Source organism: Camponotus vicinus, unplaced genomic scaffold, assembly GCF_025532165.1.
Source record: "Camponotus vicinus isolate PSW18456_S1 unplaced genomic scaffold, iyCamVici1.0 SCAF_11, whole genome shotgun sequence".
In the NCBI taxonomy this organism is placed as follows: domain Eukaryota; kingdom Metazoa; phylum Arthropoda; class Insecta; order Hymenoptera; family Formicidae; genus Camponotus; species Camponotus vicinus.
The window spans coordinates 3,083,721-3,144,668 of NW_028141947.1; the positions used below are offsets into that span (position 1 = coordinate 3,083,721).

The 60,948-nt window shown below is 28.7% G+C and overlaps 1 protein-coding gene and 3 pseudogenes across 4 annotated transcripts; 1 reads left to right on the forward strand and 3 right to left on the reverse strand.

The window, feature by feature from the left end:
* Positions 1-848: 848 nt before the first annotated feature.
* Positions 849-23,934, reverse strand: LOC145961227 (aminopeptidase N-like; annotated as a pseudogene). The gene is made up of 12 exons (XR_014435599.1): positions 23,507-23,934; positions 21,742-22,183; positions 21,007-21,190; positions 20,150-20,288; positions 16,306-16,393; positions 14,598-14,834; positions 13,063-13,211; positions 4,959-5,243; positions 2,280-2,473; positions 1,779-2,117; positions 1,627-1,696; positions 849-1,523 (listed from the first exon to the last, which is right to left on the reverse strand). The product of XR_014435599.1 is annotated as an aminopeptidase N-like (transcript).
* A 7,527-nt stretch (positions 23,935-31,461) lies between these two features.
* On the reverse strand, positions 31,462-52,563 carry LOC145961346 (aminopeptidase N-like). The gene is made up of 15 exons (XM_083081444.1): positions 52,540-52,563; positions 52,402-52,463; positions 51,786-52,272; positions 47,299-47,748; positions 45,863-46,043; positions 44,849-44,996; positions 43,394-43,475; positions 41,913-42,036; positions 41,729-41,852; positions 35,383-35,663; positions 34,375-34,571; positions 33,817-34,155; positions 33,658-33,727; positions 33,450-33,554; positions 31,462-31,605 (listed from the first exon to the last, which is right to left on the reverse strand). Exons 3-15 carry the CDS (start codon positions 52,250-52,252, stop codon positions 31,462-31,464), a joined length of 2,712 nt encoding a protein of 903 aa, XP_082937570.1. The 5' UTR covers positions 52,253-52,272; positions 52,402-52,463; positions 52,540-52,563.
* Positions 52,564-55,078: 2,515 nt separating this feature from the next.
* LOC145961758 (uncharacterized) lies at positions 55,079-56,661 on the forward strand (annotated as a pseudogene). The gene is made up of 6 exons (XR_014435697.1): positions 55,079-55,109; positions 55,195-55,269; positions 55,353-55,593; positions 55,653-55,824; positions 55,898-56,007; positions 56,299-56,661. The product of XR_014435697.1 is annotated as an uncharacterized LOC145961758 (transcript).
* Positions 56,654-58,166, reverse strand: LOC145961748 (uncharacterized; annotated as a pseudogene). The gene is made up of 2 exons (XR_014435696.1): positions 57,569-58,166; positions 56,654-57,418 (listed from the first exon to the last, which is right to left on the reverse strand). The product of XR_014435696.1 is annotated as an uncharacterized LOC145961748 (transcript).
* Positions 58,167-60,948: the final 2,782 nt, after the last annotated feature.

Consider the following 60,948-nt stretch of genomic DNA (forward strand, 5'->3'; position numbering starts at 1 on the left):
TTGTAGCACTCATGAGTTATATCATTTGTAAAGATACATGAAACATAATTTTGGAATATTTCCGAAACGTATCAATTGAAATATCTTATTTGAAATATTTCTTAAATAAGCAAAAATAAAATGTTTCAATTGTAACACTTATGAATTACATCATTTGTAAATATACATGAAACATAATTTTGGAATATTTCCGAAACGTATCAATTGAAATATCTTATTTGAAATATTTCTGAAATAAGCAAAAATAAAATGTTTCAATTGTAACACTTATGAATTACATCATTTGTAAATATACATGAAATATAATTTTGGAATATTTCAGATACATATCAACTGCGATATTTCATTTGAAATATTTCTGACTATGAAACATTTTAGTTGTGACACTTATGAATTATATTATAAACATAGACATGAAACGTCTCATTTGAAATCTATATGAAGCATTTTGAAACATTGCATATATATTTCATGTTTAGTGGGAGAGAGCCAGATGCGAATGTGGTAGTGCCTCAGTTTCAGAGAAAATTAATTTTTCTTTCAAATTAAATCGTTGTACATGGAATACATTTTTTTCTCGATGCGATACTAAATAACTAAATAAATCTCAATTCAAGATTTTTATTAAAATAAGTCATTCCTGATCGCTTTAAAAAAGCGTAGGCGAAGAAATATCGAGATAAAGTTGCTGAAATGAGAATAAAATCATTATTCTATTGTACTATGTGTTCTATTATGTTATGTGCATAGTGTTGCACTATTTTATTTAATAATTCTTTTGTCTGCAACGAATGTTTATGAATAATATATTGTAACCTTCTTGACAAATAAAAGTTTACAGAATTTAGAATTAGAGATTTTAAAAATAAAATTAGAAATCTATAAGAGCTATTGCTATCACAGAGAAAATATCATTATATTATAATAATCTATCGTTATTAAATTTTTAGATTAATAAACAGATCATATATTATTGAACTCATCATATAATATTGAAGTATGCTAATCACACATTACGCAATAATCTTCTCAATCATATATTGAAAAAATTTAAATTTATTTAACTAAGAGGTATTTAAACATCTCAAAGCTTACAAATTCTTTTTTTAAAATTTATATAAATTTTTATTAAAATTACTAAAATTTCCAAGTAAAAAAATTCTCTTTCTCTTTTGCCTTTCGCTTGCTCGTTCGCTCTTTCTCACTCTCTCATTCACTAAAAATTTCAATAATTTGAAAACAGTATATTTTCGTAAATTAGAAATAAAAATATGATTATTTTATAAAAGAAATTAGATGACATTAATTTTTGCTTGTCGCATCTTTGAGATACTGTGATATTAATATATTCTGTATGAAAACAAAAAATCAACGATTAATAAGCGAATATATATTAGTATAATGCTATTCATAAACTTCACTTTCACATGTCTCTCTTCCGTATATGCAATCCATATCTTCTTATGTTCATTTAATTCAACTTTAGTTGCATTAATAAGTTTATCTGTTAAGAAATCGTTTATCTAAAACAGATTATTTTGATATTCAACAACAATATTAAATAATATATTTATGTCGCATCATGATTATTTATTTTACATATATATAAGCACATGCAATTTTTACCTTTTTGAGTTGTTTCGTAGAATACACATGATTAATAATAACAATAAATGCTGCATATTTGCTGACTTGTCTATAACAATAAAATAATAAATTTATTGATATATACATAAACTATTGAATGAGATATATATTTACGGAGAAAGCTGTATTACCTGGGTCTTATATTCTCAAGTTTTTCTAATATGAAGTCGAGTACTACAGGATTCCTCGCGTGCTTCGCGATAGTAAAAAGAAAATAATTAATATAATCTTTATCGGAAAAATCTTTTAAAAACATAATCGATGTTGTACTATCATTTTTTATTAGATTTAAATAGTCTTTGATAAAATGTGGATCCTCAGAGCAAGCCAAATATTTTAAAAATTTAGTTTTAAATTTTTCTTTTCCCAGACGATATACTCCCCACCAAGGAGAATTTTCATCGCTAAGAGAATAGGACAACGTTTTTAAACCTTGACAGAGTGTCCATTCTTTCTACCATGGCAAGAGTCTATGGAAAATTCGACAAGAAATAAATTTTTGTATAATAAATTATAAAAGTGTTGCACATATTAATCTTATATTTTTCTTATATTCAATAAATTTATTAAACATTGCACATATATCTACAAGGCAATTAAACTAAAATGATCGAATATGTAAGAAAAATTACGTGTGTTCTTTGGAATTTACGAGATGTCGTCTTAAAATATGACCGGCTGTTTCTTTGCATTTGGGTTCATCAAGAGAACATGCCCATTTTGCAGCTTCCATTCTTAAACTCTTTTTAAAATCGTCTTCATTAGAAACTTCATCGTATCCAAGTTTGTCTCGAAGTAACTCGTGCAATAAGTTCCCTATTATTACCTAAAAGTATACATATATATATATATAAGATAGTTGTCTGTTAGGCTGCGGTATCAGCGACAATAATAACAAGATGTGTTTCTCTGTAAATAAAGAGGAAAATTTATTCACTATTTACAATGGTTATTTACAATATGTGCACTCTTACCTGTAAATAAAGAAACGACAATTAAAGCTATCACTATCACTTCTTTATTTACGCTGACTTGGTTCACTTTTACAATCTATCTTAATTAATCCAAACTTTTATTCTCTATATTGCTTCTATGCACATGTGCTCGATTACGTAATCTTTCTCTGTGTCTCTCTAGCTATATATCCATATCTATCTTCAATTCTTCTAGTCATCATACCTATCCCACCATCTAACGTAAGTTTATTAAAAGGCGCACGGAGCATGTGGAGCGCGGCAGATTTGAATTAAAAGAAATATATTTTCTTTACATATATATATATTGTTATTTGATATAAATTTTAAATTTTTCGGTTCTTGTGTTATATTTTTGCTGTATAAAAAAATATTTTGTGCAAATGTATTTTACATGATTTGATATAGGGTGTGCCTAAATTCGCGATAATTCGCGAAATATTTTAATGACAAATTCTTTGTAACATTTTAAAACGAAAAGTCTAATACGGAAATGTTGAGGCTATAAAAAATGAGAGGCTATAAAAATTCTATGTCGAGGCTATGAAATTCTTGAATATTTTCACAATAATTTCACCAGTGTCGAAAGTATTCAATTCATGGAAGCATTTTTAATCGTTTTGTCACCCCTGAGCGCGCGAAACTCTAGCTCTGTCATTCGTGATCTTTAAACTTTTCCCATTTGAAAACTATTGTAGCCTCGACATTTTCGTATTATACTTTTCATCTTAAAATGTTACAAAAAATTTGTCATTAAAATATTTATCGCGAGTTTAGGAACACCCTGTATAATTAGAACGTTCTGTCTTACTAAATAGCTCTCACTTCCTTTTTCTAAAGATGTCTGTTACACAGCTATACTTATACATGAATTTACACACAGATTTGTATTCTTCTACACATTCACATATGCCGTTTATACATATCCATATCATATAACATACACATAAATACAGAAGTGCATATATCCTACATGTAAACATTATAATGTATAATATAATATATATAATAATTTAATAACTTTTTAACTGTTTGTGTATTACACACATAAATAACTAATATATATTTCCTACTAATTTTCTATCTCAAAATTAATGATATTTAAATTATCTTAGTCGTTATGAACATCGGGCTGTGATTAAAAATGGTAGCAATTTTTAAATTTCTCTCTTTTTCCCTCCAACCTTTTATAATTAGTTCATACTGTATTCGAATATTAATTTATAAGTAGATATTTATTTTTCATCTAGAATATACAGGGTGTCCTAGACCACCCGTACACCCCTTTTCTTTCAAAAACTAAGCATTTTAGAGAAAAACGTTTTCAACAAAAGTTGTATGGTTTCGAGGGGGCCATAAGATGGTACCATTGGTTTGACCTTGAAGAGTCATTTGAAGGTCACGTGAAGGTCACTTCAATTTTTTTAAATGGAACACCCTATTATTTTTGCACATTCTTGTAGCTTATCTCGATAGCTTTCCAAAACACTATAATTAAGTACCTTTTCGTTAAGTACTTTTTGAGTTATGAGGCTTGAAATAATTTCTTAATTTTACATAAATCGTAAAATATCTTGTAAAATATTCATTTTTCGATTATCTTACCTTAATACTTTTATGTACAAAATAATGAGAGGAATCAATTGGTGTAAAGAAAACACATAGTTGTTTTTAAGAAAAAATATGGAATTGTTAATTGCAAATTACATATTTTTTCTTCAAAACAACTATGTGTTTTCTTTACACCAATTGATTCCTCTCATTATTTTGTACGTAAAAGTATTAAGGTAAGATAATCGAAAAATGAATATTTTACAAGATATTTTACGGTTTATGTAAAATTAAGAAATTATTTCAAGCCTCATAACTCAAAAAGTACTTAACGAAAAGGTACTTAATTATAGTGTTTTGGAAAGCTATCGAGATAAGCTACAAGAATATGCAAAAATATATAGGGTGTTCCATTTAAAAAAATTGAAGTGACCTTCACGTGACCTTCAAATGACTCTTCAAGGTCAAACAAATGATACCATCTTATGGCCCCCTCGAAACCATACAACTTTTGTCAAAAACGTTTTTCTCTAAAATGCTTAGTTTTTGAAAGAAAAGGGGTGTACGGGTGGTCTAGGACACCCTGTATTTAAAAAATATAATTTTATCTACATGTATTTTATTGTATCTTTTTGGAAAGCATGTGATAATTATTGTTATAAAAGCACACAATTTATTAATATATGTAAATTTTATTAATATATATAATAAGTAAAACATTTTTTATAGTACGTTTAAAGTGTTTTAGTATATTTAACATCATTATTGACGATTTATAATATTTACCTTGATGTTTTCAAAATTTGTTTCCGAAAAAAAGAAGACATTGGACAGATATTCTAAGGCTTTGAACATAGGATACCATGCGATGTAGTCTGTTTCTCGTGATAGATATTTCGTAATATTCCAGAATATAGTGGAATTAAGTTGGTCTATTATCACTAAGTAAGTGGAAAGCGTCATCGATAATTTGGGCACGATTAAGAACATGTATTTTTGTATAATTTTCAGAATTTAGATAACTTGCAATTCTTCGCCAGTTCTCGATATCATAATTGACTCGATAATAACCTACCGAAAATAAATATATAAATTGTATCGACTATATATACATATATAATTCTTTCAAAGGGTCTATCAATAGTTATAGTATCCGTTTATATTTTTGTACATATTAACACAGATAAAAAAAATTGAACATAAATAGAAATACAAATTGTATAATGTTATATATAAAATTATTTTGAATTAAGATTGAGTGCTTATAATAATTGTACAAAAAATTTTACTAAAACTACACTAATTTTGACTATAAATATCAAATTATATTACATAATATAATGTAACGTTATTCGTGTGTGTTATTATCTACATATTGACATAAAAGCATGTGAAACTATATTAAAAAAGCCTTTTTATTAATTACATTTCATATAACCATTATTTTTTATGTTATGATAAATTATATATGATGGAGTATTTTAAATAGTTCAAAATCATGTAGCGTAACATCGTATATATAATCTACTACAGAATATTCGTATATACCAATAAAAAATTGCATAAACACAATTGCAATTTAATAATATAAAGTATATATATGATCGAAGTAATAAAATTAATTTGCCATAATTTCTATATGAGTCGATTAAATTTTCAAATGATTTATTAATCATAAAATGAGTTCTTATATTCGTCCACATACATATACATATAGTATATATGTGAACGAATATAAGAACTATATATATATATATTGTCTTATTTTAAAGAGCTAAAATATTGTGCACTTAAAGAAACGACTTAAGCGAAGTAAAGAAAAAATCTTTGTTGTAATATTAAATTTTAAATAAAATAATGATGCCTAAGCATATACTAACAATAAGATAAAAAACATAATTTTATGGAATTTTTATTGAAGTGTTACGTCCGATGGACGTCGTGATTCCTTTCTTTCTTTGAAGCTATACAAAAACTATACGATAACCATGTGCGCGGGTAACTCTCGGCGATATCCAAATCAAGGAAACGAAAAATAATAAATGAGTCTAGACTACGCGGACAGCATGTTATTATAAATAGAAAATTTCCACTAAAATAAAGAATTGTAATAAAATCGAACTCGCATATGTTTACAGTTGGGACGTCCGTTAGAACCATCGGAACTCTAGTAACAAAGCGATCCTTCTTAAGAATCGCACCAACTATAAACATATGTATATCTAACCCTTGCAGCGGATATCTGAGATCGAGAGACTTGAAGCAAAAATATACAAGAAAAACTAGAGCTAAGGATGGTCAGTCGTTGGAACTTAGAAATTTTAAACAAATCGGAATCAGAACCGCAATAAAATTTTATAGCGCTCCACACGTGGAGCTATGAAAACAGAAACCCTTCAGGGCTGCAAAATCTTAAGCGGGCAATCAAAAAAGGGGGGAAACTAAACAATTCGCCTGGCCACCCTTAAGCGCTAGCCGAAACGCGAAAAGACTCTCGCAAATCATAAAAACTGTCCGCTAAGCTCCCACTCTCTGCTGGATAGAGCCAAATTTTGAACCAAAGGGCCAGCCTATTACAATCTTAGAACCGCCTTTCCCTCCAAAATCAGCCTCCTTGTTTTTAAGAAGGGGGCAACTGAAATTATCTCATTCGCCCAAAAGGGATTCCCACTATTCAGAAAAGAGGAGGAGCAATGACTTTAAAAACTCGAGCGCAAGACGCGAGACACAGTCACACCGTACTCAAAAATTCCCCTGCAACTGCCAGTACTTTTTCCGCAGTTTGAGCGTCTGAGTCTTAGCTTTCGCGAGTTAAATTAACCGAAAAAAAAAAACGCGAAGTGCACGAAGTGAACGAAGTCCAACATCAACCAGGTCACCTGTTCTCCAGCATCGGGGGCCTCTCCGACCGCGACTAGAGACCCGCCTTGGCTAAATCGTTATACAAGGTGTCCTAGACCACCCGTACACCCCTTTTCTTTCAAAAACTAAGCATTTTAAAGAAAAACGTTTTCGACAAAAGTTGTATAGTTTCGAGGGGGCCATAAGATGATACCATTGGTTTGACCTTGAAGAGTCATTTGAAGGTCACGTGAAGGTCACTTCAATTTTTTTAAATGGAATACCCTATATATTTTTGCACATTCTTGTAGCTTATCTCGATAGCTTTCCAAAACACTATAATTAAGTACCTTTTCGTTAAGTATTTTTTGAGTTATGAGGCTTGAAATAATTTCTTAATTTTACATAAACCGTAAAATATCTTGTAAAATATTCATTTTTCGATTATCTTACCTTAATATTTTTACGTACAAAATAATGAGAGGAATCAATTGGTGTAAAGAAAACACATAGTTGTTTTGAAGAAAAAATATGTAATTTGCAATTAACAATTCCATATTTTTTCTTAAAAACAACTATGTGTTTTCTTTACACCAATTGATTCCTCTCATTATTTTGTACATAAAAGTATTAAGGTAAGATAATCGAAAAATGAATATTTTACAAGATATTTTACGATTTATGTAAAATTAAGAAATTATTTCAAGCCTCATAACTCAAAAAGTACTTAACGAAAAGGTACTTAATTATAGTGTTTTGGAAAGCTATCGAGATAAGCTACAAGAATATGCAAAAATAATAGGGTGTTCCATTTAAAAAAATTGAAGTGACCTTCACGTGACCTTCAAATGACTCTTCAAGGTCAAACCAATGGTACCATCTTATGGCCCCCTCGAAACCATACAACTTTTGTCGAAAACGTTTTTCTCTAAAATGCTTAGTTTTTGAAAGAAAAGGGGTGTACGGGTGGTCTAGGACACCCTGTATATATATATATATATATATATATATATATATATATATATACAGGGTGGGCCATTTTAATCTATGCACCCAAATTTCTTTGTACCTAAGACAGATACGGAAAAATGATTCAGACAAAAGTTTTATGGTTTCGAGGGGGCCATAAGATGGTATCATTGGTTTGACCTTGAAGAGTTATTTGAAGGTCACATGAAGGTCACCTTTAATTTCTTAAATGGAACCTACGATTTGTCATTGCATATTCTTGTAGCTTATCTCGAGAGCTTTCCAAAACACTATAATTAAGTACTTTTTTGTTAAGTACTTTTTGAGTTATGAGGCTTGAAATAATTTCTTAATTTTACATAAACCGTAAAATATCTTGTAAAATATTCATTTTTCGATTATCTTACCTTAATACTTTTATGTACAAAATAATGAAAAGAATCAATTGGTGTAAAGAAAACACATAGTTGTTTTTAAGAAAAAATATGGAATTGTTAATTGCAAATTACATATTTTTTCTTAAAAACAACTATGTGTTTTCTTTACACCAATTGATTCCTCTCATTATTTTGTACATAAAAGTATTAAGGTAAGATAATCGAAAAATGAATATTTTACAAGATATTTTACGGTTTATGTAAAATTAAGAAATTATTTCAAGCCTCATAACTCAAAAAGTACTTAACAAAAAAGTACTTAATTATAGTGTTTTGGAAAGCTCTCGAGATAAGCTACAAGAATGTGCAATGACAAATAGTAGGTTCCATTTAAGAAATTAAAGGTGACCTTCATGTGACCTTCAAATAACTCTTCAAGGTCAAACCAATGATACCATCTTATGGCCCCCTCGAAACCATAAAACTTTTGTCTGAATCATTTTTCCGTATCTGTCTTAGGTACAAAGAAATTTGGGTGCATAGATTAAAATGGCCCACCCTGTATATATATATATATATCAACGCTCTCAATAAGTAGTAAGTCTAAATCCTCTCTCAGTCCTTATGTCTCCTTCCCATTCGATTGAGAAACGATCTTTAAGTAATTAAGAAATTTGAGTTACAAATCTTTAAGGTAATAAGAGTTTAATCAATAATACTCCCGATCAGTTAAAATTCCATAATAACCATCAATAGTAATCTATCGTTAACGGTTCAATTCCCCTTTCGTGTTAGCCAACTGTCATTGGGAATGATCCTTGACCGATTTTTTTTCTCTAATCTATAGAAAATAAATTTCGACAATTTAATAATCATTTAATTACTTCTTGTCTCTTTCCTCTTCCTGATCATCTTCCTCGTCTCTCCCTGTTCGTCTAGAATCTCCTCAAGGCGGTTCACGAACGATTTCTCGTTCGTCTAGAATCTCCACAAGGCGGTTCACGAATGATCTCCCTGTTCATCTAGAATCTCCTCAAGGCGGTTCACGAATGATTTCTCGTTCGTCTAGAATCTCCACAAGGCGGTTCACGAACGATCTCCCTGTTCGTCTAGAATCTCCTCAAGGCGGTTCACGAACGATTTCTCGTTCGTCTAGAATCTCCACAAGGCGGTTCACGAACGATTTCTCGTTCGTCTAGAATCTCCACAAGGCGGTTCACGAACGATCTCCCTGTTTGTCTAGAATCTCCACAAGGCGGTTCACAAACGATTTCTCGTTTGTCTAGAATCTCCTGAAGGCGGTTCACGAACGATTTTTAATCCGGCTCACATCTCCGAAGACTGACTCTCTATCGAACACTCCTAAATTCGAAACTTTTCTTAAAAACCATTTGGAATTTACGTTACTTTCTTTCAATTTTTGTTCTCCTCTCTTAACTATCCCTTCACTTATATTTCTTTGTCATCAGTAATCCACAATTAAGAACACTTTAAATTTAAGTTTATAAACGGGCTACTATCCCGTCTAAGATTCAAGTATCTTTTCCCAATGACAACGGTAATATAGTTAACGGTAATTAGTTAGCAAGACCTCTTGACGATATTTCAAACTCCCTCACTTACCGTTGAATTATTATTAGTGCCGGGCCACGGTAAACGCAGAGCGCAGTTGCGGCGCCGGAATCGTTGGAATAGAGCCCTCAAAAAGAAATTGGCCAAGAGAACCACACTTCTTGTTGCGAACCAAACCCCGAATAATAGTGTAGAAACAGAAAACTTAACGGACTCCCCATCTACCCCACACAACAATAGTAATAATATTACCAATCATAGTAATAATAGTAATAATAGTTTACGAAATCTCGACTTACTCGACACTCCCTCACCTCCTAAATACTCTCCAGTCTCCTCTCCCGAACCCCCTCGTTTCCCCTCACCTCCTGTCCGGGAGCGTACCCCTCCCATACCTGTCATCACCCTTGATTCAGACCCTCCTTCCCCTTCCACCTCCTCAGAGTTTTCTGAATTCGGCGAGGCTCTGGAAGATTTTGCGAGAGATCTTCCCGACCTTGAAGAGGATCCCCACGACTTCGATTCCCCTCCCGATTCCCCGTCGGAACATCCTCACCATAACGAAACACCTGAATCTCCCCATCCTGATTCTCTAAATTATTTCTTATCTCAGTTCCCCTTCTTCGATCTCCCCATACCTGAAGGAACATTCTGCGTGGGCCCAGGCCGAGTTAAACACCAAGACCTACTTAATCTCATAACCACCGCCCCTTCCGATTCCGTCATCCCCTGGTACCTCCCGGGTTATCAACTCCCTTTAGCTGTCCCTGTTCAAGCCCTCTGGAGGAGGTTTCCCCCTTCCACAGCTAGGATTGAAGAACTCTGACCCTTCGTTTTTTCCCTCACCCAATAAATTGTACATAATTCCCCACTTCCTATAACCTACACACACATATGCGCAAGCGACGAATTCTATACTTCTTCTAATGAGTAAGCGTTATTCATATTTTTATTACACATTCACTTTTTATTTTATTTTATTTCTTATATTATATTAATTATATGTATATTGTATTAACCAGTCAGAATTTAATTCTTAACGTAAATTCTTCCCTATATATTCTGACTGATGACCTCCGAACGATTGTAACACCCGCGTGAATATATACATACACACACAGATACCCACTCACGCATAGCAACTGCTAAGATGTATTTTTCTTTCTTTATTTTTGCATAATATATGTATTTTTAATTTAATGTATAATTTAATTATTTAACCCGTTCTCTTCCCTAAATCCTGAGATCGCACTAGGTCCCATCCCGCATAACAAGGATTAAATTCCTTTATCGAAAAGGGACCACCGAACGAATAGGCTTAAAAACGCAGCGTTATAGAGACCTTCGTCGCTGACCTGTGTCAGGCCCTTCACATTCGTTCGACCCGATCCATACACACGCCCGAATAAAGTGTGTCACGGGGTAAGTAAGTTCCGTCCTTCCATACGGCCCATCCATTCCAGGGTCTGGACGTAACAGAAGAATGCATGTGTAAATGCATTGCAGACTCAAAAATTTTACGAAATTGTAAAATTGCACATTTCAATTTAATGCAAAAGATATTATTAAATTACTAAACATTAAAAATTAGTAATTTAAAAATTAATAATTTCTTTATTCAATATATTGTATAGAAAGAGCAGAATTTAGACAAGATAAATCCCATAAAGTAAAAATAAATTCCGAAAGTATTTTTAGCGAAAAATACGAGAAAAATTAAGAATTTTACGACTAATAGATAACATTAATAAACAATGTTATAGCCAATATACTTCTCCCCTAAGCTGAATACACGCTTAATCTCGAATTTATCATAAATGTAAATAAATCATTATTCAAACAGGGACGAAACTGAATTTTTTTTCCATAAAACAACATCTTACAAATAATACTTGAATATATATATTAAGTCTTCGCCTTATTAAAGATGAATCTACAATATACTAAAAATAATTACAAAAAAAAGACTAACAAGAAAAGATTAATAACAACTCTACACAGGTTATATTAGTAACTTATATAAATGAAATAGTTTACTCTTTAATTAAACGCGTAGGCATAGGATTTCGCTCCTACCCTTTGCACACCAACTCAAAAAAAACTAACCCACCTATGTCCGAGATATGGTACATTTCGCTTCACATGGAAAATTGCAAACTTATGTGAGTTAAAGTTTTTTTGCTTTTTATGTCACTCAAAATTTCATCACTTATTATTGGTATCTAGTGGTCGTGGAATGTTTTAAATATTTTCCCGTATTTTCCGAAGAAAAATATTTTCGGAATTTACTTTTACATTAGGGCGGCAAAGATTTGTATCTCTAATCAATATTTATATTAATTATCAATGATATGTATTTATTATTGTTTTATTAAATTAAATTATTTTGTAAATATAGTAAATTATTTAATATATAGTAAGAGAGAGTAATAGATCTTTTATTAAAAAATAAAAATTTATTTATAAACATACATACATACATATATACACACGTACATACACATACATACACATACATACACATACACATACATATATACACACATACATACACATACAGGATGTCTGGTAATAATCGCCTAACCTTTCGTGTACAATTAGAACGATGTGTACAATTAGAACGATTAAATTGAGTAGAAAAGTCCCCTACTGTTTTGCAATCTTCGTAATAATTTATGAAAAATTAATTAAAAATGATCGGCCAATGCAAGCGAGTAAAAAGCACGCAGCAACGGGAGCCATCCCACTGTAACTTGATACTAATATTCTAAACCGATTCTTCAATTAATTTCTCATTTATTAATTTCATTAATTTATTGCAAAGATCGCAAAACGATAAAGGATTCTTCTACTCAGTTTAATCCACTCTACCTGCACACGAGAGGTTCGGTGATTATTATCGGGCACCTGTATATTGTGTTTTTGTGTACACACACATACACACACACAAACACATACACACGTACACACACACACACACACACACACATATATATATATATATATATAATGTATATAATACATAATAATAATACATAATAATACATAATAAATAATATTTTTAATAAAGTAAACTTTTTCTCTTTAATGTGTATATATGATAAAATGTAATAAATTTATTGCAAACATACCAGTTTGTTGTATATTAAAAAGTATCCAGCCATCCTCTTTAACTTTATAGAACCTTAATCCAGAAGACAAAAAACGGTGCAAAAAAATACTATCAAAATCAGCAACAAAATTGTGATGCGTCTGTGTAGTATAAGTTAATTACAATTTTCTTCTAAAATGACATATATGTCATATGTTATATCGTAATATATGTTAATGTAATATATCCCAGTAAGAAAAATGTTAGCAGGTTGGCAGCAGATTGGCAGCAAATTCGATCAGAATCCCACACCAGAACCATAGCCATCTGTCCGCATTAAGCTTTTGTTTTGGCGACAGAGTCTGTAAAACATAACCTGTCAACAAACTGTCGGCAGAAACTGAACAGGATCTGCGCGATGCAATTTGATGTTAGATTACCAACAGAAACCGAGCAGAATCTACGCATGCAACCTGATGGCAAATTGACAGCAGAAACCGCACAAGATTTGCGCTTACTTTTATTAATATTATATAAATGCAACAAAATTGATTACAAGTGCTAAATAAGAATATTATCGGCAAGTTAATTACAATTTTCTTCTAAAATGACATATATGTCATATGTTATATCGTAATATATGTTAATGTAATATATGTTATATCGTAGTTATATCTCATATAGCGAAGGACTAATTTAATTTAATTAAATTAATAATAAAGTAAATGATAAAAGTAAATGTAACTTGTAAAACTGGAGATGTAATTTATTTAGAATTAAATTCTTGCTTTATGCCTCAAATAAGCAGTACATGAATAATTTTCTATTTATCATATTGATTCCAATCAGTTTAATATTCTGAATCTCATCTACTTGTATCAGATATCAGAAATTAAAGTGATAGAAATTAAAATGATAATTACTATAATTTTAGTCTTTTATTCATATTCGCGACTTTATATATATTTCTGACAGAAATTAGATTACGAGAAAGTACAGCTCACGTAGCGGTAAGTGAAGGAACTATCGAATCATGCAAACTCTGTTCCGTTTCTGCCGTCAATCTGCTATCAGAGATTGTGTGCGCAGATTCTGCTCGATTTTTGTTATCAATTTGCTATCAAATTGCGCCTCACAGATCCTGTTAAATTTCTGCTATCCTGCTCGATTTCTGCCGACAATCTGTTGTCAAATTGCGTCGCACAGATCCTGTTCAATTTCTGCCATCAATCTGCCGTCAGTTATATCAGCAGGCTCTACTCGATATCTGCCGAGAATTTGATATCAAATTTCATTGCGCAGATCCTGCTCGGTTTCTGCAACCAATCTGATATCAAACTGTGTTGCGCAGATCTTGCTCGATTTCTGCCACCAATCTGCTATGATAATTTTAAACAAATCCTGTTCAATTTCTGCTATCAAATTATGTCAGCAGGTTTTGTAACATTTCTGCTGACATTCTGTTATCATTATTTGATATAACAAATTTTTTATAAAATCTGCAATCTTACTGTCGACAAAAATTTGTAGCAGAAATTGACAAAATCTGTTTGAACAGACTTTGCTGACTGGGACGTTACAGGTATATAAAAATTTTTCAAATTATTTAAATTGTGTATCGATACATTTATCAATACTGCATCTATCAATTCTATAGGATAATTATAATCTCGTGTTATTTTCAATACAGAATAATACTTTTGTTTTGTCCAAATTCTAATTATATAGCCCACAGCACTATAAATGTTTCCAGGTACATTTGTAAATATAAGGTTCTTCATAAGTTCACTAAAATAGTCGGAATATCGGTTGCTGAAATTAAAACAAAATTTATGCAAAATTTAGTAATGTGTCGACGAAAGGTATTATGAGAAATATTACTATAATATATAAAATTGCTACATTAATTATTTTATACTTAATTAAATATATAATTAATTACATAATTATTTATATAATTTATAGTTTTTATATAAATATTTGGTGCTTTAGTTTAAATTATAATTTAACTAGGAATGGCCAACTCTGATTACTTTTAAAAGATAATTATATATATAAATTGAAAGAATCTTGCATATTTAATGACATTAAAGGTGAAAGGAATTGTGTAGTTAGATAATAAAGTATGAAAGAAACGATGTAAGTTTAAATAAAAATAATCATACGAGGGTGGGGTGATAAGTTTCCGGTCTGATAAAGAAAAAAACAGTTTTTGGATTTTTTTTGATTTTATTTTTCAACATAATCTCCACAAAGACTAATACATTTTTCATAACGGTGCTCTAATGGAGTGATACCAACTTTATAGTGCGATTCGTCGAGCTCCTCAAAATACCCACTTACAGCGTTAATGACTTCCTCGTTGCTCTTAAATTTTTTTCTATCAACGAATTAAAGTTCGAATTGCTTCCCCAACCGTCTTATTCGCCAGATTTAGCACCCAGCGACTATAATCTATTCCCTAACCTCAAAACATCGGTGGAAAAAAATTTAAGAGCAACGAGGAAGTCGACGAATCGCACTATAAAATTGGTATCACTGCATTAGAGCACCGTTATGAAAAATGTATTAGTCTTTGTGGAGATTATGTTGAAAAATAAAATTAAAAAATAAACTTAAATTTAAACAGGCCATCAGAGCCAAACGCGGATGGTAGTGCGTAAGTTCAACGAGAATTAAGTTTTCGTTGAAATTTATTTGTGTGCACAGGGCACAAAATTTTCTTGGTACGATACCAAGCAAATTTTAAATAATTCTCAATTCGAGAAATTATTTAATTATTATCCCTCTATTTGCCCCCTGTAGTGTTGTAGGCGAGAAAAATATCGGGCTGAAAGTCGCTGAATTGGGAATCGAACCCGAGTCTTTCGCTTGCCGGGCGACTACTCTTACCACTGAGCTATTCAGACCCCTCAACTCGATACTTCTCGGTCGCCTACAAATATATATTAAATTAAAGTATAACGCCATCTTCCGCCGGCGTGAATTAAATAACTTTAAGAAATTAGGCTCTGAACTTACGCACTACCATCCGCGTTTGGCTCTGATGGCCTGTTTAAATTTAAGTTTATATTTTAATATACAGAGCCTAATTTCTTAAAATTAAAAAAATCCAAAAAACTGTTTTTTTCTTTATCAGGCCGGAAACTTATCACCCCACCCTCGTAATATTTGAGACTTTTATAAAATCTATAATCAATCAATCATCATGTTTACTATTCTGTAATATAGTAATTATAGTAGTACAGTATATTACTTATCCTTTACCCGGGGGGTATATTCCATATACTCATCCTTTCCTTCTATGCGGACACCCTGCCAGAATATCTCTTCAGTAAGCATGTGTTGCAACATACGCAATAGACTGGATGCTATAATTACATAATTTAAATTATATAATTTTTATCAGAACATGAATAAGTTAATTGTTATAGTAAATAATAGTTAATAATTGTAGTAAAAGTGCATAGAGAGTTACATCACCGATTTTATCGCTGTTTGAATATGTTATAAAGAAGGTTCTCTTGAGTAATTTCAAAAAATAAGTGGAGGATGGCGTTACTTTAGAAAATATAACAAGTTAAAATTTGATCATTTTAATGCTTCTTTTAGACATTGTAAAGTGATATTAAAAACATTGTGTATGTATATAAGGTTTGTTTATCATACAGTAACTTATAATAAGATATTTTTTTATTTATAAAATGTAATCCAAACAAAATTTTATTTTTAAATCAGAAATAGAGTTGCGTTATATCTTCCGGAAGAGAAACCCTTCCATAAAGGTGGGGGAAGGGGCGTAACTCACTGCGTCCATGCAATATATAGTACTTTGTAAGACAAAGCGAAATTAATTCTCTAATCTTAATCCTCGCTGAGAGTTTTGCCTACGCCTTTTTACTATAATTATATATATATATATATATATATATATATACATATAGTTAAATATACCTGCGATAAGTATATACAAAGTGTCCCACTCTAACATTCATACACGTAATAACTCGAAAATATGGCTTTTTGGAAAAAAATATTTCACAATAAACGAATGTTTCATTATTGAATCTCAAACCAACATGAGAGAACCATACATAATCATACCTTTATCAATTGTAAAAAGCGCAGAAATCCGATTTCTTGTGAACACATTGGCACAGTACAATTACAATAATTTGAGAAACTATTGGAAACAATATGCTTACCAGATTTCTGCGAGACAATTTAAAGTCATCTATGCATCGAGGATAGATATTTTTATAATGCGTCACCGTATAATACTTTGTAATACATATTGTTAACATTGCGCTGAAGAGGGATCAAAAGATGAAACGTTCGTTGTTTATTAATGTAATCATTTTTAACTTGATAAATATACGAGTAATCAGAAAGAAAGAAGTGTTGTTTCGTCCCTACACTCCAACTACCGCGCTGTGGCTCTAATTTGCCAATTACGATTTAATTTTTAATTATATTTTTTTAACAATTTTAAACATTTTTAACAATTGTGTTTTCTTTATCAATTGATTCCTCTCATTATTCTGTGCATAATATTGATGTAAGATAATCGAAAAATAAATATTTGACGAAATATTTTATGATTTATATAAAATCTTGACTTAAAGTATAAATAATGTTAAATTCTTCAATGTCGCCAGTAAATAAAATAAAAGACGTAAGTTAGATCGACCACACTGGCAAATTTATTGTTGGTAATATATCACGACGTTTCGACCAAGGTTTTGGTCCTTATCAAGTGAACTAAAATATTTATACAGTATTATAAGAAGTAATTAACATACATTAAATTGATAATAAAAATAAGCGAAAAATTCATATACATACAGAGCCTTAGTTAGCTATTATATATTGTGAGAGAAAAGGAAATCACTGTGTCAAGATTTCATCGTGTCAACCTCTCCATCCAACTAACTGAGAAAGACTAAACGACCTTTATTAGTTTATCATAAATATTGTTTAAATTCTCAGTGTCCTTTTGTAAGTTAATAGTGTTGTCAAACTTTTTAATAAAGAACATTTCAGCAATTTCTCTCTTTCTCACATGTTTTTCATTATGTAAAATAACTGGCATTGACCAATCGAAGTCATGGTTAAATTCCAATTTATGTTTACTGATGACCGAAAGATTACTTGCGTGCACTTTGATATTATTAAAATGCTCTTTAACACGAGTACGTAAATGTCTCTTCGTTTGGCCAATATATGATGTATTATAATTTTTACAATCCAATTTATAAACAACTTCCGTCCTGCTGTTAATAGGCAATCTATCTTTCCCACGTTTAATCAATGCATCAAGTTTCTTAGGTACATTATAAACAACTTTAAGACCCATATTTTTAAACACACGACTAATCCCGTCGCTCAAGCCATCCACAAACGGTAGAGAGATGTAGGAAGGTGTGACTGAATTATCACGCTCAGTATTCATATTTACGTCATCACGATGCTTCAAAAAATCAAGTCTTTTTTTGACGTAACGATCAATAATTTGAGTTGGAAAACAATTGTTGGATAAAATCTGTTTCACAATATCTACATTCTTAAAATGAAACCTAACATCAGATAATAAAATAGCATGGTCAACGAAATTATAAATGGTGTTCATTTTATATTTAAACGGATGATTAGAATGAAAATTAATGTATTTGTCAGAGCACATGGGTTTTCTATACCAATCAGTCAAAAGACGACCATCTGAACGAATGACAGTCGTGTCTAAGAAATTAATACACGAATCAGACTCCATTTCATGAGTAAATGTCAAACATGGATGATAGTTATTAAAGGTCAATTTTATCTCATCCACCTTTGTACGTGGAATAATGGTAAAAATGTCATCCACATATCTATAATATATTGGAACATTAAAACTCAACAAATTTAAGCAATGCGTCTCTAAATCATCCATCACGATATCTGACAGAATAGGTGACAGGGGAGATCCCATAGGACTACCAAAAATCTGCTCATAAAACTGTCCATTAAACGAAAAACTAGTGGAATCCAAAACCGTTTCTATCGCGTATAAAAACTGAGAACAATTAAACTTCGTGTTAGGAGCAATATGATCCCAACGTTTAGTCACAGCACTCAAAACCAACTCTTTAGGAATATTAGTGAATAATGCAGCGACGTCAAGTGAAATCATAATTTCGTCATCATTAATAGATTTATCTTTCAAATTCTTAGCAAATGTCCAACCATCCTTAATATGAGATTTAGGTTCCAAAATCGAAATCTGTAGTATATCATGAATGTATTTCGCGACATTGTATAACGGACTTCCAAGTGTTGACACAATAATCCGCAATGGGAAACCAGTTTTATGAATCTTAGGCAAGCCATAACATCGTGGAAGATTACCATTAGTGGAGTTCAATTTCCTATATGTGGACTCATTAATTATGTCATTATCCCGCCAAGATTTAACAAGAGTATTTATTTTATTAGTTAATTTTCTATTCGGGTCTTTTTTCAGCTTTTTATAAGTAGATTGATCACCCAAAAAAGATTCCATTTTATCCACATAATCAAACCTATCCATGACTACTGTGACCTGACCTTTATCCGCCTTCGTGACAAACAAATCATCAGTAAAAGTAAAAAAGTATAAAATATCTTGTAAATTATTCAATTTTTCAATATATTATCCTTTTAATTTTTTTTTAAATATTGTAAGGAATCGTTTTATCTAGAACAAATTAGGTAGTCTCATTTAGAAAAGCTAAGTTGACCTCGACATGACCTACATCCAAGGTCCAGCTAATATTCCTATCTTCTTTCCTCTTCCAAACCTTACAACTTTTATTTGAGACATTTTTTTCTAAAACACCATATTCTCGAGTTATTACGGTGTAAAATTAAAAAGATATCCTGTATATTTAAATCTATATGTATAAGCTTATAATGTCAAGTACATACATAAATCTATGAATTGTATATATATATATATATATATATATATATATATATATATATATATATATATATATAGTGAAGCTATTATATATAAAATTAAATTTTTTATCAGTTATTCTATATATTTTTTTAAATATTTATAATCAATATTTACGCATGATCAGTTCTTAATTATATTATCATACCTCTAATGTAATGGGGAATTTCAAAAGAACTGTCGAATGGTGTGTTATAAAGTGATGTATTATATTTAGTATCGAAATGAAAGGATTCGTGTTGAATTTGTACCACAAACAAGTCCATCATCCGGGTACTCGGGTGAGCCTATAGAAAATAGTTTTAATGTATTTACTTAATTAATATTAGATTTAACACACAATAGCAATATACGTTAGAGCTGCTACTTTCTACGTCTACGTAAAAATATTTGTTACTCTTATACTCTTAAAATATAGAATAAATAAACTAAAAATATCATATATTAATAATAAAAATGATTACGCGATGTAACTTTTAAATTAAATATTTCTAGAATTATTTATAATATATTATATAGCAAAATTATCTTATTACAATTTGATATGTATACATGCATAACTTTATAACAATTTTATGTATAATTTATATGATCTGAATGATAATTTCTCTTCTATTTATATAATAATTTAAAGCTGTCGGGCAAATATAATATAGCAACTTTGACAAATAAAAGAAACATAAAAATGTAAGAATATTTTAAATTATATTATCCATGTATGTTGCAGGTTTACTTGAAAAATTAGCATCTTTAAAAAAATTATCATTTTTCTTTGTAGATATAAAACCTTTGCGTAATATTTTGATTCGTAATATTTTGATAAAAAATTTATATGTTATGATAAAGCTAAAAAATTATAAAAAGAATTTTTGCAATATATATATATATATATATATATATATATATATATATATATATACATATATATATATATATATATATATCTTTAACTATCATATTATTTGCAAATGAGCAAGTTTTGCGCTAAAGGATGCTTAAAGTAACCTTATTGATGACATATAATCCAAGAAATGTTACAAAAGCCTCAGCTAATCAAGCGTCAGTTGATAACCAAAGTGGATTTTCAAAATAAAAATATTCTTGTATTATTTTATGGGCTATGAAGTGGGCAACTTTGATTTTACTCGCAACAGAATCTATATTCTTATTGTAGATAATATCTGCTTCTCTGAAAATTAAAAATATGTTTTATAGAATGCTTATTTTTGTTGAAAATATTGTATTAGCAACTTTATAATTAAATAATTCTATAAATTAACATATTAATTATATATTAATGTTTTATAATGTCTGCGCATATGAATGACTCACTGAATGACAAAATAAATACTCGTTTCCAATATATATATATATAAGTTTTTTAATTATTGATCGATAAAAAATATTATATGTATAACTTTAATATAATAAATTTTAATATAATACTTTGCTTAATATTTGTAAGTTTTAATTTTGTGATTATAAAATATATACAATATTTTAATATTATTTTTCGTATAAATTGATTTACATTGAATATATAATAAACGTTTAGGTATATTTTTTTCATTTTCTCATATTCGATTTTACTTATTTTTTTTAAATATATTCGATTTTGCTTATTTTTTAAAATATAAAAGTAGACAAAAGAGAGATATGTAGATAATTTTAGATACGAAGAATTGTTATCTTTTTTTTCATTTTCCGAAACATATTAATTTTTTTTAATTTTATAATTACCTAAAAAGAATATGGCCCAGATTTACGATGCTTTCGTTTTGAAAATCAGGAATTACAATGTGATTTATTTGCCAAGTTTCATTCAGCCGTTTCCATTCATAAAATAAGTACAGTGTTATATTTTCAGCAAATTCGTGTGCAAATGCGCAGTCCATTCTACACCACATATCAACTCTGACACTTTCATTTGTACCAGGTATAAGAGAGAATTAAGTTAGTCAAAAATACAAAATAATTAGGGTTTACGAGTGTAGCACTAAAATATGTCATCATCATGTTTTTGTTTTCATTCATTTCTATTGTTTTTATCGGTATATTTGATAAAACTCTGTAGTTTGGATAATATTCTATACTAATATTATAGGGCAAGATGGCTGTCGAAGATTTGGGCATATGTGAAACTATGTGTTCGATCCCAACAGTATCAACATACGCTGCGAACCTATTACATTTACAAATATGAATTAATTTTCGACAATTACATAGTAATATTAAAAATTATATAAAGAGAAGATATACGGATGTAATTTATATAAGAATAATATATATATATATATATATAAAATTACGGCATAGAGTTCTTCTTACTCTTTTGCTCGATATCTTGTATAACATTATATAACATTATATAACCTAATAACGATTTTGATATAATAATTTTGACATAGTGGTTATAAAATATTTATTTTAGAATATACAGATACAAAATAAATAGTTAATATTTAATAGTTAATATTTTAGTATTTTAGTAACAAAATTTTAACGCACACACACACACACACAATAAAATTAAAATAAATTTCAATGTAAAACAATATTAGAATAAAAACTTTTTTTAATTGATTTTAATTGATATATTATTAATCGTTCCATACACAATTTTATATATATTGGAGAAACTACATATTTTAATGATAACTTTAGTTATTCGCGTATTATAGCGAAAATTGTATTGTTTCTAAATAATATTATGCGTGCGTGTATGTGCACGTTTAAATACATGAAACAGCATAAGTATAACTTATATATTTAATTTTATATATAAAATGTTTATGAAAATTGAGTGAATGTTCAGCATCTAATCAAATTTTGTTAATGACTTCTATGGACTATAAGAATAAACAAATTCATGTAAATATGTGTCTAGAAATATTTTTGTTCCGAATTATTATAATTTTTATAGAAGTTTTTTAGTTAGGTCTATATCATCAGCTATATTACAGACTAATTTTATGATGTAATGCCCCGGTAATAGACTTCATTAGATATCTGTAATAAATTTCCTAAAGATTGGTATTAGTAAACAGTATAAAAATTAAATATTTGCCAAAATTTTAAACTTCAAATAAAAATAAGTTCTATACAAACATAAACATAAATCCTTCAGAATTATATTATTTAGATTTTGGAAACAATTCGAAATACTACCGGAATATTTGAATTTGTCTGACTGTTGACGATAAAATGATATATAAGACGTGTAGTATTGCTGATTACTTTAATTAAATTAATTTTTATTTGCAGTTTACATTCATTTTAATAATAATAATAATAATAATAATGATAATAATAATAAATTGCAAAATTTGTTACTAAGATCTTAGGAAATATATAATTAGGAATAGGAACTTTTCAGATACACACACACACACATGTTTATATAAATGTCTTTTCTTAAGAAATACTTTTTGAAATAGAATGCTGTATCAAGATTCTTTCATGAACCTGTAATTATTATATATTTAACATTTTAATAGTTACTTACCATTGTCGTTCACCTCTTTTATAAAACATTTTTAGGCCTGCATCATCAGTTATATTATAGACTAATTGTATGACGTAATCTCCCGGCATTAGGTCATTCATGAATATATATTCAGTAACGTTCATATCATTATTATACAAAGATTTTATCGGTTTATAAACGATCATTTCTAAATATTTTGGATCATTAATCACCATTATATCGATAACACGTTTTACGTCTAATTGCAAGTGTATGCTTCGCCTTGATTGTAATATCTGAATACTCATAGTATAGTTGCCGACAAAAGTATCCTCTTTAACATGTGATGTAAGAATGATATCATTTTGTTTCGGTATCATATAGGATGATTGTAAGTGTGTGCTGTAGTGCATTGAAAAGGCTGATGCGATGATGATTGTTAAACTTAATAATAGTTTTAGAAACATGATACTACTTAGATATCTGTAAAAATATATTTTTCTTAGAAAGTACAAACTTAAACACAGCACTGTCTCTATCATGATTTAATAGAAGAAGGAAATAAGATAATACAGAGAAGTAAACATAATTTTTAATGACTTACTGTGTTTTGAGGTATACCATAAATTCTATCCAAGTGTATGTTTCGTTATAATAATTAGCTGCAATTAATCAATGTTTTATCCACTATTATCGTTGTAACATGAAAAATATATGTGCAGTTATAACTTCTTAATATCTCGAGAACCTTCCAAAGACTGACAACACTTGGGGTACGCGATATTGTAATAAATACGTATGTCATAAACATACAACTTCTGAGGTCGTTAACAGACGTTTTGATCGAGAAACGGTATGTAATAGCAAAGCATGGTGCCGTTTTTTCTACTTCAAATGCGTGCTAGCGGCCGAGCGCCGTAAGAAAGCAGGCCCGTCTATTTCGCGCCGGTCTAAACCAAAAGAGGTCACCGTCGCGTAGAATAGAAAATTCTATAAATATATATAAATATATATATTTAAATTTTTTTATACTATTTAAAAGTAATATATTCCTTTACCAAAAATTTGAGAATTTTTATAATTTATAATATGATGCATTCAAATGAAATTTTATAAACTTTATTATTATGAGATTGTATCGGCAAATTTTTTTTGAGTTCTCCAGATATCAAAAAATTGAGCGTAGAAAATTATTTACATCAATTTAATTACGTTAATTGGCTTTCATTTATATGTAAAAACCCGCATGGACTTATTGGCCAACCCAATATATATACATATATATAATATTAATATATATAATATATATATATAATACATAAAATAATTTTAAATAGGAAATTTTAATAGGAATAAATAATAATTATAAATTATAAAAATTACAACTTTCTTTTCTCAGAGTCAAAATTTTAAGTATCCCGTAAGAAACCGGTTTAAAATTTTATAAACATTTAAAATCAATTAATGTAGATTTTTAAATAAGTTTCGCATTTTCATAAAAAATTTGTCAGTAATCGAATAAAGTAACACAAATTTTAAAATTTTTTAGTAAAGTTCTAAATGTGAAATATAAATTTAAATTTTTCGGATTAATAAGAGAGAGCCAAATACGGATGATAGTGCCTCAGTTTCAGAAATAATTAATTTTTCTTTCAAAATGAATCGTACATGGAATATATTATTCTCCGCGACACTAAATAACTAAGTAAATCTCAATTCAAGATTTTTATTAAAATAAATCAATAATTTCCTGATCCCTGTGAAAAAGCGAAAAAATATCGAGACAAAATTGCTAAAACAAAAATAAAATCACTTTTATTGTACTATGTGTTCTATCATATTATGTGCATAGTGTTGCACTATATTTTACTTAACAATTCTTTTGTCTTCAAGGAATGTTTACAAATAATTTTGTAAGTGATGACAAATAAAAATCTATTGAATTTAAAAGTTTAGTGATTTTAGTGATTTTAAAAATAAAATTAGAAATCTATACGAGTTACGGCTATTACAGAGAAAATATCATTATAAAAATTGGTATATCTAGCACACTATTGCATTAATTCATTGCATTAACCTATCCATCGTTATTAAATTTTTGATAAACAAATGATTCGTATAATATTAAAGTATGTGAATCACATTACGTAATACTCTCTCAATCATATTGAAAAAAAATTAAATTTATTTAACTACGAGCTAAATATCTAGACTAACTAAGATTTAAATCTAAAGCTTATAAATTCTCTTTTTAAAATCTATAAATCGATTTTTATTAAAATTTTTACTAAAATTTCTAAGTAAAGAAATTCTCTTTCTCTTTTGCTTTCGCTTGCTCTTTCCCACTCTCTCATTCACTAAAAATTATATATTTTGAAAATAGTATATTTTCGGAAATTAGAAATAAAAATATGCTTATTTTGTAAAAGAAATTAGATGATATTAATTTTTACCTGTCGCTTTGAAATACTGTGACTACATTAATATATTCTATATGAAAACAAAAAAAAACATTGCTTAATAAGTGAACATATAATGATGTTCATAAAATTTACCTTTACTTTTGCACTTCTCTCTTTAATGTATGAAAATCATATCTTCTATCTTCATTTAATTTATCTTTCGTTATAGTATGAAGTTTATCTGTTAGGACATCATCTATCTAAAATAGATTATTTTCATATTCAACAACAATATTAAATAATAAATTTATGTCGCATTATGGTTATTTATTTTACATACATATAAGCACATGCAAATTTTATCTTTTCGAGTTGTTCCGTAGAATAAACATGATCAATAATAACAATAAATGTAGAATAAACATGATTAATAATAACAATAAATGCATGCAAGCTGACTTATCTATAACAGTAAAATAATAAATTTATTGATACACACATAAATTGTTGAATGATAGATATACATATATCTACGGTGAAAACTGTATTACTTAAGTTTTATATTCTCAAGATTGTGTAATATGAAAGTTAGTACTACAGGATTCCTTGCATGCTGATAGTAAAAAGGAAATAATTAATATAATCTTGATCGGAAAAATTTTTCGAAAACATAATCGATGTTGTACAATCATTTTTTATTATATTTAAATAGTCTTTAATAAATTGTGAATCCTCAAGGCAAGACAAAAATTTTAAAAGTTTAGGTTTAAATTTTTCTTTTCCCAGATGATATACTCCGCACCAAGGAGAATTTTCATTGATAGGAGATTAGTACAGTACTTTTAAACCTTGACAGTATGTCCATTCTTTCCACCATGGCAAAAGCCTACGAGATTCAACAAAAAACAAATTCTGTTAGAAAAGTTTTGCACATATTAATCTTACATGTTGATCAAATAATTTAACAAATTATAATTTCATAACATAATCTAATAAATTTAAATTTTGAGCAAATAATGTAATAAACATTGCACATGTATTTACAAAACAATTAAATTAAAATAACCGAGAATATACAAGAAGAATTACGTGTTTTTTTCAGAATCTGCGAGATGTCGATTTAAATTATCAAAGGCTCTTTCTATGCATATGCGACAATTAAGAAAACATGCCCATTTTGCAGTCTCCATTCTTAAACTCTTTTTAAAATCGTCTTCGCTAGAAACTTTATCGTATCCAAGTTTGTCAAGCAAATGTGTTACGCAGAGATCAGGTACAGCTCACGCGCGCGCACACATATACATGGACTCATGCACGCATGCACACACATATAACATAAATAGTTTGGAATTATTAAATACTGTAGAAGTGGCATACATTATATAGGATGATTCAAAACAACCTGATGTCTTTGAAATATGATATTCTTGAACGAATTCTAAGACTATTTTTCCTCTTGAAAAAATTTTTTTTTTATTTTTTAATTTTTTAATCTTTTAATTTTTTAATTTTTTTTTTATATATATTTTTTGATATTTTATTCTTAAGCGTTACGTTATAACCTTCCTAGACGGTAATAATATTGTTAAATATTGTGTAGAAACTGCAATAATAATTTAATACACTTCAAAGGATCAAATATTGTGCAATAAAATTGACTGTCTGGGGAAAAAATTAAGCTTTGGACAAAATTTTTCAAGAGGAAAAATAGTCTTAGAATTCGTTCAAGAATATCATATTTCAAAGACATCAGGTTGTTTTGAATCACCCTGTATATAAATGCTTTTTTTCAAATATTTATATGTTAATTTAATTTATGTATTCAAAAACAGGCGTTTTCTTAATTTCATTAGCATCCACTTCAAATCATCGTATCTTTTATACTTTTGATTTCTGGACTTTTTGCCCAACGAAACTTTTGATCAACACCATCTAAACTACAACATATTTCAATTTCAGCCAATTTGACCGAAGCTGCTTTTTTCATATAAAATGTATGCGGGGTCCTTTCACTTAAGTTCTTTTATTAATAACTTTTTAATTAACAATGAGCAAAAACTTTTCGTATATTACTCAAGAACATGATCTTGAAACATATGTCAAGATCAAAATCATCATAGGGTGAAGTGAATATTTAGTGAATATTTAGAAAAGTGAATATTTACCAGAATTATTAATAAAGTTATACAAAAAATTCTAATTAGAAGCAATAAATATTATTAACTTCTGATAAATTTAGCGGAAATGTTACATAACTTTCCAGCACGATTGTGACCGTGATAAAATAAGACTTCCGTGTGTCTACTATATTATCTCCGGAACGAACTTGACCTAGTTATCTAGCTGCAGGAATATGTCACGTTACCTATGCTAAGTGCAGGTAACTCATATATCATATGATAGTCGGCTACGTAGGTGGACTTCAATGAAGGAGAAGGTGGTTGCAAAGGTACGCAACGTTATATATGCCAGATCATGGGACGAAGAGTGGATCAAGCTTATTGGAACATAGAGTAATACTGGATTTTCACTTTCATGTCTCCGCAGCCTATAGATCGCACATACATTTCCGCGAGCAAACATTTGCGACGCGTGTATACTTACAGGGTACAGCTCTTTATATGAAGAAATGCTTTTTTGCTGATTTATATATATAAAATATCAAAAGTATTTTAAGCACAATTGCTCGTGCTTAAATAATGACACTTATTAGAACCAATTACATTACTAATTTGCTCTGCATTTTTTTCTCTCCACTCCAATATTCGAACAGAGAGAATTCGAAAATAGGAAGAAATTAATAAGATAATTTTGCTTAGAAAATATCTTTCATTCATCAATATAAAATCTCTTGAAAAAATTATTAAATATGTTTTATATATGATCATCAAATTCTTCAGAGCTTATCTTTCGAATTTGATAATATGGAGTGTTCTTACAGAAGAATGCTTTCCTCCGTTCTCTATTTTACATTTTTTTACCACGCGCGTTTAGAACATCTTTATTCCATCGTTATCTTTAGCAGACAAATGAATTCTTTTCGCCGCGAAATGAGGAAACTGAAATTTACAAATATCATGACGAGGCAAAAAAAATATATATTGATTCCGCCATTAATTATTCAAGTACGTAACGTTCCAATATTCTCCTAATTGATCTCTGCCGTGCGGACAATCTTTTTTTTCATTGACATTCATTGAGTGTCGCCGGTACCGCGGAAGATAAGGGTCGAAAATAATTTCTTCTAGAATCATACCAGTTTTCCCAAGATCATGGATTCGTCCTTGGAAGTCTAGCAGGTGGACTGAAGGTTTCTGCTAGCGCGGAGATGGGCACGAGATAAATTTTAACATATCGATGAGTTTTGTTCCTTATGTATATGTATTGATCATGCCTGATTCCATTTGATACTACTCTATTCGGGTTTCTTGGAAATTCGTACACAGGATATGTGTATAATAAAAATAATGAGAAAATATAATATAAATATTATAAAATATAATAAGAATAATAAAAAATTATAATAATAAAAAATACTCGTGAATAATGTCTTTCAAAATTGTCCAATATGAATGAAATTCCAATTATAATTTTACAATTTGCATTCTCTTCATTTAAATTTCATTGTAAAAATGACTACTTTACAAAAGTTATTTAAATAGCAGATTTACGTGAAAATTTATTAACTAGAATATCTCTACATATATATTTCACGATATAATGCAATCATCAAAACAGAAAATCCAATTTTTTGCAGCTATAGTTATAACGTTACAATATAGAGATATAAATCATAGCTCGAACATATATTTTATCTATGATTATATAGATTTTTGCGGTTCTACTTTGATGAAAATGTGACAACGATAATTACTTGACTGTATTATAATGTAATGTTGTTCAAACGAATAAAAGATATGGTCATACATGCAAAATCAACATTTTATTCTTATCTATCTTTCATAAAACATAAAATCTAAAATACTTGATCGCAAAGTTATTACGCACAATCAATTTCTTTGTCTCCTAAATAGATACTTAATATTTTAAATTGCATAATTGTTTACACGTATTACTCTACATGATCTCCCAGAACTTTTTACAACAGTACGTGCTAACAATCTGTCTTAACTTAAGTCGTCATGTCATCACTTTTCATTAATTTTCTTTAATTTTGATATAGGTTCAATACTGCCATATAAATGACACTACTATACGATATATGACGTAGAACTAAATTTAAACCGAAGAGAATTAAACAAACAATATTCCTTGCTGACAAATATTTTAAATGTCGTGAATTATTTATATTTTATAATGCTTCAGAAAAGAGAAATTTATTAAATAAATTTGTAATTAACAATTTATAAATATAATTTATAACTTGAACTCAGATTGAATTCGGATAGTATATAGCCACATACATTATTAGCGGTTCACGAATATCATATCGTATATCATTCTAATAGAAAGCTGTGACTTTTATATGAGATCAAGTGAATTAAATCTGATAATTTCTATCGTTATAATTAATATTGTCATAAATTATAGAAGAAAGTGGTTCATGATTATATAATTTAACTTTTACTTAAAAATATCGCTATTTGCTTATATAGTAGGCGCAAATTAATTTGTGTGCATTAGTGCGTGCGTGTGTAAATATTTGCACGAGTGTATATATGTTACCATTTCTTTAAATATGTAAGAAATATAGAGAAATAGACATGTAGGTGTATAAGAAAATTGTGCCATGTGATTTATTATAAAAATCAAAGATTATATGAAATTTACAAAAGATTATGAGTTTCAAACAACTAATAATATATATTTAAAATATTAATAATACATATTAAATTTATAACAACAATTTATTATATATATATATATATATATATATATATATGTGTATATATGTATATATGTATATATAAAGTTGTTATTATATATATAAATATTAAAGAATTGTAATATGTTTTATAAATTTTTAATTTTAGATGTTATTTAAATATTAATATGCATTATTATATCTATATTATATCTATAATAAAAATTTGATTCAAGATAATATAATTAATAAATATTAACAAATAAAGTTACAAATATAGAACAAATCAAATACAATTTAAAAAATAAATCAGAATACAATTTAAATTAGATAATACGTTTATAGTACATTAATAATATAATGTTAAATATATTGCAGATACTTCCTCATTTAATATAATTAAAATTATTCATATAATATAACATAATTTAATTATAATTATTTATATATTATAATTATGAACATAATTTACACTTAATTTAATTATATATTTAATTATAATATAACATAATTTAATTATAATTATTTATATATTATTATTATGAATATAATTTACACTTTGCTTTACTTCATGTTAATAAGGAAATAAAAACATCAGTGAATTGCAGGCTAAAATGAATCCTTGTTAATGCACGTGCATTTAATTATATATTATTAACGCACATAAGCATAAATAATGAATCGAAAACTATAAACATTATAAAAAGCTATTTGTAAAAAAGATATATAGATGTATTCGCGTCACAATTGTTACTTTTATTAAACGGTTATTGTTGATATTTGACAAAATTTTGAAAGTAATTCTGTTGACTTTTGATTTCGAAAAAGCGCATTTGTATCTTGCTTTCAATATTTGAAATATATTGCTGCATACATCTGAAAATTTCTGCTAATTCTGTTAATTTGCTTGTCTAAAACAGATTCGATATCGGTATTAAGTATTAGTGTGAATAGCCAATAATTATTAATAAATATTATATTAAATATTATCTCGTGTATGTGTATATACAGGGTGTGTCATTTTAAGTGATGCAGCTAAACACCTTTTAAAGTAAAAGAGATTGGGAAAAATGTTTCAGACAATAGTTGTATGGTTTCGAAGGGGATATAAGACGGTGCCATTAGTTTGACCTTGAAGAGTCAGCTGAAGGTCACCTCCAACTTTGTAAATGGGACACCCTATATGCTTTTGCATATTCTTGTAGCTCATCTCGAGAGCTTTCCAAAACACTATAATTAAGTTAGTTTCCATTAAGTACTTTCCGAGTTATGAGGCTTGAAATAATTTCTTAATTTTACATAAACTGTAAAATATCTTGTAAAATATTCATTTTTTTATTATCTTACCTTAATACTTTTATGTACAAAATAATGAGAGGAATCAATTGGTGTAAAGAAAACACATAGTTGTTTCGAAGAAAAAATATGTAATTTGCAATTAACAATTACATATTTTTTCTTCGAAACAACTATGTGTTTTCTTTACACCAATTGATTCCTCTCATTATTTTGTACTTAAAAGTATTAAGGTAAGATAATCGAAAAATGAATATTTTACAAGATATTTTACAGTTTATGTAAAATTAAGAAATTATTTCAAGCCTTATAACTCGGAAAGTACTTAATGAAAACTAACTTAATTATAGTGTTTTGGAAAGCTCTCGAGATGAGCTACAAGAATATGCAAAAGCATATAGGGTGTCCTATTTACAAAGTTGGAGGTGACCTCTACGTGACCTTCAGCTGACTCTTCAAGGTCACACTAATGGCACCTTCTTATGTCCCCCTCGAAATTATACAACTATTGTCTGAAACATATTTCCCAATCTCTTTTACTTTAAGAGATATTTAGCTGCATCACTTAAAATGACACAACCTGTATATATAATATTAATACATTTAATACATATATATAATACATACAATAATAATAATAACCTTAAATATAATAGGAATAAATAATAATTATGGATTATGAAAATTACAAGTTTGCTGAAATGAGAATAAAATCATTCTTCTATTGTACTATGTGTTCTATTATATTATGTGCATAGTGTTGCACTATATTTTACTTAACAACTCTTTTGTTTGCAAGGAATGTTTATAAATAATACTTTGCAACCTTCGACAAATCAAAATCAAAATTTAGAATTAGAGATTTTAAAAATAAAATTAGAAATTTATATGAGCTGCAGCTGTCATAGAGATAATATCATTATAATATTATAATATTATAACTGTTATATCTAGCAAGTGCATTAATTCTTCTTAACTTATCCATCTTTATTAAATTTTTATTTTAGTAAACAAATGGCTCGTGTAATATTAAAGTATGCGAATCACATTACGTAATACTTTCTTAATCATATTTAAAAACATTTAAATTTATTTAACTAAGAGCTGAACATCTAGACTAACTAAGATTTAAATCTGAAGTTTGTAAATTCTCTTTTTAAAATTTATATAAATCAATTTTCACTAAAATCTCTAAGTAAAGAAATTATCTTTCTCTTTTGCTTTCGCTTGCTCGCTCACTCTTTCCCACTTTTTCATTCATTAAAAATTACATATTTCCAAAATAATATATTTTTGGAAATTAGAAATGAAAATATGCTTATTTTATAAAAAAAATTAAATGACATTAATTTCTGCTTATTACTTTGGGATACTGTGACATTAATATATTCTGTATGAAAATAAAAAAATCAATGATTAATAAATGAAATATTAATATAATGATATTCATAAAATTTACCTTTACTTTCGTATTTCTTTCTTTCACAAAAAACCATATCTTCTTACATTCATTTAATTCAACTTGCGTTACTTTAAAAAATTTATCTGTTAGCAATTCGTTTATCTAAAACAGATCATTTTGATGATATTAAACAGCAATATTTGATGTCACATCATGATTATTTATTTTACATATATATATGTACATAACCACATGCAATTTGTACCTTTTCGAGGTGATTTGTGGAATACACATGATTAATAATAATAATAAATGTTGCATACTTGCTGACTTGTCTATAACAGTAAAACAATAATAAATTTATTGATACACAAATAAATTGTTGAATGATAGATATATATTTACGGAGAGAAAACTGTGTTACTTAGGTTTTATATGCTCAAGATTATGTAATATGAAATTGAGTATTACAGGATTCCTTGCATGCTTCGTAATTGTAAAAAGAAAATAATTAATATAATCTTTATCGGAAAAATCTTTTAAAAACATAATCGATGTTGTACTATCATTTTTTATTAGATTTAGATAGTCTTTGATAAATTGTGAATCCTCAGGGCAAGAGAGAAATTTTAAAAGTTTAGGTTTAAATTTTTCTTTTCCCAGACGATATACTCCCCACCAAGGAGAATCTTCATCGCTAAGAGAATAGTACAATATTTTTAAACCTTGACAGTATGTCCATTCTTTCCACCATGGCAAAAGCCTACGAGATTTAACAAAAAACAAATTCTAACATAAAAGTTTTGCACATATTAATCTTATATTTTGATTAAATAATTTAACAAATTATAATTTCATAACATAACATAATAAATTTAAATTTTGATATATAATTTTGATATATAAATAATGTAATAAATATTGCACATGTATCTACAAAACAATTAAATTAAAATAACCGAGAATATGTAAGAAAAATTACGTGTTCTTTTCGGGATCTGCGAGATGTCGATTTAAATTATGTCGGGCATTTTCTATGCATATGCGACTATCAAGATTACATGCCCATTTCGCAGCCTCCATTCTTAAACTCTTTGTAAGATCGTGTTCATTAGAAACTTCATCGTATTTAAGTTTATCAAGCAAATTGTTTAGTAAGTTTAGTAAGTTTATTTTCCCCTAAATATATAAATATATATATATATATATTTATATGTATTTATATTGTTACTTGATATAAATTTTATATTTTTCGATTCTTGCATTATATTTTGCCATACCGAAAGATATCTTGCGCAAATGTATTTTACATGGTTTTATATATTAAGAACGTTTTGTCTTGGTAAACAACTCTAAATTTCTTTTTATAAAGATATCTATTAGCTATACTTATATTGTATACATATTTACGCAAATTTGAATTTTTCTTACGTGTACATTCACACATGCTTAACACATGCAAACATGTCCATATCAAAATATATATACAAAAATGCATATTTTGTAGACATATAGACATACATGTAGACATTTAGACATTATATGTATAATATAATTTAATAACTTTTGTGTGTATAATATAATTTAATAACTGTTTGTGTGTGTATTAAACACACAAATAACTAATGTACATATATGTTTCCTACTAATTTTCTATCTAAAAATTAATGATATTTAAATCGTCATTATGAATGCTTGGATTAAAAATGGTAACAATTTTCATATTTTCCTCTATTTTCCTCTCCAACTTTTTATAATTAGTACACACTCTATTCGAATGGAAATAGATACTTATCATTCATCAAAAATATATTTAAAAATCGTAATCAAATTTTTTTAGCTACATGTATTTTATTGTATGTATTTTTTCTGAAAGCACTTAATAATTATTGTTATAAATGCACACAATATTAATATGTGCAATAAGTAATATGTTTTTAGTATGTTTAAGGCATCACTATTGATATTGTTTAATAATTTGTGTTATTACCGTGATATTAAAATATATTGGTTCCTGAAATAGAAAGATATTGGACAGATATTCCAAAGCTTTGAACATAGGATACCATGCCACGTAGTCTGTTTCTCGTGGCAGATATTTTGTAATATTCCAGAATACAGTGGAATTAAGTTGGTTTGTTATCATTAAGTGGAAAGCGTCATCGATAATTTGGGCACGATTCAAAACATGCATTTTCATATAATTTTTAGAATTTAGAAAACTTGCAATTCTTCGCCAGTTCTCGATATCGTAATTGACTCGATAATATCCTGCCAAAAATAAATAAATTGTATATATATATATATATATACAGGGTGGGACATTTTAATCGCCCCAGGCGGATATCTGGAAAACTAAGAGAGATACAGAAAAATGTTTCATACAAAAGTTATATGGTTTCAAGGAGGACATAAGATGGTGCCATTAGTTTCACCTTGAAGAGTCACCTCAAGGTCACGTGAAGGTCACCTCCAACTTTTTAAATGGGACATCCTATATGCTTTTGCATATTCTTGTAGCTCATCTTGAGAGCTTTTCAAAACAGCATAATTAAGTTAGTTTTCATTAAGTACTTTCCAAGTTATGAGGCTTGAAATTATTTCTTAATTTTACATAAACCGTAAAATATCTTGTAAAATATTCATTTTTCGATCATCTTATCTTAATACTTTTATGTACAAAATAATAAGAGGAATCAATTGGTGTAAAGAAAACATATAATTGTTTCGAAAAAAAAAATGTAATTTGCAATTTATTTTTTTTCTTAAAAATAACTATGTATTTCTTTTACAGCAATTGATTCCTCTCATTATTTTGTACATAAAAGTATTAAAGTAAGATTATCAAAAAATGAATATTTTACAAGATATTTTACGGTTTATGTAAAATTAAGAAATGATTTCAAGCCTCATAACTCGGAAAGTACTTAATGAAAACTAACTTAATTATAATGTTTTGGAAAGCTCTCGAGATGAGCTACAAGAATATGCAAAAGCATGTAGGGTGTCCCATTAAAAAAGTTAAAGGTGACCTTCACTTGACCTTCAGGAGACTCTTCAAGGTCAAACTAATGGCACCGTCTTATGTCTCCCTCCGAACCATACAACTTTTGTATGAAATATTCTTCTGTATCTCTCTTAGTTTTCCAGATATCCGCCTGGGGCGATTAAAATGCCCCACCCTGTATATATATATATATATATATATATATATATATATACAGGGTGTTTCATTTTAATCCGACCAGTCGAATATCTCGAAAACCAAGCCCGGGAGAGAAAAATATTTCAGACAAAAGTTGTTTGGTTTCGAGGGGGCCATAAGATGGTGACAATGATTTGACCTTGAACAGTCATTTGAAGGTCACATAAAGGTCACCTTAAATTTCTTAAATGGAATACCCTATATATTTTTGCACATTCTTGTAGCTGACATCGAGAGCTTTCCAAAACACTATAATTAAGTACCTTTTCGTTAAGTACTTTTCGAGTTATGAGGCTTGAAATAATTTTTTAATTTTACATAAACCGTAAAATATCTTGTAAAATATTCATTTTTCGATTATCTTACCTTAATACTTTTACGTACAAAATTATGAGAGAAATCAATTGGTGTAAAGAAAACACATAGTTGTTTTTAAGAAAAAATATGGAATTGTTAATTGCAAATTACATATTTTTTCTTCAAAACAACTATGTGTTTTCTTTACACCAATTGATTCCTCTCATTATTTTGTACGTAAAAGTATTAAGGTAAGATAATCGAAAAATGAATATTTTACAAGATATTTTACGGTTTATGTAAAATTAAGAAATTATTTCAAGCCTCATAACTCAAAAAATACTTAACGAAAAGGTACTTAATTATAGTGTTTTGGAAAGCTATCGAGATAAGCTACAAGAATGTGCAGAAATATATAGGATGTTCCATTTAAAAAAATTGAAGTGACCTTCACGTGACCTTCAAATGACTCTTTAAGGTCAAACCAATGATACCATCTTATGGCCCCCTCGAAACCAAACAACTTTTGTCTGAAATATTTTTCTCTCCCGGACTTGGTTTTCGAGATATTCGACTGGTCGGATTAAAATGAAACACCCTGTATATACACACACACACACACACAATAGGGACACATATATATATATATATACATCAGGGACACCCTGTATATATATATATATATATATATATATATATATATATATATACAGGGTGTCCCTGAATGATCTGTACAAAGTTTGTGAATAAGTTCCAAGGACCTAAACAAGCAGAAAATGTCCCATAAACATGGGGTCGGAAACGCTTGCTTCTGGAGTTACGACGGTTCGAAGTTTTCCTGCAATAGCTGGAGAAATTATCACGTCAAATCGCATAGGTGTTACAAAAGTGTGTTTATTTATTTCCTCGGTTTTGCCACGGACATAACAGGACAGTACACTTGCTATAGCAAATGCTCGAAATGGCCTCCGTTAGATTCCAAGGAAGCCTGCGCACGTCGCCGCATTGTCTGGCGAACCGTCCATTTCCACCGGCACGGCCATACACCAGATGGATATCCGCCAGAAAATCAAATGAATAATTTGATTCATTCATGTTTTTAAATTAGTTTTGTAACACCTATGCGATTTGACGTGATAATTTCTCCAGCTATTGCAGGAAAACTTCGAACCGTCGTAACTCCAGAAGCAAGCGTTTCCGATCCCATGTTTATGGGACATTTTCTACTTGTTTAGGTCCCTGGAACTTATTCACAAAGTTTGTACAGACCATTCAGGGACACCCTGTATATGTAATATATATATACAGGGTGGACCAATAACTCTGTCCACCTGGAATATCTCCGTTATTTTTAGATACAAAAATTTTTTTACTTATAAAAGTTGTACGGTACCAAGATGGTCGTAATATGCTACTAATAATTTTTTTGTAGGTGGAGACGCTTCAGAGATTTCAAGGTCATCTCCATTTTTTTAAATGGCATGCTATACTTTTTTATTCTTAGTGTAATAGCGGATGTTTAGACGATTTCAACGACCTATAATAAGGTCATTCGGCATTAAATAAAAGTGTAAAACAATGATTCTTACCTTGCTTATAAGAGATGCTCGAAGTGATGTTCGTTTGCATCGATGCAACACTGAAATCTTTGAATTTCTGAAGCACGTACATTTCTTAACGTTTCTGGACTGATTGTCGCACATACTGCAATAATTCGTTGTTTCATATTTTTCGCTGTGGTCGGTATTTCTTGGTATACAATGTTCTTTGTACTATAATCTAGCGATATGCAGCATGTGCGATAATCAGTCCAGAAACGTTAAGAAATGTACGTGCTTCAGCAATTCAAAGATTTCAGTGTTGCATCGATGTAAACGGACATCACTTCGAGCATCTCTTATAAGCAAGGTAAGAATCATTGTTTTACACTTTTATTTAATGCCGAATGACCTTATTATAGGTCGTTGAAAACGTCTAAACTTCCGCTATTACACTAAGAATAAAAAAGTATAGCATGCCATTTAAAAAAATGGAGATGACCTTGAAATCTCTGAAGCGCCTCCACCTACAAAAAAATTATTAGGAACATATTACGGCTCTCTTGGTACCGTACAACTCTCATAAGTACAAAATTTTTGTATCTAAATATAACGGAGATATTCCAGGTGGACAGAGTTATTGTGGTCCACCCTATATATATATATATATATATATATATATATATATGTGTGTGTGTGTGTGTGTGTGTGTGTGTGTGTGTGTGTGTGTACACAATTTATATATATATATATATATATATATATATATATACAGGGTGATTCAAAATAACCCTATTGTCCGTGAAATGACACATTCTTGAGTCAATTCTAAGACGATTTTTCCTTTGGCAAAATTTCGTCCGACGCTTAGTTTTTGAATTATTAAAGGAAGTAATTAACTTATAATGGGTCGAATACAAGAGGCAGGCAAGGGTGGCGCGATTCACCGTCAGACGCGGGTGCTTACGCGGGGCGCCTGCTGCGATCATCTGATCGCTACATACACACACATGCGAATACATACATTCTCATTCTCTCTCTCTCTCTCTCTCTCTCTCTCTCTCTCTCTCTGCCTCTCTTTCTCCCACCCTCACTCTCTCTCTCTCATTTGCTTAATCACTTGAAATTATTATTACTTTTACTTAAATTATTATTTACTTTTTATTATTATACATTTTCACTTTAATTATTATTATTTTTTTATATTGTACAGTTTTATTTTTTTTTTTTTTTACGAGAGAGGGGAAGATGCATTTTATGCATACTCACAGGCCTGTCCGGTGAGTTATATGGGACTCGAGTACCAAGTCGAATTACCAACTCGGTACTCCTGATCCACTAAAAACCCCTCTCTTTCGCGAATTTTCTCTGACACTGTTTATTTGACATCCGGAAATCTGTTTTCACACAACACCAAAGAATAGTTATTATTACCTTGTTCGATGCATTGCTGTAATTTCTTGAGAAATGAATTTTCCGACAAATTGTACTTTCACTCAAATTGAACGTAGATATCACGTTCTAAGGGACAGAGATCCACTCTAAATAATTAATCGAAGATTCTTTTTTCTTTTATAAACTGTATTCTTTTATAAACTTTAACATAATCATATTCATTCACTCACTCGATAAGATGAGAAATTTACCAATGACTCTATCACTAATCACTATCAATCACTGTCGAATAATCACTGTTGGCAATTAAAAACCACTCGATTAAAGAAACACACGCGCACATACGTTATTACACGACGCGACGACGCGACAACGCGACGATATTTACCCGGCGACAGCAAATAGTTTTTGGTTATGATAGGTTATGGTAGGTTAAGGTACTAACAGCGTTGTCGAACGTGAACATGAGTTTGATTGGAGAATCTACCGTGTAACTTACCATAATCAAAAACTGTTTGCTGTCGTGTAATAATGTATGTGCGCGTGTGTTTCTTTAATCGAGTGGTTTTTAATTGGCAACAGTGATTACTCGACAGTGATTGATAGTGATTAGTGATAGAGTCATTGGTAAATTTCTCATCTTATCGAGTGAGTGAATGAATGTGATTATGTTGAAGTTTATAAAAGAATACAGTTTATAAAAGAAAAAAGAACCTTCGATTAATTATTTAGAGTGGATCTCTGTCCCTTAGAACGTGATATCTACGTTCAATTTGAGTGAAAGTACGATTTGTCGGAAAATTTATTTCTCAAGAAATTACAGCAATGCATCGAACAAGGTAATAATAACTATTCTTTGGTGTTGTGTGAAAACAGATTTCCGGATGTCAAATAAACAGTGTCAGAGAAAATTCGCGAAAGAGAGGGGTTTTTAGTGGATAAGGAGTACCGAGTTGGTAATTCGACTTGGTACTCGAGTCCCATATAACTCACCGGACAGGCCTGTGAGTATGCATAAAATGCATCTTCCCCTCTCTCGTAAAAAAAAAAAAAAATAGTACAATATAAAAAAATAATAATAATTAAAGTGAAAATGTATAATAATAAAAAGTAAATAATAATTTAAGTAAAAGTAATAATAATTTCAAGTGATTAAGCAAATGAGAGAGAGAGAGTGAGGGTGGGAGAAAGAGAGGCAGAGAGAGAGAGAGAGAGAGAGAGAGAGAGAATGAGAATGTATGTATTCGCATGTGTGTGTATGTAGCGATCAGATGATCGCAGCAGGCGCCCCGCGTAAGCACCCGCGTCTGACGGTGAATCGCGCCACCCTTGCCTGCCTCTTGTATTCGACCCATTATAAGTTAATTACTTCCTTTAATAATTCAAAAACTAAGCGTCGGACGAAATTTTGCCAAAGGAAAAATCGTCTTAGAATTGACTCAAGAATGTGTCATTTCACGGACAATAGGATTATTTTGAATCACCCTGTATATATATGTATATATATATATAAAAGTATAAACAGATACTTGTACTGATAAACCCTTTGAAAGAATTATATATATATATATATATATATATATATATATAATTCTTTCAAAAAGTTTATCAGTACAAGTATCTGTTTATACTTTTGTACTTATACTTTTGTACATTAACAGAGATCAAAAATGTATCATAAAGTGAACATAAATGGAAATGCAAATTGTATATTATAATAGATATAAAATCATTTTGCATGAAAATTGAACATTTCTAATAATTGTACGTATGTATGTATGTATATATAATGTATATAATACATAATATAATGAATAATATTTTTAATAATGTAAATCTTTCTCTCTAATGTGTATGTATGATAAACGCTATAAAATGTAATAAATTTATTGCAAACTTACCAGTTTGTTGTAGATTATATACTATAAAGTCACCCAACTCCCTAGTATACGACCTAGCTATGTAATCATCCACCATGTTATTTAAATTTTGATATTGTATTTTGTATTTGAATATTGTTTTTACCTGTCCGATAGGATAAATATAGTGCGATGGGATATTATAATCTCGTTCTATTTTCACTACAGGACAATATTTTCGTTTTGTTAGAAACTTAATTTGCTGCGTTATAATATATAAATTGTCTGTAGACATTTGAATGGACGAAAGGTTCTTCATAACTTCACCAAAATAGTTAAAAGTTGGCTTGCTAAAGTTATAAAATTTATTCAAAATTTATTGATGTGTTAACGAAAGGTATTATAAGCAAATATATATATATATATATGTGTGTGTGTGTGTGTGTGTGTGTGTGTGTGTGTGTGTGTGTGTATAATTATCACAATATAAAGTTGGTAATTATATTTTATGATTAATTTAATTAAATATATAATTAATTAGATAATTAATCATATGATTTATAGTTTTTATATAAATATTTGATGCTACAGTTTAAATTATAATTTAAAAGGAATGGCCAAACTTGATTACTTTTAAAAGATAAGTGTATACAGGGTGACCCATTTTAACTTAGGCAGCCAAATAACTCGAAAAATAAGCAAGATAGAGAAAAATGTTTTAGACAAAAGTTGTATGGTTTCGAGGGGGCCATAAGATGGTATCATTGGTTTGACCTTGAAGAGTCATTTGAAGGTCACGTGAAGGTCACTTCAATTTTTTTAAATGGAATACCCTATATATTTTTGTACATTCTTGTAGCTTATTTCGAGAGCTTTCCAAAACACTATAATTAAGTACCTTTCCGTTAAGTACTTTTTGAGTTATGATGCTTGAAATAATTTCTTAATTTTACATAAACCGTAAAATATCTTGTAAAATATTCATTTTTCGATTATCTTACCTTAATACTTTTATGTACAAAATAATGAGAGAAATCAATTGGTGTAAAGAAAACACATAGTTGTTTTTAAGAAAAAATATGGAATTGTTAATTGCAAATTACATATTTTTTCTTCGAAACAACTATGTGTTTTCTTTACACCAATTGATTCCTCTCATTATTTTGTACATAAAACTATTAAGGTAAGGTAATCGAAAAATGAATATTTTACAAGATATTTTACGGTTTATGTAAAATTAAGAAATTATTTCAAGCCTCATAACTCAAAAAGTACTTAACGAAAATGTACTTAATTATAGTGTTTTGGAAAGCTCTCGAGATGAGCTACAAGAATGTACAAAAATATATAGGATGTTCCATTTAAAAAAATTGAAGTGACCTTCACGTGACCTTCAAATGACTCTTCAAGGTCAAACCAATGATACTATCTTATGGCCCCCTCGAAACCATACAACTTTTGTCTAAAACATTTTTCTCTATCTTGCTTATTTTTCGAGTTATTTGGCTGCCTAAGTTAAAATGGGTCACCCTGTATATAAATTGAAAATATATCTTGAATATTTAATGACATTGAAGGTAAAAAGTATTGGAAATGGTAATAATAAAGATAATAAAGTATGAAAGAAACAGTGTAAATTTAAATAAAATTAAAATTAATTTAATTTAAATAAAAATAGTAATTATAGCAGTATAGTGTAATACTTACTTGTCCTTTACATATGTACGGATACTCTGCCAAAATATCTCTTCAGTAATCATGTGTTGTAATATGCGCAATACACTGGATACTATAATTATATAATTTATATCAGAATATGAATAAGATAATAGTTATAGTAAATAATTAATAATTATGGTAAAAGTGCATAATATGATATTAAAAGCATTATGTATGAGGTTAGTTTACATTGTACTAATTTACAATAAGATACTCTTTGTACTATAATATTTAAAGGAATACGTTTGCATTATGTTGTACGTTCTGGAAGTAGAACTCTCCCGTAAGGAATGAGGGGGAGGGAGACGGAACTCATTGCGTCCACGCAGTGTACTTTGTAAGACAAATCGAAGTTCATTCTACATCTAATCTTGATCCTCGCTGAGAGTTTCGTCTACGCAGGGTGTCTCTTTTTACAGTGCTGTATCTCGTAAACCAATGATTTTAGAGAAAAATGTTTTAGACAAAAGTTGATTGACTCGAAGGAGAACATAAGATGGTGCCATTGGTTCGACCTTGGATATAATTGTTTGAAGATCACATGTAGGTTACCTTCAATTTTTTAAACGGAAATGCCCAGTTTTTATTGCTTAATCTTATAGCTTATCTCGAGAGCATTTCAAAACGCTATAGTAAAGTTTTTTTCGTTGAGTGATTTTCGAGTTGAGGCTTAAAATAATTTCTTAATTTTATAATCTATAAAATATCTAGTAAAATATTCATTTTTCGATTATCTTACCTTAATACTTTTATGTACTAAATAATGAGACGAATCAATTGGTGTAAAGAAAAAACATAGTTGTTTTTAAGAAAAAATATGTAATTGTTAATTGCAAATTACATATTTTTCTTAGAAACAACTATGTTTTTTCTTTACACCAATTAATTCGTCTCATTATTTAGTACATTAAAGTTTTAAGGTAAGATAATCGAAAAATGAATATTTTACTAGATTTACTATTTTATAGCTTATGTAAAATTAAGACATAACTTGAAAAGTACTCAATGAAAAAATACTTTATTATAGCGTTTTGAAAAGCTCTCGAGGTAATCTACAAGAATATGTAATAAAGAAATAGAGATTCATTTAAAAAAGAATTAATGATCTTGACCTTACTTTGACAAGATCAAGTCCATATTTTCATCATGTGTACCCCTTTAAGCTATGCAACTTTTGTTCGAAAAATTTTTCAATAAAATCATCGGTTCGCGAGATAATCGACTGTATCATTTAAAAAGAAACATCCTGTATATGTAATATATATAATTTTTATATATAATTTTATACACTACAGCTCCATTATGTATGTATATATGTGTGCATGTGTATAATGAAGAGATTATATATAAAATTAAAGTTTTTATCAGTTATTCTGTTTGTTTTTTAAGCATTTATATTCAAAAATTTTTACGCATAATCAATTTTTAATTATATTATCATACCTTTAATGTAACGAAAATTTTCAACAGAACTGTTGATTGTGCTGAATTGTGTGTAATAAAGTGATGTTTTATATTCAGTATCGAAGTGAAGAGATTCGTGTTGAATTTGTACCACAAACAAGTCCATCATCCGGGTACTTGGGAGAGCCTATAGAAAATGGTTTAAATGTATTTATTTAATTAATATTATATTTAATACACAATAGCAATATGCATTAGGGCTGCTACTTTCTACGTGTATGTAAAAAAAATTTGTTATACTCTTATAATTAATTATACTCTTAAAATATAGAATAAATAATTTAAAAATATAATATATTAATAACAAAAATGATTACTCGACATATAACTTTGAAACTAAATATTTCTAGAATTATTAAAATATATTATATAGCAAAATTATTTTATTACACAATTTCTATATGTATATATATATTATGTGGAATCTGAATGATAATTTTTCTTTTCTTTTATATAATAATTTAAAGTCGGACAAATGTAACATAGTGACTTTGACACACACACAAAATAAAAGAAACATAAAAATGTAAAAATATTTTACATTGTATTATCCATGTATGTTGCAGATTTACTTGAAAATTAGCATTTTTAAAAAACTCACTTTTCTTTGTAAATATAGAATCTTCGTCTAATATTCTGATTTATAAAAAAAATTACACGCTATAATGGTAAATATTTACCTTTACACAGCCCCAAATGACTTGACCATGACATATATTGTCAAGGTCACTGCACAGAGTAACATCCAAAAGGTTTTAGGCGCCGCTCGTTGTTTATTAAAAAGTTATAAACAAAAGAAGTTTATAAATTCATTAATACATTTATCGAAAGAAAAGTCAATGACAATATATGTCAAGGTCGACTAATTTGGGGGTGGCTGTGTAAAGGTAAATATTTACCATATATATATATATATCTATATATATAAATATATATATATATCATATTGTTTGCTAGTGAGCAAGTTCTGCGCTAAAGAATGCTTAAAATAACCTGATTGGTGACATATAATCCAAGAAATGCGACAATAGCCTTATTTAACAAAGAGGATAACGGCCAAAGTGGATTTTCATAATAAAGACATTCCTGTACTACTTTATGGGCTATGAAGTTAGCAACTTTGATTTTAGTCGCAACAGAATCGACATTCTCAATGTAGGTAACATCTGCTTCTCTGAAAATTTAAGAAAATGTTTTATAGAAAACTTATTACTGTTGAAAATATTTTGTGCTTGCAAATTTAATATAATTAAATAATTCTATAAATTAACATATTAATTATATATTAATGTTTCATAATGTCTGCGCGTATAAATGACTCATCACAAAATAATGCGATACTTACTTAACATATATGTAATACTTCCAATATATATACAGGGTGTTCAAAAAGTCCCGGACCGGTTGAATATTTCATAAACTATGCACTTTAGAAAGAAATGTTTCAGACAATAGTTGTATGGCTTGAAGGGGGCCATAAGAAGGCGTTGGTTTGACCTTGAAAAGTCGTTTGAAGGTCACGTGAAGGTCACCTTCAATTTCTTAAATGGAACTCCCTATTTTTTGTTACTTATTCTTGTAGCTTATCGAAGAAAAAATATATAATTTGCAATTAACAATTACATATTTTTTCTTAAAAATAACTATGTATTTTCTTTACACCAATTGATTCTTCTCATTATTTTGTACATAAAAGTATTAAGGTAAGATAATCGAAAAATGAATATTTTACTAGATATTTTATGGTTTATGTAAAATTAAGAAATTATCTCAAGCCTCATAACTCGAAAAGTACTCAATGAAGAAATACTTTATTATAGTGTTTTGGAAAGCTCTCGAGATAAGCTACAAGAATAAGTAACAAAAAATAGAGAGTTCCATTTAAGAAATTGAAGGTGACCTTCACGTGACCTTCAAACGACTTTTTAAGGTCAAACCAATGACGCCATCTTATGGCCCCCTTCAAGCCATACAACTTTTGTCTGAAACATTTCTTTCTAAAGTGCATAGTTTATGAAATATTCAACCGGTCCGGGACTTTTTGGACACCCTGTATATATATATATATATATATATATATATATATAAAGTTTTTTAAATTTTGATCGATAAGGTATATGAAAACTTGAATATGATACGTTATTTAATTTTATATTTCAATTTTTAATTTATAATTTTTAATTTTGTGATTATAAAATATATATATAATATTTTAATATTGTTTATCGTATAAATTGATACAGATTAAAGATGTAATAAATATTTAGATATGTTTCTCTCATTGTCCCACAATTTTATTTATTTTTTAAAGTATATTCAAATTATATTTAAAAATAAATAAAAGATATGTAGATAATTTTAGATACCAAGAATTATTATCCTTTTTTCATCTTTCGAAATATATTAATGTTTTTTAATTATATAATTACCTATAAATAACAAGGCCCAGCTTTATGATGCATTCGTTTTCCGGAAAATCCGCAATTGCAACATGATTTATTTGCCAAGATTTATTCAGGCGTTTCCATTTACCAAATAAGTATAGAGTTATATTTTGAACAATTTCGTGTGCAAATGCGCAGTGCATTCTACACCACATATCAACTTTGACCTTACTTTCACTTGGACCAGACATGAGAGATAAATTAGCCCGTTTAACAAATACAAAATAATTAGGCCTTATAAACGTAGTATGAAACTGTGTTATCATCGTCATATTTTTATCATTCATTTCCATTTTTTGTATCGGTATATTTGATAAAACACTATAATTTTGATAATGTTCTATAATAATATTATAGACGGGCGACGTATTGAAAGCAAAAAGCAAACGTGGAATCATGTGTTTAACCCCAATATTATCAACATATGTTACCAACCTATCACATTTAGAAATATGGATTAACGATAATAAATTTTCGACAATTACATAGAATTATTAAAAATTGAATAAAATGAAGATATATGGATGCAATTTATATATAAGAATAATATATATAGAAAATTATAGCATAGAGTTCTTCTTACTCTTTTGATCTATATCTTGTATAACATTACGTAATCTAATATTGATTTTGATAGTATTTTGACATTAATATAACATAATGGTCATGAAATGTTTACTTTAGGACATACAGGTACAAAATAAATAATTAATATTTAATCGTTAATATTTTAATATCAAAATTATAAATTTCAATAAAATTAAAATAAACAAATATTTCGTTCAATAAAATTAAAATAAATTTCAATATTACACAGTATTAGAACAATAACTTCTTTTAATTGATTTTAATTACTACATTGTGATTATTGACATAGATATATTACCTAAGATACATTCCATACATAATTTTATATATGTTAAAGAAACTGCATATTTTAGTAATAATTTGTTAAATGAATCATATATATGTTTTTAGTTGGGCGATTTTTCCGAAAACGATCATGCTCAGATTTGAGTCAAATTTTGTAAATAGGTTCCTTTTAGGTACAAAAGAAGTATACGAAAAGGATTTTGATCGACTCGAAAATTAAAGCCCTTTTTCGTAAAATGAGTATTACCTTTAGACAGCTTGTTCAAAACGGTAAATATCTAGGAAAACGGCAACCTCACCAATGACCTTGGCTTTGACATATGTGATTAAGATCATGACCCTGAGTAACCTTCAATAAGTTTTAATTGATGGTGCAAACCTGTGTAAAACCTTACTTAATAATAACCTTAATTATAATTACTTAATAATAACCTATATGAAACCGTACAATAATAGACCTCGTTTCGCGCTGACTCAGCGGTGATGTGGTATGGACCTCGCTTTGCGTGGAAAGTTGCAAACTTATGTAGAACCGGTAAACCTGCATAAAATGGGACCCTGCTCGTATGACTTTGACCTTGACATATGTTGTCAAGATCATCCTCCTGGGTAACATTCCAAAAGTTTTAGCCGTCGGTCATTGTTTATTAAAAAGTTATAGACAAAAAAAGTTTTATTAATTTCACAAATGTATGTGTACACACACACACGCGCGCGCGAACGCGGGGGGGATACAAGGGAGGGCCTTCGGCCCCCCCTCCCGCAACCACCCCCCGGTAGGGGCCGCATTGCGAAGAGTTCAATCACAATGGATATATGCTGTAAGTTGTAAAGCGAGGTCCACCTTGCCTACCAGCGGGGTGGTTGCGGGAGGGGGTGCCGAAGGTGATGTGATGTAGACCTCGCTTCGCGTGAAAAGTTACAAACCTACGTAGAACCTTACTTAATAATAGACCTCGCTTCGCGCTAACTCAGGGATGGTGTAGGGTGGACTTTGCTTGGCATAGTTACAAACCTATGTTAATCATATAACAATAAATCTCATAATGTACTGACCGCAGCGATTGTGTAGACTGAGGCTCATTTCGTTTCGCGACATTTTAAAATTAGTTGAGAAACACACATTTATACACATCACTCGTTACTGGTCAACTGACTCGGAATATTATGATCCGAAATAACTCTCAAATGTAAACAATATAATACAATATATATGTAGTAACCAAAATAATCAAGAATATGACCATGACAATATATAGCAAAGTCATTTCGACCAAGCTGTCTAAAGGTAATATTCGCTTTTACGAAAAAAGGCTTAAAAAATGCCTTAATTTTCGAGTCGCCAAAAATCCTTCTCGTATACTTTTTTTGTACCTAAAAGGAACCTATTTACAAAATTTGACTCAAATCGGAGCATGATCGTTTTCGGAAGAACAGTCCTTATATATATATATATATATATATATATATATATATATATATATATATATATATATACAGGGTGAGCCATTTTAATTAACGCACGCAATTATTTCGGAAACAAAGCATTTTAGAGAAAAATGTTTCAGACAAAAGTTTTATGGTTTCGAGGGGGCCATAAGATGATATCATTGGTTTGACCTTGAAGGTCACATGAAGGTCACCTTCAATTTCTTAAATGGAACCTACTATTTGTCATTGCATATTCTTGTAGCTTATCTCGAGAGCTTTCCAAAACACTATAATTAAGTACCTTTTCGTTAAGTACTTTTCGAGTTATAAGGCTTGAAATAATTTCTTAATTTTACATAAACCATAAAATATCTAGTAAAATATTCATTTTTCGATTATCTTACCTTAATACTTTTACGTACAAAATAATGAGAGGAATCAATTGGTGTAAAGAAAACACATAGTTGTTTTGAAGAAAAAATATGTAATTTGCAATTAACAATTCCGTATTTTTTCTTAAAAACAACTATGTGTTTCCTTTACACCAATTGATTCCTCTCATTATTTTGTACATAAAAGTATTAAGGTAAGATAATCGAAAAATGAATGTTTTATTAGATATTTTATGGTTTATGTAAGATTAAGAAATTATTTCAAGCCTCATAACTCGAAAAGTACTCAAGAAAGAAATACTTTATTATAGTGTTTTGGAAAGCTCTCGACATAAGCAATAAGAATATGCAATAAAAAATAGGTAGTTCGGTTTAAGAAATTAAAGGTGTCCTTGACCTCACCTTAATGATGCCATCCAAGGTCAAACCAATGACACCATCTTATGTTCCCCTCAAAACCATACAATTTTTGTCGAAAACGTTTTTCTCTAAAATGCTTAATTTTTGAAAGAAAAGAGGTGTACGGGTGGTCTAGAACACCCTGTATATACAGGGTGATTCTGAACAAACGTTTGTCTTTAAAATATCAAATTCTTGAATGAATTCTAAGACGATTTTTCCTCTTGAAAAATTTTGCCCGGAGCTTAGTTTTTAAACTGTAAAGAAAAATAGTTAACTACTTACGGAACGAGTACAAGAGGTAGGCAGGGACGGCGCGATATAGACGATTACGTGGGGCACTCGCCGCGATCAGCTGATTGCTATTCGCGATGACTGTAACAATCAGTGTGTGTGTGAGAATGTGTACGAGAATGCGTAATCGCCTATATCGCGCCATCCCTACCTACCTCTTGTACTCGTTCCGTAAGTAGTTAACTATTTTTCTTTACAGTTTAAAAACTAAGCTCCGGGCAAAATTTTTCAAGAGGAAAAATCGTCTTAGAATTCATTCAAGAATTTGATATTTTAAAGACAAACGTTTGTTTAGAATCACCCTGTATAATTTTATATATTTATATTTAATTGTATATATAAAGTGTTTATGAAAATTGAGTGATTGTTCATGATCTAATCAAATTTTGTTAGTGACTTCTATGAAATATATGAACAAAAAAATTCATATAAACTTTATACAAATAATTCATACATGTGTCTGGAAATGTTTTCGTTCCGAATTATTATAACTTTTAAAAAAATTTTTTAGATTTGTGTCATCAGCTATATATATTATAGATTAATTTCATGTTAGAAATGCTTCTGTAATAGGCTTAATTAAATATTAATAATGATTAAATATTAATAATGATTTCCTAAAGTTTGTTATTAGTAAACAGTGTAAAAATGAAATATTTGCCAAAATTTTAAATTTCAAATAAGCAAGTTCTATGAAAACAATCATAAATCTTTCAGAATTGTATTATTTAGATTTTAAAAACAATTCAAGACACTACAGAAATATTTGAATTCATCCGACTGTTGATGATAAAATATTGTATAAGACGTGCATTATTGCTGATTTAATTAAATTGATTTTTATTTGCAGTTTACATTCAGTTTAAAAATAATGATAATGATAATAATAATAAATTGCAAAATACATTTGTTACTAAAATCTTAAGAAGCATATAATTGGAATGGAAACTTTTCAGATAGGCACATATATATATAAGTCTTTTCTTAGAAAGCACTTTTTAATAAATAGAATGCTGTACCAGGATTGTGTCATCCTGTAATTACTACATATTTAATATTTTAACAGTTTAACAGTTAACTTACCATTGTTGTTCATCTTTTTTATAAAATCTTTTTAGGCCTGCATCATTATTCATATTATAGGTTAATTTTATGATGTAATCTCCCGGCAATACATTATCCAGGAATATATATTCGGTAATGTTCATCTCATTATCATAAGAAGGTTGGACCAATTTATAAACGATCATTTCTCCATCATAAGTAAATTTTAATGGATCATTAATCATTATTATATCGTTAACACGTCTTACGTCGAAATGCAATAGTATTCTTCGAATTGATTGTGTTATCTCAATACTCATATTACAGTTGCCGACAAAAGTATCCTCTTTAATATATGATGTAAGAATGATATCATATTGTTTCGGTTTTACATAGATTGATTGCCTTTTTGTGTTATCTTCGGATAGTTTAGTTATCTGGTAATCGATTGAAAAGACCGATACGATAATTGTTAAACTGCTACATAATAATAGTTTTACAAACATGATACTACTTTCTTAAATATCTGTAAAAACATTTTTAGTTAGAAAGAACAAACGGACAAATTAAATACAACGCTGTCTCTAGTCAAAGTTTAATGAGAAAAAAGTAATAAAGACAAACATATAGATGTACTTAATTTTTAACGACTTACTCTGTATATTGAGATATGTATCACAAAATGTATGCAAATGTATGTCTCCTTATAAGAATTAGCTGCAATAAATCAATGCTTTATTCATTCAGTAATATGAAAACTATCATCAGTAATATGAAAAATATATATATGCACAGTTATGACTTCTTAATATCTCAAGAAACTTCCAAAGACTGACAACACTTGGGGTACGCGATATTGTAATAAACACGTATGTCATAAACACACAACTTCTGAGGTCGTTAACAGATGTTTTGATCGAGAAACGGTATGTAATAACAAAGCACGGTGCCGTTTTTCCCACTCCAAATACGTGCTAGCGGCCGAGCGCCGTAAGAAAGCAGGCCCGTCTATTTCGCGCCAGTCTAAAGCAAAAGAGGCCACCGTCTCGCGTAGAATACAAAAATATCTATAAATATATATATTTGAATTTTTTTATACCGTTTAAAAGTAGTATATTCCTTCATCAAAAATTTGGGAATTTTTATAATTTACAATATACATTCAAATAAAATTTTATAAACTATATTCCGAGATTGTATCGGTAAATTGTCTTTGAACAAGTTAACGAAAAAACGTAACTTATTCACACTAGAGTATAATATTACAGTATCGTATATAGCAGAATATAAATCTAATAAATCTAATAAATAAATATTATTTATTAGATTTTTGTTCACAAGTTCTTTCAAATTTATTTGGATTTATGAATAAAAACAACAGGAAATTCCTCAAATCGATCAAATTAATAATCGTATCTTTCTTATAACGAAGCAGAGTTTTAAATTTAAATTGAGAAAGGTTTTTTATTCATAATGTAGAATAGAAATATTATAGAGATAGCATGCTCCAGGAATTGTGCCACATAATTTATTATTAAATTGAACATTAATAGTACATTAATAAAACACATTTATAAAGAATAATTTTTACACCATTTAAAATATTAAAAATATATATTAATATAACGCACTAATTTACATTTATATACAAACATATTTAAATATTAATTATATGTATAGTATTTTATAATATTAATTATACATAAAGTATTTTATTACATAGAACATTAATAATTTTATATTATATTAAAATTATAATTTGTACTATATTATTATCCACTACATTACATCATAAATGTGTTACACATTAATATAAATATATGAGTTATATGTATTAGCAAGTAATAATTATTGCATTATTAAATACATATATTTTGATACATATATTATTAACAAAATATCTCTACATATATTTCACGATATAATGCAATCATCAAAACACACAATTCCATTTTTTACAACTATAATTACACCGTTACAATATGCGAAGAGAATATTGGATTATAGCTCGAACATATTTTTATTTACGATTATATAGATCTTTGCGGTTCTGCTTTGATGAAAATGTAACAACGATAATTATTTGACTGTATTATAATGTCATGCTGTTTAAACGAATAATTAGTTTTCGAATATATCCGTATGATTTTGATCATAGAATATGGATGTACGTTGAATTATTTATTCGTTTGTGCAAGAATTACATAAAAACAACTTAATGGCGCATGCAAAATAATATTTCATGTAAAAATGGAAAAGAGTTTAAACATAACAGATGACAAAAATATAGACAAATAGGGAAAGAAAGAAATAATTGAAAATAAAACTTTTCGAAAAAGAAAAAAAATAATAAGTAAAATATATAAGCTTAACAACGTATGTGTGTGTGTGTGCGACGGACAGAGACAGAGAGAGAGAGAGAGAGAGAGAGAGAGAAAGAAAAAGAGATAATTTAAATAATTTTCCTAATAACAATATGTATGAATTATGTATGATTACAATTAAATTTAATGAAGTGCAAATTATCATATAGCTTTAGGTTAGAAGTTTCACTAAAGCACAGAGAAACATTAATGGTTTAACCTTAATACACAATGTGATTGCAATGTAAAAACAATATTAAAATGTATATCGAATAATGTACGAAAAAAATAAATAAATAAATATATTCGGTTTAATTGTTTAAAGGTATAATTTCATGGTGTCGCTTGTCGCAGCGATGAGTGGTCAGGTGACCAAATTTTCCTCCATTTTGTTTGCTGTTTTTGTCGCTAGCGATACCGCTAAAAAGTTAAATTCAATCCAACTTTTAGCGACATTTTTTCGTGCAATAATTTGTGAAAATGAGTTTGAATATGGAACTGCAAGATGTAAGTACTATAAATAAATAAATAAATACAGATTTTTTTATATTTATTAATTATTAATGATTTAGTTTAGTTATTAATTTATTAATTATTATTTATTAATTTATTAATTATTACTTATTTTCATAAATAATGTGTGTGTGTGTGTGTGTGTGTGTGCGTGTGAATATATAACTTTTATTAGTAAACATATATATTTTTAATAAATATATACATTTTTTATTTTTTTTATTTATGTACTTTTGATTATGGATTATTTTATTTATTTATATTTTATTATATAACTAAGGTTAATGTGATGATATACAGAAGAGTAAAGATTGTTGAAATTGCGATAATTTCATAGAATTTTCAGATAGCTATTGTACATACTTGTGGAATATGTGAAACAATTATTAATGAAAAGAACATTCCGTCTCATGGTTATGCGGAAGCTTTTCCCTGGTTGTTTATTGATAATAATTTTTACTTCTATCCAGTAACAGGTGCAATATATGTGTGTATATATATATATATTTAATATTTGTTTCATCATTAAAAAGAATATAGTATTCTATTAAAATTTATATTATTATATGTAGATAATAATCACATTATTCGACGAAGCCTTGTCGACAACGAAGAAATTGTCTTGCCGGTTCATGAAAACAATCCAGGTAAATAGAAACTTTGATTGAAATCCTAAAAGTAATAAATCCTGCAGTAATAAATCTGTATTTTCTAATAAAATTGATTTTAGGAACTATTAAAATATTCGGCATCAAATAAAGAAACCTCACAGGGGGAAAATGAAAATAGATCATTCAATAAAAAAAATAATCGGAGAGCCAACGTAAAGTCGATTGAATTACGACGACGAAGAATTACTAATTTTATCCGTTCAAGAAAGAAGATCCCTTTGGGATTTTACAATTCCATTAGAGCAGCGATGCCAACGGCTGAAAAAAAAATTTGGGATGAAGTGTCTGAAATATTGGAAGGTTAAAAAACAGTATAAACATTTGTGATTGAAATATTTAAATGAAAATTTCTTTTACAGATAAACTTAGCGGGGAAGAAGCCAAAAAGAAATTTAAAAATTTACATGACGCCTACCGACGGATAATACATTCCGAAAATCAGCCCAATAAATCGGCTAGAGTTCCCCCTACAAAAAAATGGCATCATTATAATTCCATGGAATTTCAGCGTGTCTTATGCCTTATCAAAAAGTAAAAATTAAATTATATATTTTGATTATATATGTTTTCGAACACTTTCGACGTGTAGTTTTTATATTTCTAGAGGAAAAGCTTCTAATATTGATCTTGATGGTGATATGTCCAATAGCGAGTCAATAAATAATAGTGATGCAACTGGCGATGACAACGATCAATCAGAGTCAGAAGTAGCAGGTAATTAACTTACATTAATACTTGTCTTAAACAAAATGCGGTCAGGAAGACGCTCTGAATACTTTAAAGTGTTTGAATGACCAATTAGGTTACAGAAATCTTTACTCCTGGGACGTTTGATTGGTCAATCAAACGTCCAGAGCGTCTTCCCGATCGCATCCATAAAGTATAGGAATAAGGGCGCACTCACATTTGTCAGAAAAGCAAAAAGCAAAAAGCAAAAAACTAATAATAATAATAAATAATAATAATAAAATAATAATAATAATAAATAATAATAATAAATTTCAGGTATGCCAATTAAAAGAAAGAAGAGCTCGGAACAGCAGTCCAATGCACTGGAAAGAATTGTCGATTCGCTGAGTCAACCATCAACCCTATTTATATTACCGCCAGCACCAAAGTTTGATGACATTGATTCAACTTTAGCAGTTATTGGATGCAGGTTGAGACAGATGAGTCGAACCAATCAGTTAGATGCCATTCAGCAAATAATGAACCTAACGTATAATATACTTAAAGAACAAAATTAAATCTTATTAATCATTCCATTTTATTAGTCAAAAATGATAAACGATTAACTAATTGTAAGAAACAGAAGAAACTTTAACAGAAAACAACAACGAAAAAATTAACAATGATGAAATATGGAGGCATACTGTAGCTTTAATAATTGAAATTGTTTTTTCTATACTGCAATTAATTGGTCGCTTAAAAATTCTCTATTGGTTGACTAGGATACCAAATGTATTCTCAATTGTTCTTCTGGCTCGACTCAATCGATAGTTAAAAATATTTCGCTCGTCATTTAAATTTCCTTTTCCTGGATAAGGCCGAAGCAGATAATCCGTCAATTGAAAAGCTTTGTCGCCCACCAGAACATATGGTAAAGAAAATCCATCTGGACTAAGAAATTCTGGTGCAGGTACGTTCATTTTCTTCGAATTGAATTTTAAACCCATTTTTGAATCTCTGAAAATATCACCGTCACTGCGGCGACCATAAGCTCCTATATCGACGAACGTGAACATATATTGTGCATCACAGAGATTCCGAGGAGCAATATTATAATTATTCTTATAATTATAATAAGATGATCCTGCATTAGGTGGACACTCGAAGAAGAATGATTATTTAGGCATCAAACTTGTAATCTTTAGTAATATTACCTCAATAATAACATGTTTGTCGTCAATTGCTTCTATGCAATGATATTGAAATTCCATTTCTCCTCAAATTGTTTAGCAATGTGTAGCCACTCTTCTACAGTTTTTGATGGTGGAATTACTTCCTGACAAATAGAGTCCTAAATAGCATCGCATGTTTCACTTATAACATGGTTTATTGTCGATTCTTCAACGAGATAATGATACGAATCATCGAATGCATCGAATCACCAGTTGATGAATATCTAAATATAATTAAATAATATAATAACATAATCAATATTTAATAATATAATTAAATAATTAAATAAAATAATATTTAATATTATAATTAAATAATTTAATGGTATAATTAAAATTTAATAATATAATTTTTTTACTAAGGACAAACAAACCTCAACATTATGGATAATCGCTCTGCAGGAGATAGTGGTTCTCTAATCACAGTTTGTTTAGTGATTATAGGTGCCACTAAGTTTAATAATTCCTCGAATTGCGTAGCTGTCACACGATAATAATTCCGGAACTTTTCTGGTGTTAGTCTTGGCACAGATGCATAATAAAATCCATATTCATGTCGTCTTTCAAATAATGGATCAATCCAAAATCTCTTCTTTTTATATTTTTTTTACATTTAAACATTCATTAATGCATACAGCTGCTATTAATTTTTTTCGCCGTCGTTCCTCTTCATTTTTATTGTAACTAATCGCGGCAAGTTGACAAATCCATTTATAACATTTTTCCTGATACGACATTTTGGAATATTTATTTTGCATAACAAAATCAATATAATAATAAAAATTTATCGTTGCTCTATTTACACGAGCGACAGTTCAAATCAGAGACATTTGAAATCACGTGACTCGTTTGTCGTTGAATATGAGCGACGAGCGACACCATGAACATATATCTTAACGTTACAATCACAAACGTTTATATATTACTAGACTGCTAACTCCCTAAATTTTGCTTATATAAAATATCCTCGCTTTTTATGCACTAACGTGACCTTTTCTGCGCATGCATCAAAATAAAATATCAATTTTCATTTATTTTGTATTTTAATCTTTTTTCTTATGATTTTGTGACACTCGCAAAAAATACGAAAAAAAAAGGGATACAAATGTGCAATTATTGGGTGTCAAAGCACAATTAATGGAAAAGAAAAGAATAAAATTTCTTTTTTTAAGTAAGTATTATATTTTGAATACCCCAGTTGATAATAATTAAAATAATACATATATACATACATATATATGTATGTATATAAGTTCGTTTATATATTATTTTTATAATTATTTTTTTTATTATTAAATATTTTTAAAAAATGTGATAAATTATAATACATAATAAATAAATACATAATAAATAAATTAAATAAAAACATTTTATAAATCTATAAAAAATTTCATGTTACAGTATATATCGAACAATATTTTTTTATTTTTTAGAATTTATGTACATAATATATAAGAATATTAATATTTAATATTAATAATTACATATATAACACAATTTATATATAACATTTTAAACATATGTATGTACATATGTATGTATAAAATGTTATATATAAATTGTGTTATATGTAATTATTAATATTCTTATATATTATGTACATAAATTCTAAAAAATGAAAAAATATTGTTCAATATATACTGTAACATGAAATGTTTTATATATTTATAAAATGTTTTTTATTTATTTTATTTAATTTATTTATTATGTATTTATTTATAAATATTTAATAATAAAAAAAATAATTATAAAAATAATATATAAAAGAACTTATATACATACATATATATGTATGTATTATTTTAATTATTATTACTGTGAACTGGGGTATTCAAAATATAATACTTACTTAAAAAAAGAAATTTTATTCTATTCTTTTTCATTAATTGTGCTTTGACACCCAATAATTGCACATTTCTATCCCATTTTTTTTTTTGCGAGTGCCACAAAATTATAAGAAAAAAGATTAAAATACAAAATAAATGAAAATTGATATTTCATTTTGACGCTTGCGCAGAAAAGGTCACGTTAGTACATAAAATGCGAGGACATTTTATATAAATAAAATTTAGGGAATTAGCAGCCTAGTAATATATAGAAGTCTGTGCGTCTTATACACAAGAAGTTAGCAGTCTAGTAACATATAGATGTCTGTGGTTACAATCGATGCGATTATGGCCGTGTTCCGAAATTGCTGCCAGTTTACTGCCAGCACGGAAAATATATAATATACGTAACGTGCACTATAGAATTTGCAGTACTGGCAGTAATTTCGGAACACGGCCTATATACATGCAAAGAGAGTGCTCATATATTTAAATGGAACAACCATATACATACATTTGGAAACAAATATGAGGTAACCGTTTTAGGAACAGACGGCTATCAAGGTTCACCCATCTTAAATGCACCAAATTAAACTTTTGTTTGCTTGACCTCGCAGTGACTTCTAGTGTTTTGTGACACCTAACGTTTACGACCTTATAAACAATGACATGTTCATGAACGAGCAATGTCACGCTGTCAAAAAATAAAATCTTCCAATTCTTTTAATGACAAAACTATGATTCTATACTTACAAAGAAACAGTTTAGATTAATAAACAAAAAAAAACAAAAATATTAAGCTGTGTGTATAATATGTACACTTTCAATAACCTTGAAAAATAATTACCTTAAAAAATTATTATTTTGATATTTCTAAATTTTTATATATTTCATTTTCTGAGAGATTTATTATATTAATATACTTTTCATTTCTTTGCAAATAACTTTCTTAACATACTTTCTTTGCTAATAACTTCCCCGTAAGCAAAATGTTAGCAGTATGTCGGCAGACTGGTAACAGATTTAATCAAAGTATATCAGCAGACTGACATCAACTGCGTCCTCATTCAACTTATATTCTGCTGACAGAGCCTGCTCACAGAATCTGACAGCAGATTGGTAGCAGAAATCCAGCAGGATCTGTTAACATGACTTGACGCTCGATTGGCGGCAAAAACCGAGCAGAATCTGTAAACATAATCTGACAACAGATTGTCGGCAGAAATCGAGCAGGATCTGCGCACGCAATCTGATGGCAAATTGACAGCAGAAACCGAACAAGATTTGGGCTTACTTATATTAATGTTATATAAATGCAATAAAATTGATTATTACAGGTGCTAAATAAGAGTATTATCGGTGAGTTATCGGTTAATTACAATTTTTTCTGATATGACATAATGTATAATAATATATGTTATATTGTAATTATTCTCACATAACGAAGGACTAGTTCAATTTAATTAAATTAATAATAAAGTAAAAGTAATTTAATTTATAAAACGAGATATATATAATTTATTTAGAATTAAATTCTTGCTTTATGCTTCAAATAGGCAGTAAATGAATAATTTACCATTTATTCTATTGATTCCAATCAGTTTAATATTCTGAATCTCATCTGCTTGTATCAGATGTCAGAAATTAAAGTGATAGAAATAGTTACTATATTTTTGATCTTTTATTAATAATCGCGACTTTATATATATTTTTGACAGAGATTTGATTGCGAGAAAGTATGTCACATAGCGGTAAACGAAGGAACTATCGAATCATGCAAACCCTGTTCTGCTTCTGCCGTCAATCTGCTATCAGATATTGTGTGCGCAAATCCTGCTCGGTTTCTACAAGCAATCTGACATCAAATTTCGCCGCACAGATCCTGTTCCATTTCTGCCATCAATCTGCCGTCAGTTACATCAGCAGGC

Bases quoted from the DNA above. Each gene is read 5' to 3' on its own strand.
- LOC145961346 (XM_083081444.1), bottom strand. From the start codon at position 52,252: ATGTTTGTAAAACTATTATTATGTAGCAGTTTAACAATTATCGTATCG. The intron at 42,037-43,393 runs GTAAGTATTACA...TTATAACTTTAG, and splicing joins CGTACATATGTAAAGGACAA to CAAGCCAACTTTTAACTATT. The intron at 35,664-41,728 runs GTAAGTTTGCAA...TATTTTTGGCAG, and splicing joins ATATAATCTACAACAAACTG to GATATTATCGAGTCAATTAC.